Genomic DNA, 72,089 nt, shown 5'->3' on the forward strand with positions numbered 1-72,089 from the left:
AATATTCTCAGCACTAACTGAACCAACAACAACTTCATAACACAAAATATGGATCTGCCAAACGCTAAATGAAAAAGGAGATTACTTTTGACTAACCAGTTTTATTTTCATTTTTTCCAGATGTTTTTCAAAGCAGGCAGTAAAAACATCACACAGTAATGTGATTATTTGCTGTGCAACGTTTGCACAACTTAATGTCCTATCTCTTATTTTCTGACTTGAGATCTGTGTGTTTTGGTGCAATCAACCTCCAGCCCCGAGCCCTCAGCAGTCTCAGTAATCTCAGACTAAAGGAGGCCATCTTGGGTGGTGGAAGAGCTTCGATTGTGTGATGGTCCCGATCAGCGGCCAAATGCTGGCGCCCAGGAGGGGGTCGTAAAAGCAGAGACAGAAATAAAAATTAATGGTGTGTCATAGCCAGAAGGGAGGGGGTATACCATGCCTTGGACCTACAACAAAACAGCCGTTTCTCATTACCAAAAGGGAGGGCAGGGGGAATGGTAGAGTATGCACCGTAAATTACACATTCATCGCTCTTCCTGACCATAAATTCTTACCCTGGCTCCATTGGACCGGGCTCTCCCTCACCTCCCACTCTCCTTTTTTTACTCTCCCTCATGTTCCCCACTCCCATGTTTTCCAAGAGAAATGAATGGTAAATCTTTGGAGTATATGGGTGCCCTTTGATTTGCCAAGATCCATAACACTGAATGATTTCATTACTTTAGTTTGGCCTTGAAGCCGGACCCCAGGGAGAGTGTAACGACAAGAGAGAACACCCAGAACACATCGACCTGACTTACACGCACGATCCCTGATCCAGATATAAACAAAGCAGTACCACCGCAGTACCAAATCTTTCAATCAGGAGGTGATGTCACTTTTGCACTTATTGACATGCCTTTAAAATAGAAACAATGATCTATGGAGGTTATAATGCTTTAATGTTTTTGGTCTTTGAAAACTAAAAATCCTAATTCAAATGATCAATCATATTTATTTAGATCAATTGACATCTAACTGCTGGTTGAGTTTTTATGATATTGTTGTAGAATGTAAAAACTGTAAAATAATAATAATAATAATAAAAAAAAAAAAGTCTGAAGCTTACAAAATAGTAAATTGACCTTTGATAAGATATTAAGCATTAAGTTTGAATTAGTAGTGGCTCAATGGTAGAATTGGTCCTTCTGAAGTTAAGTGTCCTTCGGGAAAGACGCTGCAAATTATGCACATAGCCACTTAAATGTATATGGATTGGAATAGACCGCTGGTTCTCAACTGGTGGGTCGGAACCCCAAAGTGGGTCATAAAGTCCTTTTCAGTAGGTCACAATGTGTACCTGTAAAATAAAACATGTTAAAAGGTCTTTGATATGCATTTTAAAAATATCTGTTTTATTCTCTTTCTATTCAGTCTAATGTTTTTTACAGTCTGAGGTCCAAACTGTGTACTTATAATGAAATAAATGTGATAGGTTTAAAAACACTAGACTTTTAGGCTGCAGATCTCCCACTATAGAGTTGGTGGTGGCTCCTGAGGTTAGACCAGTTCAGAACCACAGAATTAGGTAATACTGCCATGTGACGTGTCTGAATGTTGATCGGTGAAACCTTTTTAAAGACTCAAATATGATTGTGGTGTCCCTTGTTTAATAACAATAATGGTGAGATACAACAATTTGGGAAGGTTATTTGTCCAAGAGAAACAGGTTTGTCAATCACAAGATTCTATTGTAAAAGAAATTACACATTTGTTGAGCACAAAAGCTTAATGCAAATATTCCAAGGTCTATGCTAATGTTAATGCTTATTTCCCACCTAAAAAAATTGAATCTAAATCTTTGTCTTGCACATAATATTCCAGTCACCTCAGATGACCTGTGTTGTGTCACAGTTGGATACGCACGAATCTTTAAAATCCCCCACAGTTTTTAAATGTAAGAGTCTTATTTTCTGAAGCTCTGACCATGTAAACACTGGTTTCTTTTCTTTGTTTTTTCATCCATATCTGACTCACATGGCCTGTGAGAGCATCCATGTCAGGTTGCAACAAAATTCCCTCTCTCATGTTTTCCAGTTCCATTTTAATGCACAGCATCACTGACATAACTCTTGCAGAAATCTTCCTAAGATCTTCTGACATCAGCCCGGTGAATAGGAGGTCTGGGCCACATTAGGTCACTGGAGTCTCCAACTGAGTCACCAGTGACCGCCAGCAGCATCTCACTGGTCTCCTCCCCTCCCAGTTTTGTTGTTTCCAGCTCTTTAAACATCATCCTTCAGAGATGTCCTGTCAGCATTCCCACTGATCCATGATAAATCCCATTTCTAAACTCCACAACCACCCTCTCTTGTGGCACAAGATCTGAGAGGTTGAATCTGGAAATCTACACAGAGAAATTTGATTCGAAAATACTCCAACGAATTGTACATCAGCGTTGACAGGCCGGCATGTTTTATCAGCCGCAGATATATATTAAAGACGGACTGCTAAATCACAACAACAAAATTATTTCATGTATTTGGGAAGCCAACCTTCTTTGTGAAGTTGCATCTGATGATAATTAAAAGACATAAGTCACTAATGAAACAAATCATATCCGAGGCATCAGGGTGGTGTAGTGAGTACAAATTTGGCAATCATTGGTTCATTGTTAAAGCCAGATGTTTAAACTTTAGAGTCCTTGAGAGATTCACTGAATTCCTGCAGTATCATCTGAAGTGTCTAAACTTTGTATTTACCTTTTCAAAAAGCAAGTGAAAGACATTATGCCTGTGACAAACATCTCTTTAAAGATGATGTATAGCTTCTATTTATAAAGTCCGTTTTAACCCAAATGTATCTGAGGCTGAGTGAAGGGTCATTGAGTCTAAAGATAAAGTTCAGGAATTTTTTGTAGAAATGAAAATAATACTACATTTAATATGTACTGCCCCCTTTTGGAATTTAACAGTACTACATGGAATGAAAACCAACTTTTCTTTAACATTTTGGAGTAAAGGATGTGTGCGTGCATGTTTAAGGGGATAGAAAAAAAAAAGACAATGTGTAGCTGTAATTAGACTGTAATACTTTGATTTCAGCAGATCTGCAAAGAACCTATCAAACGGTGCATCAAAATAGAAAGAGGAGGAGATGCAGTGGATTTGCAGTTGGTTTGAAAGCCTCATTGTGCAGATGCTGGTGGCCCCTTTCCCACATGTCATTCCCCAGTCTCTCTCCACGTTTTCTGATGCTGTTCACTGTCCTGTCTCTCCAATTAATGGCTCCTTGAATGGCTCAGAACTAAATAAAAAATAAATAAAAATGGAAAAAAACTTGTATTTGGTGTCATTGTTGAATTATCATGATTTAGTTATTGCTAATGATATTAAACAGTGTTGAAGATATAAGAGAAGCAAGCATGTAATGCCAAACCAGGCACCACCTTTCTTTTCAACATTTAGTTTATCTTTTACTTTCATCCCTATAAGTTTATGTAGTTATGTTGTGTAGAGATTCTCTGACTTTAATGGAATGTGGCAGCTTAATACGAATTTGCATTATACAGAGAAATGGGCACAATCCTTATGCATTAAAGGATTAAATCTGCAGTGTGTTGGGGTGCTAGGAAATATGAATCTACAGTTTTCAGTACTAAGGTAAATATTCGGGTAATAGTTTTTTATGTAAATAGTTCTTGCAAATTATGTTAACTTTGTGTTCAATGTGTGGCGGTGGAAAATTGCAATAAAACAACAACCAACATGACCACAAGAGGGAGCCAAAGACAAACACTACACTTTATCGTCTTCCTGCAAATCAGACACAAGTAATTAAAGCAGTAAACCAGCATAATATGAAACGGATGCTTAAGGTTTTCTGGACTACTCTTAAGATCACATTAAGGCATGCATATTAAAACACTACAAAGTAAAACAAGGCTTGGAAAAAGAGTTTGGACGCGGACAGAGAGCCGTAACTACGAAAGGAGAAAAGAGGAAATACAATAAAAGATACTGACATCGATCAAATCATTTTTTGTTGGTTCAGTCCATAATTTCATGTAATCGTATGGTATCAATTCTCTGTAATAAATTAACTGCATCCCAACCAGGACGCCAACCAGATGTTAAAATTGCCATTAATCATACTCCAGAATAGAGGGGATTAAAATAGAGACTGAGCAGTGGACACATCTGACCCTGACCTCTGGAAAAACAAGCCCTTGTTTTCCTGCTGAGAGCGCTTATTACAAGACAGTAGACAAGCTTCCCACAAACAAACACAACTCCTTGACCTAAGCTGGGAATGAATGGAGAGGATGAGAGCTCGGGCCAAGCCACAGAGGCAGACTCTGAAAAACCTCGCCAGAAAGCACCAGCTTCCTGAGTGTTGGCTTCGGACACACATGTATGTTGTTGTTGCTTCACAGCACAGGTAGACCTTTTTGAGTAGCTCTGCACTGGAGTGTTACTTATTGTTGTTGGACAAAGTAAATCCAACAAATGTGTCTCGTAGCAGCCGCTCTCTGTTCACTTCAACCCATCGGAGGATCTGTTTGACATCAAACATCCTCTGCAATATAAAATATAATAAATAAGATCTCATTAAGACATACCGTCTAATTTGTAGTTTCAAAAGTCAATGAAGCAGGTCTTGTTGATGTCTAGCACATGTCCTCCATATTGTGTTTTCTTCTCTGAAAACTGCTGTTCAAACAGTTCTCTATTCAGGAGTTAATGGATTTGGGTATTTTAATAAAGTAAACTAACACTAGAATAATAAGCAGTGGCATATTTTTAGAAACAAAAGACTAACAGCCCAACAAACCACACTACTGACCGCGCATCAAGTTCTTCAGGCAACACCCTCTTTTTCAAAAATACTGTTGTGTCCTTTAAAACATCATTTCAATCAGGAGAGACGAGTGATATTAAGAAAATTATTTATTACAATGAATAATATGAAAATGTGACTTGACAGAAATGTTTTGGTGCTCAGACTCTATGGGGTGGATGATTGGAGAATCAAGTTCTGAGCGTCATTAGGATAGATCCCCCCATGGAGTCCAGATCCTAGTGGTGGTGAAGCTGATGACTTGACGAGACCGAGTGGGATGAAGAATTGATGGATGATGATTCTGCTGATAGAAATGGCGGCGATGGGGAGGTGGAAGGGCGCACGAAACCGGCATAAAAGAAACTAAGGCAGAGAAAGAATCCTATTTAAAAGGAGAGCTGAACGATGATAGGCTGGAAATGGTGTAGAAACGCTGTGCCACTGGTTAGATAAGGTCCACTGATAGGATAGTTAGTTTAACCAAAGACAGCCCAAACTAACAGTTCGAGTATGACAGTGGAAACATGATAGCATGCAAAAGAGATAGCGTGAATGAGAAAGACCTGATCGTGGATCACTCAAAGTCTTCCTTACTGAACTCATGCTAGAGCTTCATTATATTGTTTAGGGCTTTTGTCCTGTTGCTTCAAGGTGAGCATCCCACAATGCATTGCTAACTACAGTTCTTAACTGTTTTAGATTAAACAGTATTTTAGGGTTGAAAATTGGCCATAATTTAACAGCAAATAGCTTACAGTAGGGGGCAGAAGTGTATGACTTCAGACATGCTTTTGCATTGAAAGTTGTGCAGGTAAGGCAAGAGAAAGTAGCAGTGAATAGCAATGCAAACCCTTAGCTTTCCTATAAAATGTCAGTGTTTAAGATTAACTGTAACCTGACATTCTTTATAGCTTAATTTCATACTGACTCAGCATTAGTCCATGGTCTCATCGTTTCCAGTAGTAAACATGCAGTTAAGTAGTCGCTGAGGTATGCTAAATTACCATTGACAGTATAATCTCTCAGACATTTGGGGTTAACCCACATCTGCTGAGGTTACAGTATACAGTCAGGACTGCGGTGGATGAGAGCATTTTGTCAATTAGACACCATAGACTTTATAAAACATGGACAATGTCTCAGTGATGTCACACATTGGTTTTTGAAGAGGAGTTTTGAAGCCCTATGAAGCTGTCAACACAGTGAAAAAGCTGTCTCAACATAACTTTCTGTCACCCTTGAAGACAAATAGAAACAGCTGAGGTGGGCCTTAACCCTAAATGGCAAATATCACAATGACCCTTGTAAAGTGAGACTTTTGTTTTTTTCTTTAAACCAGGCGCGAACGAACATCGTCTGAACTAAGGCTTTTTTGTACTTCTACATTGGCTTCATTTTGTTTGACACTTGGTAGACACCTAAATCCTTAAATGAGCAATGGCAGAGATCAGGAGGAAAATATGACCAGAGTTGAACCTTTGTATCTTTTTGTTGCATCAATGAACCGTTATTTTGAGTTCACAAATGTTCACAGATCAGTTGATGTGTTTCTGCTAAATTTAAATAAACGTGTGGTTAAACGCTTTGACCAACACTTTGATGGTCTTCTTGTAGTCACAATCTGACTGTCTGTGTTTGACTACAATCACACATTGTCTTGCCACATTTTCTCTAATAAAAATTATACAAGGGAGAATATTAGTTTGTGATTTAATGTAATTTCTTGGACAGCACAGAGAAAAACACTAATGGATACAAGTTTAAGATCCAACATAAAGGAAACGTCTACACTGCTAATGTATTATTTCCTTATTTTTAAGGTGATTTATACAACAAACATGAAACAAGTGATGTGTTATTCACAGGTTGATTTTTCAGCTTTTGTTGAGTCATTGCTGATAAGTACAAACTTTAACAATTCCAGTTATACACCTTGTGGTTTGGGTTGAGAAAGAGTTTATCAAAAGCACAGCTGCAAAATCTCCTTATTTTTGTGATTTTGAAAGACAAGTGGCCAGCTTTTAGTCACCTATCTTTGAGAATCAGAGAATTTCTTAAGCAACAAAAAGAAAGCAGATGACACACCTCAGTATATACACACAGCACATCACTCACCACAAGTGTGTTTCCAAGTAAGTTATTAACAGGTGAGACACTTTTGACTGCCAGGTGTAAGTATTTATCATTCCCATGAGTACATTGAACACGTGCGTTACAGCATTTCACGATGTGAACAGTAACATTGTCTTCTGACTCATGTGCTTCTATTGTCTAGACATCAGTCAGGACATGACCTCAAGCTGCTGCAACACTCACTGCTGGAAGACATTTCTGTGATTATGTCATAATAAATTAAAAGCAGCAGGATGGTCAGTTGTTCATAATTTCATTTATAAATGAATGTACAGTAAGGTTTCAAGCACAAAGCAGCCTACTGTATGGTTCTCTGTCTGTTCTCTATGGACCAATATGGTAATCAAATTGGTCCGTATTTTTTTTTATATTTAAATGTTTTGACTGAATCTCGTCGGATAGATCTGTGTCAAGGAATTATGTGATAAGTGGTTTATGTAACTAGCTAGTTCAATTCTAAAGAGGCCTGATAGACTGGATGTTGCTGTAAAAAAAAAGAACCTGAATCCAATCTGTGTGTATCGGGTCTTCAAGAAGAAAGGGATTCATGTCACTCCGCTGTTCATCTACATCCGACACTGGCGCCCAGTTACAACTTGTATTTAAAACACCTTTGCTCGCTTACAAAATATGATGCAATATGAATCTACACATTAAGAATACGATTCAATATGACACATTATGGTACAAAGCAATTTAAAACAAATCTACGAATTCAGAATGAACAAATGTGTTTACAGAAGGAGCACGTCCTCTGCAGAATCTGCCAGTCTAACTCTTTAATGCCTCTATCAGCCCAGAACAACAGCTCTTTGGAGGTCTTTGCTGTTGATCATTAAGTTACAAAGACTCTGTAGTTACTCCAACACATTAGAGCAGTTGTGAGTTGTTACTTTTTTTTAGCACTAAAACATGTCAATTAAGGGGGTAATTTGCTCTGCTACCAAGAATCAGAAAAAGCCTAAGAATGTTTTTTTTCTGTGCAATGACCAACCTCTTGTCAGAGTGTGAAGAGCCGTCTATGCAGCTGTTTACACTCTTCAAGTGAAAGGCTTCACTTTATCTGATATGTCCTGTTAGTCTGAACAAAGACAAAGGGCATACAAAGGAATAGAGTATGAAAGAACATATTGTTGCACACTTGAAATAGCAGTTAAAGTGTAACCTCCAGAGAGGGTGCATGTACCACACGATACAGTTACATGTCCACAGCATTTCTTTCTGACCCTTATTGCTAGCCGTCACCTCTCAGCCTGCCTCATCTTTCCAATAAATCCGAAGGGGGCCTTGTGTGCAGCTGACCCCCTGACGAAAGTGCCATGGAGCAACTCCAGATGTGAACATCCTCCCTCTCTTTTCTCTCCTCTCTCTCCCACACTCTTTTCTCTCCCACTTCTACCACCAGTCAACCCCCCCCTCCCCCCTCCCCCATGCAGCTATGAGTTTTCCATTTCCTTTTTTGGTGAAAAAATCTCAAACGGAGGCAGGGAGGAGGACGTCTCACCAATGCCGACAGGAGAGTGTGTTTGGCAGTCTGTGTACTTCATCAAGGCAATGAAACAGTCGAGTCAGCATAAACAACTGTCTATACAGTTTTTACATGTACATCCAGACACACACACACTCACCCACACCCACACACAAACACATGTGCACTCACTCTCTCTTTTTCTCACACACAGAAAATATCTTAAACTTACAGACACACACACCTTGTAATCCCTTTTATAACACAGGCATGGTTTCTCTCTCTAACACTTTATTCACACAAGCATACTCTCTGTGTGCACCTTCTCTCTCTCTTTCTCACACACACACACACACACACACACACACACACACACAAACACACACTTTCCAAGAATTACTTTTTTTTTTTTTTCAGAAAAACACCAGAAGGTTTTTCTCTGGCTTGGACTGTAAACACAAGTCTACAGAAAGCTATGACCTCATAAACCAGCCATGGATTGTTCACTACAACAAAACACACAAAATAAACTCAAAGACCGCGAATGAGAGATCGGTCAGTGTTAATTTATTAAGACTTCACAAAGAAAGCTAAACATGTAGTATTTAGCCACATCATGTCTTATTGATTGAACAGTAAATTCAAACTGTAATCACCTTAATTTCCATTTTTAATTATATGTTTGCCAACTCTGACTCACCAGCATCAAAGCTGTAACAATGAAATATAGTTGTTTTTTTTTTAATCAATTTCACATAAATGTTACAATGAAAAAAAAACGCACAGAAAACAGCATTAGACAATTTCTTTAAGGGAAATCATGACAGACAAAGACATGCATACTTCTGCAATATACAAGTACAGTATTTCCTTTCAGCTTCTTTTGGGTTATAAATGCTGGCTCTTTGAGCAATGGTGGAAAAAAATAGATTAATTACAACGAACAGAAAAGAAAGAAATGAGAAAACCTTGGGTAAAAATAAGTGTCTTTGCAAAGTCAAAAAAAAAAAAAAGCAGATACATGACATTAAAAGCGGTCTGTGTGCCATGTTTTTTATAACCGTTATAGTATGTGCTCATAACATGATTATCCAAAGTGCAAATGACTTTACTGATAAAAACACTTTATACACTTTCTACCTCACTGAAACATATCAGAAAACTTTCAAAATTATCTTCTTGTTTTTACAGTCTAAAATACTCAAAACACTTTAAACTGCAGTTATACAAGCAGAGGCCACAGTACCACACTTTGATTACACAGTAAGGCTCACATACTGTACAGTATCAGTGTTTGGTGAGGAAACTTTTCATACAAAATAATGAGTTTTTTTTGGCGAAGTGGTTAGCATTTTGCATTTCTTTGGTTTAATAGCACATAACATTTAAGCAATGTTATCCTTAAAGCACATAATTCACTTTCATACAGAAAATAGTTAACTTTTTGGGAAAGAAAAAAAATGTTTTTGGTGGTTCATCCACAAAATGCAGCATTATAACAGGATTTTTGCACACCAACGTCAGATGTAAATCTAACCATAAGAGGGACCACGAGTAACTGAACTCTTTATATGAAACAACCTGAGAGGCAGCATTATGTTAGCCTGTGTTACCTTCCTCGGTAATGACTCTTGGGTTCTTGAAATTGTGGGGATAGAAAGTTGATAGTGTGGATTTCCGGCTTTATAGGTTGCTGTTGCAGTCGCGACACAGGATCCTGTCACCATCAGGGAAAAAGCCGGCTCCCACCAGTGTAACGGAGCACTGGGAACAAGTAAAGCACGGCTGATGCCACTGGCGATCCTCAAAAGAGATGTACTTTCCTCCTCCAAAACCTAGTACAGGAAAAGCAGCAAGACACAGATTAAACTGTATGTCCAATGTCAGAGAGCTGAGTTTGAATTTGGCACCACTGAAGTTGTAAATCATGACAACACTTTAAACCATGATCACAGGGGGAATACACTTTTTTTATGGATAAAATATTTGCATTGGCTCCATATTAATTCTACATGACCTTGATGAATAAAAAAATAAAAGGAAAACTTTGAGAAAAATAAAAATAATCTTATTGAGTTGGTGTTTGTTCAAAATCTCAGAGTAGTCAGAGCTGTGAGGATGGGATGAACCAGATATGACTGAAAGTCTTGCCTGATTCTGATTGGTTGTGCAATCTCTCAGTTCATGCCAGAAAAAAAAAAAACACAGAGAAAAACAGAAACAAAATAGCCATATTACACGATCACAAAAACGGTATTGTCAGAAAAATCAGCAGGACAATGAATGTGAAGAGAAGTTTTATAGGGCCTTCATTTAATCCACATTTGTCGTATGTATACAATTACATCTTTGATTTAATAGCAGACTCTAAGACCAGTGTAAGTGAAAACGTAAAGGAAAAATTAAGCTGACAATTTTTAAGTAATATTACCAAAAGCATTAATAGTATTCCACATATGCAACTACTGAACACCAAACATATAATGCTTTCTAACCTGTGATTGGCTTGCTGCAGGCCTCACACTTCTTGGAGTACAGGCTGCCGAAGCACTTGAGGCAGTACGGGCTGTCGTCTCGAGAGGTGAAGTGTTGACCTGCCAGCTGCGTCTTACAGCTGGTGCACACAAAACACTCCTTATGCCACGGCTCGTCCCGATAGGTCACACCACCTTTAGCCAGGGTCTGAAAATGAGACAGATAAAGGTAAATAACTACACATAAAACATTTTTCAATGTTATTTTCCCTTTAGAACCAGGAGTAAAGTCAATTCCGTCTCCAATGCATGGTTTTATTTGAGTCTTTAAAATCATCTTGCAGTCATGCTGTAACTTTACCGACCTTTTTACAGCGTGTGCAGCGGGGGGCGAACTTCTCCTCGTAGCACTGCACACAGTAGTGTTCATCCTTGTCAGGGATGAAGGACTTTGAGCCAATCGGCTGCTCGCAGCTGTGACAGACGAAGCAGTCCTCGTGCCAGGTGGAGCCTGAATACTCCAGCTTCTTCGAACCTGGCAGAGAAAAGTGAGAACACATGGAGGTCGAGACAAACAAGAGAGAGAAATGGAAAAATGACAGAGAAGAAAGATTTGTCGTTTTTGCACAAACAATCTTTGCAGATCTTCAGAGAATAGATAGCATAGCAAGAATTTACTTGAGGTAGCTTTATTGAACATGAAATAATATACTTGAACTGTATGAAGGCAATATTTTTCATAAATGTTCTACTTTGTTTTAAATCATAATACCACAGACCCCAAACTTCTTTCCAAACTGCTGACAGTGGCGACAGACCTTACAGAAAGAGATAATGCCATTTTCCTCTCTGTGTCCCCAACCAATCCATCTTCTCTTCCCGGGCTGTTGAGGTTTTTATGATACTGGTTGCTTTATTCTATGGTGGCGCGGTGGTTTGTGTGGAGCCGACATTTTACACTACTGCTGTCTGCGGATATGCTAACGTTTCACCACCTCGGGCTGTGTTCTGTGGTGTTCTCAAATCCACAACTTACAAAAAAAAAACAAAAACAAAAAAAACTCTGCAAAAACATTTTGAGTTTTTATAACATTACAGGATTCTCAGCGTCTCAAGAAGGACAACATTACTGGTTAGTTATACGTGTTTGACAAATACAATAAAGTAGATCAGGCGAAAATAGGAAGGGTTGTAACGTGAGGATTTCAAATCCTAGAGTTTGATCTCCGAATAAAGTCTCTTGTCGATATGATGAGAACAATTTATTCTGTTGCTACTTTGTGTGCTCCATTCCCCATTAAGATTATGTGTGTGTAAAGTGTACCAAATGTTCCTCTAAAATAGTTTGTCACAGTGGGGCATGGCACAAACAGAGACAACATCTGTTTTATGACTTGTTTTGTTTTCAGAATCAATAGCACAATCAAAAAGGTCCTTTGTTTGAGAGAACATCGCAGCAGGTGCCAGATCAATGTTTTGATGTTTCAGTATTGTCCGTCTTTTTTTGTCTCTTTAGCAACCGTGTGTAGTATCTGGTATACTACCAGAAACTGTGAGATTTTCAAAATAAGATGTTTAAGATCTGACCAGTGTTTGCGCTCACTTACACGAGAGGCTATAATACACATGTGTGACCATGAGATAAGCTAGAGTAGAAGCAACAGGAAGGTATGTTGTCCTCTTCATGAAACCATGGTCTGCTTTATGAGGGCTGTGTGAGCTGTTTAAAGCAGCGCTGGAATAACTGTGTAGCTTATCTCTTCATATCATCACACTGCTGGCAGACCACCAGCTCTGAGGATCTGGCTTACAGACAACAAGTGAAGCATACTGACAATTACTCTGTCACATTCAGACCTGGCTGCTGCTTTATCATGATGACCCATGGCTTTGGTCTCTGTCTCGTCTCCATCTTTTTTTTCCCCCCAGAAATTTCTTAGGAGAGTTTGGATTTTGCCAAATCATCATTTTCCAAAATCTGATGCTTAACTATCATGACATGTGAATTTGTATACAACATGGAAAGAAAAATGTGGGACAATGAGACCAATGATTAGTAGTTAAACAAGCTCTGTCAAATGCAATATGTGCACATTATTTGACGAGTCATTTCATCTCTTACTCTATTTCTAAACTTTTTCATCCTGGGTTTCAAGCTAGTCTGTGGTTGTAGACAGAATCATTGCATGATGAGATGCCTTGCATCTGTACCTGGCATGACGATCTTGTCGCAGGCCACACACTTGGAGGAGAACTCATTACAGTAGCACTCATTGCACAGCAAAGCCTCATCCTGGCTGGTGAAAGGCTCGTCCGCCAATGAGCGATCACAACGGAAACAGCGGAAGCAGTGCTCGTGATAATGTCGGTCCTCATAGAAGAGCTCCTGACAGCAGAACAAGAGGAGACAACAGGCATGTCATTTCTTATTGCTTCAACATTTCCTGGCTTTCTGAATTACAACAACTTCTAAAGAAGGTACATAAGAAAGTCAAAATACAACAGCAAACCCTAACACAGGTTTCTGCTCATAGATTTAGCCGAGGTAAATGCTCAATTCATCAAACTGACAAGTGTAATGTCAGCATGTGCAGTGGGGATGATGTGGTTACTCTGTGTCCATGTTACTGTTCAACTGTTCAAGAAAAGGTCTCATAAGGATGTCAAATTATATTCCTAAATGCAACTGAGCTGACTTTCTTGACTTCCCATCCGCTGCCCAGGAGGGTGTCAACAACAATTAGCCTCCTTAGCTTACAGCAAACTTTCAAGCACTTAACATGACTGTTTCTGTAAACTTCACTAAGTATGAGTATGTCACTCTCAAACGATCCACTTCATGTTAGTGATTTCCATTAAGGGTGAATTAAATTTTTACTCGGTTGTGGGGAAGAAAAAGAGAGACGTTCCCTCATGCTGCATTTTTACAATCGAAGACAAAATGAGCCAACTGGCTTATGTGGACTCAGTGGAAATTGCCTGTGTAAAAGCAAGATGAATTAGGTTTTACCATGTCGGGCCACAGAAAATATATCGATCACGCCTCATTTAGCATGAATTGTGCATCGTTAGTGGGACCAAACTTCTACCTAAGATATCAAAGAATGTGCCAAACACTGGATAATGGCTTCGAGCTTAATAGGGGAGATATGTTTTTTAAGCCCTTTTTTCATTATTTAACGTTTATATGGCTCTCAGTTTGGAACACGGAAGATCATTAATGGTGTTCAATACATTTAATGTTTCCACTGAATAAAAGTTACATCCATGTATTTTTCTTATAATAAAATCTGAAGAAACGTATGTTTTGACAGGGGTGGATAAACCCAACATCCCAAACTATGGTTGGCTACTTTCCTTTTAAGAGGCAGGACTCAGGATGTTAAACTCAGCTATGTGGGCTGGGTTAAATGGACTTGAGCTTGTATACCACTTTTCTAGTCTTCTGACAACTCACAGCATTTCTGCACCGCAGGTCACACCTACCAATTCACACGCTGATTGCAGAGGTTTCTGTGTAGTGAGACCATCAGAAGTAACTAATCCCATTCATATGCATTCATGCAATTTGGGGTTAAGTGTCTCGCCCAAGGACACATCGGACATTTTGCAGCAGGAGCTGGGGATCGAACCCTCAACCACGACTCTACCAACTGAGCCACAGCCGAGCCATACTTACAGGGTTACAGGCTGCAAGTCACTTTCGTTGCATTTCCATGTAGTACATACAAATGGTTTGTATTATAAATTGTGACTTTGGAAAGAAATCTTATATTTTGATCCTTAGCTTACAAAATGTATATGAAGCCCCTTTCTTTAGTGTGATTTGTTAATGATAAGTGAGGACCGAAAGGGTCAATCAAATGCTTACCAATAGTGCCTGCATGCACACAAACTTCATGCCACCCCTGTTTAAGTCAGTGCCACAGTGGGCCCCCTTATTCATAACAGTCTAGATCTGCCGCAGTGTTTTGACTAGTATAATGAATGTTTTCCAAATGTAAATGTTGTGCAACAGATAGCTGATAGCATGCCTGATCATGTCAAAATAAGAGCCTTACCCTTGCATCATGCCCGATCAGTTCTTTGCACTCTTCACACGTGTTGGAGAAGAGGCTGTCGTAACAGGGGATGCAGTAGGGACTGTCATCTGACTGGATGTACTTGCGGCCGTACAAGGACTCCTTGCAGTTGTGACAGTCAAAACGGTCAGCCATCGTTATATTGTCTAAACCTGCAACAAAGAGAAGCGGAGATTCTTTAAATGCCCAAAAAGTCCATAAGAGACGAGAACAACAAACCAGGATTGTTATAAAAAAGGAAAGAAAAGAAAGGTGGAAGAGTGCTGAAGTATTATTCTGTAACCTTCTTTCTGGCACAGCAGTGTAAAGTTCTTCTGCCAATATTTATGCTGTAAATATTTCGGCTTGCACCGGCGATGGAGCTGAGCTCAAACAAAACACGCAGAGCAAGTGGGAGCAAGTGGGAAAAAGAAAGAGAGACGGAGAAGAAGAGAGAGAGAGAGAGAGAGAGAGGTTGTACAAAATGCCGTTTAACTTTTATTGCTGTGTGATGAAAGTGTTGAGAAAGAAAAGGGGAGGGGACAAGAGAGGGAACTGTCACTTTTTTCTTTGTTGTCACTTTCAACCGCTCACAAAGCACGGATTAAAAGTGGGAATAAAGACGTGCGTGCTTGCTTTTTAAACCCACACCTGTGGATATTTATGAGGCAGGACTATATTAGTGAATAAAGCTGGGACCACCAACATATACAGAACAGTCATGTAGCATTTTTTTGTTTTGTCACAGACACTTGAAGCTGCTTGAACTCCCTAACAGGTGGCTTCCTTGAAAGTGCAGCACGGTAACATACAGATACAGATGTGTGAGATGAGATTTTCACTGTGCGATAGGCCCCCTTGATCATGACTGAGCACACAACAAAGTGACAGAATAATATTGTGAGAGCATTATGGCAACAATATCAGGTTGCCAAAACATTACAGCATGGCTGGAGGGGAGCCTAGTGATAATGGATACAGTCCTCTGGCATGGTGCACTTCGGGCAATTTATTCCCACCATCCAGTAATAATAATCACGTCTGATACAATAATCAGTCACAATCTGGCCCCTTTGCTGCCTGTCTTACACCCACACATACATACACGGGTCAACCAATGCACTAAAACACAGGGTGATGCAGAAAAAAGGGAACAAACGCCAAATCACACAGAATCCATCATCAAAGACCACATCAGTCTCAGACTCTCATGTTTCATCTGTCTCAACCGTTTGCCAGACAAAGCTCTTAATGAGTCGGGGTGAGAAAGTCAAGATCCTACAGACCTCACCTGCTCGTAGTCCTCATTTTTAAACCCACCGACAGTTTTCTGCTAACATAAGTGAATTTCCACAAACTGAGGAGACGCTCTCAGCTCCCCCAGACGACCTCACGACATAAATAAGATGAAAATTCTCATGAGGCCAAACAGCCATGTGTAAACACTGACTGTCATATGTCTATCTAAAGACTTAGTGGACACATCTTTAGTATCAGATGTCTCTTACTATCGCTTCCATCTGGAGATTATGGCAAAGTATCAGAAACAGCAGCTGTACTCTAGCTGGGTAAGGGCGCTGGACTGGGAAATCTGCTTTTTAACACTAATTTCTGTACATTTGACAAACAATCAGTCAGAAACTTCCTGCAATCAGCCGACAACATCAAAATAAGATGATCAGAGTTAAGAGCTGAAAATGAACACTCTGACCTTAATTTAATCTGCAGTGCCAGGTAGGTATGTGCCGCCTTCGCTTGCCAGGTAAGAGGACGAGACGAGGCATGATTCACAAAGCTGGGAGGCGAGTTCTGTGACATCTAATTTCAGCTTTAATTTCCAAAGCAAATCAGGCAGCTGTTTACTGCCCTCCTGTAAACTGTATAATCCATATATTCATGACGTACTAAAAGTTTGTAGAAAGTAGGACAGGAAACTTTTTTCACCAAATAGGCAGACATGTAATTATCTGGAAAAGGGAGTAATATATTCAAAGACCGATGATTAAACCTACCAACATCTCTGTGTCTGAGAAGGATCACTTGCATTGTAGGCCAGTCTGCCTCTATAAACTGTTTTTAATGTCTTCAGAGAATCACAACTTTGTCAGCAATTAATTTAGGATTAAGCCATCTTCACAGTTATGAAAGCATAAATGTGAAGGTTAACACTTGATTGCAAAGTTTATAGTCTTATACAAAAGAGAAAAATAACTTTACAGATCAGAAAATACCTTGTTTTAAACTCCAGGTCATGAACTGATTATCAAGTATCAGTGTTCAAGTGATCGATACAGATCCTAAAATGAACTTCTCATTCCGCCAGCTCTCACAGAGCCGGACATGACATCAGTGTTTCAAGCCCTAAGGGAAGGACTTAGACATGACTGTATAAAGACATTGCTGACCCAAAACCCACAAGAGAAGAGAAGAGAAGAGAAGAGAAGAGAAGAGAAGAGAAGAGAAGAGAAGAGAAGAGAAGAGAAGGATCTGGGTCACGATGAAATCCAGTCCGGAGGCTAGTTCTCACAGGGCTTTGTATCTGCTACTGTATATGCTCACTTTCAGTTAGAGGTCCATCTCCTTCATGTCCAAGATGACTAAGAACCAACGATGGGTTATTAATGTTCCCAAATACCAGAGCTGTGACTGAATACATGCCCCTGGGAAAAGTGTGGGCTTCAAGGAAATCACCAGTGCCCTCACACAAGACAATGCTTCTGAAATGTTGCAATGATTTGTTTTAATTATAGGGTTGCAGCACAATGGAAGAATCTCTTTATAATTGAGCCACAAAGAGTTTCATTTTTTAACCAGAGAGGTTCATCTGAGATTGCAGTGATGTTGCTATGGGATGTTTTACATCCTGTGCCCCTAACAGGGATTTAAAATGTATTTGTCTATTTGATAATTCCAAGGCTGCATTTTTCTGGTTATCACAACCCTCCATGATTTGCATTATGAGGTCAGGTTCAGGGTCCAACTCAATCAAGCCAGCTATATGCTGTTGCTAGGCAACATAGTCACAGTTGTTCACTGAAGGTAAACTTGCATTTACCCAGTCCAGTCCATTTCAGTCCAGTCCCACAGGAAGGCCTGTTAATCCCCAGCCCAAACTTTGCTTACGCTCTGGTTGATTCCAAATGAACAGTCGGCCCAGACTACTGGGAATAAGCTTGACAGCCCACCATCAGAAAGAAAAGGATTATACGACTTAATATTATCTAACTGGTGAAAATGTGCTATGACTTGCACTGAAAAATCCAAGAAGGTTACTATTTTGCATTTAAGTCTTAAAAGAAGGCTAACTCGTGATGCCATCATCTCTAAAAATCTATTTAAGGGTCTGAAGACACCTATTGTGGGTCACTGTGTGAGTCAGTGCGACTTAAGACTGGCTAACAGCGAAAACATGGCCTTAGGACAAGTGCTCATCTCAGTGAAATCACACCAATTACAGACATTAGTCAACGGCTTTTCAGTAAACGCAGTACACTCTAAAAGCTAGCTATCAACAGACATGGTGCATTCAATAAGATATGTACACAGAGCTCTACAAGTAGTCCTGCAAACTGGATTAAATCTTTTTATAGCTATTTCATAAACTTAAATCAATATTTGTATTTTAGAAAGTAATACAAATGTGTATTTGGTATGCAACTAATCTAATATGTTGCACTTAAAAAACTCTATTCCAAGCAAATTACTCACAGAAAACGTCAAATCAAACTCTCGGTTTACATGGTACAAACTATTACCAGGGAACTTAGTGACACTGAAACTTTGGAGGGTTTCAATATCTCCCAGCACATTTTCAGCTACATCATACATCTTCAGTGGAATGATGCGTCATTTTATCCTAAAAGTCAAGGATTTCCATGAGTTCATAAAATGATGTCAGTGGACCTGCTGTTTTTGGCCTTTTTAGGCAAAAACGATTGACATAAACAACAAGGAAAAAACATGTTCAGTTTTTTTTCTTTGGCCAGAATAAAAATAACATGTTTTGTGGTTAGATATTGCAGAGCTAATGTAGGAATGTCTTATCTGCTTTACAGGGAAAGGGACGGTGGTAGCAGAGTAACTCTGTTCTTTCTGATAAGACGACAGGACCGTCAGTGGAGACGGCATCACAGACTGCCAATGGAGACTGGAAGCAATACAATCCCAGGGTATACAGTAGTACAACTGTGACAAGAACACTTAGTTTAAAGAGGACGATTGAAAATGTGTGGAATTAAACGTGCGAAAAAGGTCTGATTCACTTTAAAAAAAAACAGCTGCAAAAGGCACTCAATCACCTTTAACTGCCTGATCTTCTGGCAACAAAGAGACACACACCAGAGGAAGGAGTCTGTTACTGAGCAGGTCCCCATAAAGTACACATTACTTTGTCCCGTTTTATACAAGCTCCAGAGAGGGTGATGAAAGACTGGAGGAGAAATCAAACAAAACAGGGAGAGAGAGAGAGAGAGAGAGAAAAAAAGGAACAAAGAAGACGGTGACATTTAAAGGCGACTGAGCGCTGCAGCAGGAACTTAAAGCTATGACGAGTCTTAAATCAAACTAGAGGAAAAGTGAAACGGCTATGTTCAGATAAACACATACCATCGCACTGCCCTCTGTCTGGTGTCTGGACATATTCCAAACTCAGTAAGCTGCTGCTTGGCTGGCGTTGAAATGGGAAAAAAATCATAGCACTAGACATTTAAATATATCATTTGAGGGCCTGGTTGAGCATATCAAAAATAAAACAAAATGTCAAGAGCACACTCCAGAAAGATCATTTGTGTCTCGGTCTGGTGGTCACTTGAAAGACGCCTGATCTAGATGAATAATAAACCTTATGTATTTCAGCGCCTCGTGACCATGGAGACTTTTCACAAGGTGACTAATGTGCAAAGAGAAAGAGAAGGCACTTTTTTTTTTAGTTCTCCAGCGCTTGTGTTTATGACACAAAGTCGGAGGGATATCATCCATCTTCAAGGAAATGGAAACCAAGGTTAGAACCTTTGGGAGAAGCTTCCAGATCCACATTTTTTGTGAGACTAGTCACTCCACTAGCCAAATATCATTAAGATGACTTACTGTGTGCATGGACACCATCTTTTTTAATCGTTCGGGTAGAAGGAACACAAATCTAATGGTAGTAAAATATACTTATTCCTATACTTAGTATATTATCAGCTATGGGCCGATACTGTAACTGATATTCTTCTACCAATGTTAGGCATTTTTAAAGAAAAAACAACTCACAGAACACATCACGACTCTATAGTTTATAATACTTTCAGCACTGTGTGCAGCATAGTCAGCTGCATAGTCTGCACTAAAACGTGTGTTATATTAGCCTTTTTTCAACTGTTTTTCCCCCGCCAAAGCCGTTACTAAGCTCAGCCATCATCAGGTCTTCGTACAGTACATTCACATGACATAATATTTGTGTCCCAGCCTGTGGGTTCACATTGTGTCTCGTGGTTGTGGAAGGACAGCACAGCCGGAGTGCCACATAGACACACAGTCAGACATGCACGAACACAGCGCTCGATCCCCACTGGCTCAGCTGAAACCTTCTAGCCTCTGGCACGCCCTTGTTACTGCCTCCGAAGCTGGTACAGATACGTCTCTTTATTTCCCCATTACACCTCCAAGACATTCAGATTGAAGGCGAAACATCCCAGGAGCGTGAATATGGCGGCTTGAAACAGCAGTTTGAATAGGGTTATTGTTAGATCACCTTTTATAAAGTAACTGTGGTATTCCAAAGCAGCCTTCTGATTTTGTTTGAAGGGTCACATTGTTGCAAAATCTTATAAGAAACATTTATTTTCCTTCCAGATCGCCAAATTCACTACAAAGGATGCCATATCTGTAATCGATCAAATGTCCCCTCTACATTTGATATCAGATTTGGAAATCCTTTATCGGTATTATCGGAAAGGGTCAATATATATAAGAGTTTGATGTTCTGCTTTTGCTGGCTCTCTCAATCTGATAAATGAGGTCCGGAAAACGAAAGGACAAAGTGAGGCAATGAATCTTATCGCAGGAAAAAGAGGAAATTGCTCATGAAGGAGAGATAATGCTTTATCCACATTCATAAACAGATGTGCTTATTTAAACACGCTTACAAGTACGGGGTTAGAACATTTGTATTCTGATGCTGAGAGAGCATTCTGCTACATGAGAGGGGATATAAATCACACATTATGGCAGCTGAATAAAGCATCATAATGATATGTAAGACTTAGAGAGGTCTGTTGTCATCAGAGTGTATATGAAAAGGTGCCGTTGGTAAGTAAAGAGCAGCATTATAAGAAATCTTCATATCAGTGAATCTTTATAATCAATCTCTCGGTGTTGGCTGAGAAGAGACTCTGGACCACCCACATCCTCAGGACACTGAATGAGGCTATAAGCAGGAAGCTACTGAGAGGAGTTTCAATTTACAGAGTTTCTTTGAACAAGATCAATGAACAAGCTGCAGCAGGGCGGAGGGGCTCAGGGCTTGGGGGGTTGGTGAGGGGGCACCTGAGACTGCTCCACTGTGGGAGCCTGGGTCAGACTTGACGATAGAGTACAGGCTGCCGGACCAGACACTGGAACGCAAACCTGTTATTGTCCCTGAGCATTTAAACACCGCCTGGTGTGGAGTGGGAGGCGACAGAGGGCTCAAATGAAAGCCAACATCATAAACACAAAGGAGGGAAATGACTACCTGCAGCAGAAAATGTCACCGCAGTCTTTGTAATTTGTCCTTTCTTGGCAACTTTTAATGACTATGCAAGTGCGGGATATGACTTGATGTCTTTTAATATTAGCCTTGCTTCTGTTATGTGGTACATGCTGCAGCATTAGCGCAAAAGCTACAAGTGAATAGCAGCTTGCTCGAAAATGCTGTACAGTCAAACCCTCTGGACTCATTTATTATAAGGACTTGATATGGTGGTTAAATTCAAAGATAAACAAAAGCTCAGGACAGGCCTACACTGACGTATGTTTAGTTATACTTAAAACACAAATTTGTCATAATCTGACAGGCACTTGGCAGGCTGAGACTTGAGGACGTGCTCGCAAGAAGGACTGTGATCATGGAAGACAAAACTTTTTGGAGAAAAGTGCAGCTAAAGAAAATGCAATTGTTGCATCTCGTCTGTCCCCTCCCATAAGCCATTCTTGATCCCAACGCTCGACAATACTCCACCAACAACAAACAATAACATTGCAATTACTCTAAATCACAGAGTACTTCCCCAACCACCATGAGGGAAAGCTTGGAGCTCAGGAATGAATTTATTTTTGTATCTCTGTGAGCGCACGGCCAAAAGACTACATTTTTGGCCTACATTTGTCTTCCTTTGAAGGAAAAAAAATGCTGCCATACATTAGTGCTTCACATCTGGTTTGCATCGGGGAAACTATGCAGTCAACTCCTGTGTGCCAGTGGAGAGTCATTGCCTGTAGAATGCAAGAAAGGTTGTCTTTCTCTCTCTTTCTGTCTCTCTGTCTGTGTGCTGGTATTTGCCGGTAAATGTTTAGATGGCAGAGGGGAAAACTCGAGCAGGAGTGAGAGAAGACAAAGCAAAGAAAAAGTCTTGACTGTTTGCGAGCTGATCTTTGAACATTGCATGGTCTGTTCAACAGATAATAGCAAGGGGTCTCATTGGTATCTTTGGTGTGACTCCTTGTTGTAGAAGAAATAGGTTGAGCAGGATTGTTCTATTTCCTCCGTACAGCCATACCGCTGGAAGAGTATATCATTACTCTATGAACAAACATGGACGTTAGTCCCAGAACCTATTTACTACATCATTTTCCACAGATTTGTGCCCAAAAATGGTTATCTCAGTCACTGTCCTGATATAATCACTTCCTTCCTGTCATGCTTTACCCTCTGAAGCAAGCAATAGAGGATCCTTTGAAATCTGAAGCCTTGACTGCAGAGATCCATCCAGATGTTGACACCTGCCTTGTTTAGCGGAGGACTGTTTATCTGCATGTATATAGCTATTTGCCAGAGTCTATGCACTTGTCTGTTAACTTGAGGTTTGAGTTGAACGCTTTAATGCTTGCATGTCTACAGAAGTAACTCATTGAAATCAGCAAAGAAAACACAAGTGAATTTCTCACTGATGGACCAGAATGTACAGCTTAGTTTGTTCATTTTAACGACACTTAATTAAATATACTCTTTCCATAAAAGAAAAAAAAAACAAAGCCCAGTCAATCTGAGCACAATGAGAAGTATGCAAAGTGAAGTCAGGGTACTTTCACTTGCAAGCTGGCTGATTCAGTTACTGGTTTGCAAGCCCCTGGAGAGGATGTTATTTTCACAAGATTAACCTCCGGAGGGGGAACAGAAAGAGCCCTTCTGATGCAATATCTTCAGTGGTAAAACAGAAACATCAATGTTTGCCTGTTTCTTTGTGCCTTTGCTACAGAAAATCTAATGGAAAATAACCTCTGGATTGCTCTTATAAATAAAACAAACCTTTTTAAAACGCTGGATCCAGGAGATTTCAGGGTCTCCTTTGATTTACACATTTCCTAATATGGATTTAAAGCATGTACCTTTGGACTGTTGCAAAGGAGTTGAGATCATGACATTTGTTCACAGAGGATATCAAGGACGCTTTGACTTTGTTGTCCATGTTTCTGTTAAGATTTTATCAGTCATGGCCTAGTTCCTTTCTGTCTGCTTTGTCTATATGTGCTTATTGTTTAACTTTCGTGGAAGTGTTTTTCAGCTTTTATGGCCTTGATTTCAGGAGACCACTGCTGTTTTTTTATTCTCTTGCTTTGTGGCTTTTAATAGCCAAAAGGGACCAGACCCCAAGGCTAACCATGAACCAAAAGACACAAAATGGCTCCCTCATGCTGGTCATTCCCAGGTGGTCTCTTAATGCTGCTGAGTCAGCCCAACTAGCCAGGACGTAAAGGAGCTGGGTTAAGGTTTCGCTGGCCGCACACTCAGCAATCTAAGCATGCCACACACACAACTGTGCAGTTCACACCCACGACTGCAAGCAATTATTTATAACTCATTCAGACTTGCGGCTTGTGGCTGCAGTGATGGCACCTGACCCCGAGGTTAATGCCCAGACAACAAGGCTATTTTTTAAAGCAGATGTCCCAACATCCCAAGACATGAATATTCAGCAATGTTGTTATAAGCAGGTGGATGTTTCCAATCACTGGGTGCGGGGGGCTTTCATGGGTATTACACATTACAAGCAGTAAGAGCAATCTACATTCTTGGCAACAGCTGCATGAATTATCTCCCACAACTGCAACGGACCAAAATACTCACCCTCCCCATCTGACTCTGTGACCCCGAGAAGATGGGTTCATATGAAGAAAAAAAACAAGCATTACGTCGGCTTAGAAAATTGAAAGGGGTGCTGCCAAACGCCTGGGATGAAAATCTAAGAAGTCATTTCCAGTATATGCAGCCATTTTTTCCCTTCTCAGGCACATCTCCCCTGACAACGTGTAAACAGTGCCCTCATTCCCCTCGAACATTAACCACTTGGAAGTGATGTTTAGCTCTCATTCCATCCTGTGCACCACTAACTGAGGGCACAACTGACTGTTTTAGAGGGATGCTGCGGCTGTATGAAAATTAATATGTCGTGCCATCAAAAAATATGTCATATTACTACATCCCAAACTTAGATCATGCAAAGAGATTTTAACCTTTCTAAATATTTGACTGGAGCTTCTAATGCACTTGTAGAAAATATGGTAAAGTTTCTTAAAATAAATTCCAAAATTCACCAGTGCATTCAGTTAAATGCACACTACTATATGTGTTTTTAAAATCACCGCATAGTTAAATCCCAAAGCGTAAAACCAGCAACCATAAATAGATGTGATAATGGGGGTTGACCTCTGAAACATCCCTATGCACCATTTTCCTGCCATAAAAACATAATTTATTTTTCCTTTACTGTGGGATATGCTGTGAGAACGCAATGCGGGTTTACTTCCTATCGGGCAACAACCTTTCACCACTGTAGGTTTGATAACAATGAGTACGCACACACGCACACTCACACACACACACACACACACACACACACACACACACACACACACACACACACACACACACACACACACACACACACACACACACACACACACACACACACACACAGAGTGGTTCTTCCTGTTACCCCAAACAGAGACATCTCTGGGACTTCTCAGAAAGACGGTCACACACTTTTTGGAAACAAACAGTCACCATGAAAAACAGACTTATAGTGTCTAAACACACTGACAGGCCTGAGGGCTGCAGAAAGAACAAGCTGCACAGGCATACCTGCGGCAGCCAAGTGCATGAGTAGTCATACCTCTACATAGAACAGACATGTGAAAACAAAGTTAAAGGATCATTCAAATAAATAAGCACCAGTCAAACTAAGGGACAATGGGTGAGTTGTGCATAGACAGTGGCGATTCTTCAGCTGTGGCTTGTATTTACATTCCCCCCACCCCCACCCCTCACTGAAAAGAAGCCACACACACTCTTGATTTTCAGACCTAACTGACATTCAGGACCTGTCGACTGCAGAGTTACCATTTTTTTCTAAAGATGGAAGATTTAGTTGTGCAAACAATGATGTCATCACTGGTGAGACTTCTGCAGAGGGTTTAAACTGCAAGGGATGATTTTTCCATTCAGACTGTCCTGGAGATACTATAAATTCACCCCGGTAATTCTGCACACTGCAGCAGAAAAAGAAAACTAGCTGGGCTCCGACAGAGTATGTCTCTCTTGACCCAATTTACGATTTCAGACAGGGACCACCTTCTTCTCTTCTTTGTTGCTCTCTGTTTACTCTGACCTCGAAGTTCATTCCTGAGGAGAGAGCCACGAGTCCTTTGCAAGCCCCTGCCGTTGACTGAACACACTGATGAATTGCCACATAATCAGGAAGTGCATATGTGAGTAGTACGCCAGAGGAGGTTAATGACCTAAGGGTCATTTATCCCTCTCGCCGTACCGCAAGGAGAATGTCTCTGCTCCTGAAATGCAGCAGGCAGGACGTGTGGCTGGAATGAGCTCACTTCAAAGGTGTCCATAAATCATGCTGCCATGTATCACAGGACCGCCTCCACCTTCCCCGTCCCAAAGTCGCTCCCCATCCTACCCTTTTCTTTTTACCTTTGCTGTTCACCAGACCTTGAATATTTGTGCATTACTATATCTTACTTCTCGTTCATTTTTTTTTTTTTTGCCTTTGCAACCACCAACAATGCCAAAATTGTGTAATTGTATTGTGTTGCTAACCTGGCAGGGAGCAGGTCATGTACCAATCAATCAAATAAAAAGTGTAGGGGAGCAGAAGAGTGGTGTTGGTGGATGTTAGCATGTACTAATCTCAAACCGATAAGCATCAAAAAGCAATACTCCCTTTGGAACACAATGGATCTCAATGGATTTATCTGAAGGTTCATTGAGTCTCCAAAATAGCAGCAAGTTCAGAAATCCTATACCTAGTTTCTTGACTTTGCCTGAACAGACCTGCAATCCGTCAGGTCCTTATCTCCCGTTGTCAGGCATTGGGATCTCTTTATCATGCAGCCATGCAAAGCACCATTCATCTTCCCCGCCTACTTCATTATCAGTGATAAAATGCAAAGTCCCAGCTGCAGTTGTTAAATGGAGGGACGACGTAAAAACAGGTGCTTTGGTAAACACTGATAGTGCGCTTGAATTATGTTGCTTCCCAAGCAGACCTGTCTATCGCTTTCAATCTATTAAACAAGACTCTCGCTTGGCTCTTGTCTGACCTTATTCTGCTTTTGTCCTGCTTCTTTTTCCTATAAAAGGAGTTTTCTTGGCTTTCTAAGGATGCACGAACATAAAACAGACACAAAGTGAGAAGCTAGCTAAAGGAACAAGGTTCCCTACAAGGCTTCACAGCGTCTTCATCGATCAAGCGACCTGTAAATGTGTGTCAAGCGTTGTGTAAATGAACAGGATATATTGCTCTGCCTTGCTTATTGAATGAGCAGAATCAAGTGGTACTGGTAGATGAATGATAAAAGCTTCATGACACCAACTTGCACACAGTTGCGCTGCAGAGGAACTACATTATTTCCTCCGGACAGTTCGCCCCATGTGTCACACGATGAGACCAACAACCGTCACCATGCAAGACCATTCATATTAAAGGACATTTCATCCCCTGTTTTTTCCCTTCAGAAATCATTAAACCTTAAACAGTTTCCACTCACCATTCTTGTGAAAGCGTGCAATAGGATGAGGGATTGGGTTTTGCAAGGGGGGTTGAATACTTTCACGGTGAAGTCATGGTACTTGTGTCATCGGCCCTCTTCTGTTCTTTGCTCACCGTCTGGCCCCCATTTTACCCATTGATCTAATTTCCATTGCCAACACTGGATGTGGTTCTGTTTGAAGCTGAATGCTTCGGCCCATTAAAGTGCTGAGAGAATCGCAAACGTATGGTGGACCTTTGGAGAAGTAATGAGGAAAACAAGTGTTTACCAGATTCTTACAGGAACTTATGCAGGATGAATGACCAGTTATAAGTAAAGGTTGCAAAATCTATGACAAAATTAAAACTGAGTGTCAGCAATGTTCTTTTGTCCCCCGTTAAGAATTCAGAAAGGAAGTACAAACCAAATCATTTTTGCTAATGAGAGGACAAATACAAACTGTTTTTTAGGTATTCTTATAAGAATTGTAAAAATATTTTTTTGAAAATTGCTGCAAATATCCATGAACTCAGTCATCATTGAAGAGGAGCCATGCAGAGACAACTAGCAGTTTGCCTGTAGCTAGCTTTACTATTGTTTTCAAGCTGCGTCATGGAAATTGCAGTAATTGCAAAAATCGTAGAAGCAACAGCAGGTATTTGTCAGATGAGCCTTTAGTGTTAGTGTTTAACAAAGGCTCAATTATCCACAGAGGTCTCATGTTCAAAACGATGGAAACCTGCTAAATGAAACACAGTTACATTTCTGAACAATTCAGTGAAAGTGGTAAAGAATCAGCATTTCTCTGCTCCTCTGCTGCATGGAAGAGGGTTGCCTGCAGCCCGTTTCTAGGGACTCAGCATATTTGAATGTTTCCTCAGTGAGCATTGTTCACAAGGTTTTAAACATGGGCTGGATCTTCTACAGAAGCTATTTTTTCTATCCCAGTGATTACAATGAGTGATAACACTGAATAAACAGCTACACATTAAAAAAATCTGTGGTTCCACCCCACTTTGAGAGATCTTAGTCTCTTTAAGTTTCCAATCTAACAACTAATTCAATGACAATTTTGAAGTCAGGTACAACCCTAATCATATTTTTATATATTGATGCCTAAACAGCCGGCCCTCCACTTCAACATGCTTACTCTTCTTGTTGGGTCAGCATGTAACAGTTTATTTCCATTTATATATATCGCATACATGTCGACCGGTGGCAGAGATGTGATACATTTGCACTATGCAGCTGCTAATGTGGTCAAACACCATCCCTGTAGGTGGTTTGGCTGAATGCCTGAGACATATACACTACATCAGCTGCCTCTTGTAATGGGGTCCATATCTGTCACATCATTTCTCCAACATGGCAGTGACAGCTTCATTTCTAGGCATTATTGCAAAGAGCTTTAGGAACTCTTAAGACTCAGATAAAACAAAATACACACCACTATCACTTACTTCAAGATGGGAGATCTACACCTGACTTCAGCCTTTATTAAGTGCTGAGGTTCTGTTATTCCTGTAGTGATGTTCCCCAAGATAAAAGGTTTGACTGGCAGGATGAAAGACTCTTCCATAGTCATTAAAAAGTATGTTTTTTCAGTTGAATGATAAAACAAAGGTTATGCAAAGGCCCCAATGTCTTTGGCTTGTCTTGTTGAGGGTCTATTAACAAAGGCTACTTAAGAACAGTCAAAGCAAAGCACCAGTTTCTGGAAGTCTGTGAATCATTTGGTAATTGTGTTGAAAGTAAATGCTCTGATCTCCCTCTGGACTGAGTTATGTCCGAATCCTACAAACATCCTGAGCTCAAGATGATCTGCCGGTTGTGAACATAATGTCAAACAAAGCAATATTTCACTGTTATGATCTCACTGCCACACTCTCCAGAACTCAAATTGCACAAGGTGAACGAGAGCTGCCGCAAGATGCTTTGGGTAAGTCACAACATGTTCTTTTCTCTTGTATACATTTGTTGTGATAAGGGTAAATAGTTGCTGCACACCTATTTCCCCCATGAAAGGGGGTGTTGCACATAGAATAAACTTGCACTCGTCATTCCAATTAAGCTATTCTGTGACAGCCTGTTGACTGATGCGCCAACAGGCAATAAAAGTGTGCTCAGGCCACTTCTCTCTCTATCTCATTCTGTCGTCTTCTCTGCTTACTCCGACTGATGAAGGCAAGAACACACTCCTTGGTTCTGTTATAAATCACAGTCTTCTCTAGTAGGAGCTGGCATCCTTTTATAGTCCTACCAAGGACAGTTTCTGCCATTTATGGCTCCTCCATGGCACCGTAGGGCCATTCGGTGAAAGTAAGAGAACACAAGGAAGAAAAGGAGGTTAGGAAACCTCTCACCTGCGTTCTACTACTATTTAATACAACTTTGAAAGTTTTACAACAAGGTAAAGTGTGCCTGAGCTGTGCCAAGTGCACTCTCTTTCTTTGTATGACTGACATGAATCCACACCTCACTGTATGGAGCAAGTCTGGCTTGTCTCAGCCTGTCTCCAGTGTAGACACTGTTGTCTCTCTAACAGAACCATCACACTGAGCGTTAGAGGCCAAGATAAAGAGTGTGTGCGTTTTCCTGTAAATAGTAGTTTGAAAAAACATGTTCCAAGATAGAACAATGATGAAACTGAGATGGTGTAAGACCTCTTCAGTAAGGAGACACATTCTTGATCGCTCACTAGTTTCATCATGCAGAACAGGCGTTTAGACAGTGTTTACTTTCAGTGAGGGGAATGCTCTTGTCCACAGCTGCTCTCCAAATAAACAGTCCTGAATCTATTGGTGACAAGATAACGTGCAGCTAATCTGAACAAGGAACAGCTTTTCGTGCAGTTCAGCAATTCAAGCCATCTGATTTAAGACGGTTGTGAAACACAGAGAACATTTGTGCGCACTTGAATCAAAAATGTTCACATACTGATTACAGACACCTTGCTATGTACACCCACACTCTCATGACTGCACTTCCTCCGCCATGATGTCACAGTCTGGGATCATTCTCTGCAGATGTGGGAGCAAACCCTATTAAGTGTTTGGGAAGCAATCAACACTAATGCCTTTGGCACTGCTGCAAACTGAACTAACTAGCCATATAAAGACACAACTCCCACAGCGGCAGTGGGCGAATGTTGGGATACAGTGGAGGCATGGTGAACAAACAACATGTGCAAATTGCGCCAAGGCTGAATTATCCCTCCAAGACATCTGTTATGAGAAATACTTCATTTATGACCCACTCTCTGTGTTTACAGTGTTCTCATAGGTGACATTTTCAGAATAAGGCATTGTTAACTTGTTTGAGTTTTGCTGTGTATCAATGCATGGTTAAAGACTGTATGCCACATTGTTGCAAATGATTACCCAATTAAGTCAGGGTACAAGGGGATCCAATGGGAAAGTTGACCCTCTTGCTATTCTCATGGATTTAAAATAACAAACTGCAACTTTATACCTGTTGGCATTCATTTTTTGAGAATTGACACCATTTACCCTTTTGACAAGTGCAGGGCTACATTCATGTGCACATGAATGCATCATTAAAAGCAGATACTGTTTATCTCAGGCCTTAAAGGTTCCACTACTCATTGTATTACAGTCTAACAATCTCTAAAGACCACTGAAAAGTAGTGAGATTACGATTAGATGTGAAAGGTTTCAAGGGTTTGCACTCACCTAATCTGAAATGCACAGCAATGCAAGGCAGGGACCTTTTTAGGGGTTAAAATACAGTGAATCCCTCAATAACAAAATGATGCATTTGAAGATGTGGTGCAGTTTCGTTGTTTTACAGTATGAGCTGAAAGCCTCGGCTCTTTACTTTGTCATCTCTCTTAGCAGAGGTCTGCCAGGGGGATATAACACCTTATTACCTTGTGACCCCAGGTCATGAAGGCACTTGGGACATTTAGCCTGCACTAGCCTGCATAACCGGGTTCACAATATCAAAAAAAACAGTTGAATAAAAAAACACAGCAATTTGTCTGGTGATGTTATTATTTGTACTTTCCTCTTAATCTTTCCTTTTCCAATGTTGCTTGATGTAAGAGTTTGGTGAAATTTTTTTATTGCCTGCCCTGCTTTTTATGGATTTTTCTGCCCTCAACCCCTTTGAAGCATTCTATTTTCCTAGAATATTCCGTACATGTGCCAATGTATATTGGGCAATCCTGGAAAGATGGGCTTGCTTATTGGCAAAAAGTCTTTCCACCCACATGTGTGCGAGTTCCAAGAAAACACAGACAGGTTTATCTAGGATCCTGTTCCCATGGGCAAACTGAGGCAAGTTCGGCACACGATGCAGGTAACCGCCGAACTTTTTGCATCATTATAGTAAATTTGTACATGCCATACACTTCTGTAGCAGCGTGGCCCTCCCTTTAGGCGAGGGTGCAGGGAAACAGTCAGGGTTGAGTCACACACTCCCCCAGCACAAGACAGAAAGGAATGATGCAACAGTGATTGGACGGGATTCTTACACCTAAACAGCATCTGCTTTTTTGTGAGAAGGTGCAAAGAAAACACTATTAAGGTCGAGGAGGTATCATTTATTGAAAGTGTAATTAATGTACAGACAGATGATGAAATAAATGTAGTGAAAGGCGGAGTAAGGCATGGCATAGCCCCCTTCTTTCCAAACATATAATCAGTCTGTATTAAAAAGCGGGTAGTATTAAGGCTTCTGTAGCTCTTTGCTTACAATTGGGTATTTCCTTTGAAAACAGCCCTTCCTTTGAGAGTAGCAGGTAAGTGCTAGGTATTGGCTTGTAATTGTATCCCTTGAAGAATGTAATTGCCCTATTAGCAGAGTCAGTTACTTTTCATGCCGCTGAGCTGCCTAAATAACGTTTATGTTCTCCATGCATAAACTTCCACTTGCAGTGAACACTGTGGCGGTAAGAGAACACGGACACAAAAAGATTAGAGAAAAAGGTAAAGGCAGGATGACTGGATTGTAACGGGGGGGGGGGGGGGGTGCACATTACCTCCCACAGGGGCCCATGCTCCAAGGATCAAGTTTCAGACGTATACAAACAAAACATCCATGGAGGAAGTCTTGTGCTCCTCACAATAACAACACAGCACCTGGCCATCCCCACACAGGAAAACCGAGGTCACTTCCCCCCATTCAGTGAAGCCAGACACACTCCTGCTGCCAGCCACGTGCCCACACATCTTTCTGAATAGGAGGCTGCTACTCGGACAGGATATAGTGACACAAACTCAAAAAGGACGTCTGATTCATTTAAAAAAAACATAACTCTTAGGGGAACGTGATTACACACATTTTCACTGATACACATCATAAAAAAAATGCGGCAGAAATGTGTGCCAGGCAGGTTCCATTCACACCAAAGCAGAATTTGCCTTTTATGGTCTCACATGTAAGACAGATGTGATGTCCAAAGAGCTAAAAGCTGGATATGGTTGCATTGCTTAATTATGGGTGGAGTCATATGAATAAGACTGAAAACGAGGTATGCACCCTCACAGAAGATCTGGAATGTTCAAATCTTTTAAGTAACAAAAAAGGGCACTGAGAGAACAACAAAGAAAAAAGTTCATTAAAAAACAGTCGACCACTGGAGAAACGTGAGAAACTTGAAGTTGAGGAACTTGAAACATTCGCTGAACATGCCTTAAAAAAAAACTTCATGATCATCAGCAATGTATATTCATCCCAACTCAGGAGAAACAATAACCAAATCACTGGTGCAAACAATCATCATCTTACTTAAAACAACAGGCATTCTAAACGTGTTTTTTAAGAAGAAGAAGAAGAAGAAGAAGAAGAAGAGAGAAAGTCAGACAGCAGTAAAAAAAAGAAAAAAGAAGAGGTCGGAGACAAAGCATGATTAGGCTACAACTGACACCAAATTGCGGTAAATAGATACATTCATCACTTTACCTTTCATGGGGACATTTTGTGATCTTCACTTAATCATATATCTTTATCATACTGAATCGTACTGTGTCATATCATGAGTCACTCTGCCATTCCTTCGCAGGTGGGAATGAAGCATGAACACTTGCTATGTGAGTGCATGCTTAGAAATATGCCAGAAAGAGACTCAAACAATGCAAACTGTGTCCAGTGTCCTTTCGAGCACCATGGGAGGACAGACAGCTGCAGAATGTCAAAACCTAAACTCTGCCCTCTTACCACCTGCAAACACTTGACCGCAAATTCTCCATCATTATGGTTGGCCTGAATTCAAACATTGCCAACCCATGAAACCAGCCACAACCAGTCCGAGACATTTAGTTGCAGTCCCACTGCAGTTCAGAGCTGGCCAGGATCCAACCACCACGCAGGGCTAACCTTTGGAAAACACTGAGACCTCTAAAGAATGTGACCATGGTCAATGAAACAGAGAGGGAGAGGAAGAGGAAGAAAGCAAACAAATACATTACACATCCCGTGGGCTCTATCAAGGCAAACTTCCCAGATGCTAAATAGGACAGAATGACTGGCTTTTGGCTGCTATGGGATTATTTCTGCCTGTTACTGAGACAAACACCTTGTGTAAAAATATCCTGCCAGTGGTAAGAGCACAGCTTGGTGCCTAAAAAAACGAGGTGTGACTGAAATAAGCTACTTAATTATTGCACGTTAAATTCACAAATGTTCTATAAAAACGGACTCCTTAAATCAGGCCTGCGTCATTAATCAGTGACTAGTAAAGCTCTACAAGCAATCATCTTTATTTCAGCAATGAGTCAAGTGACAAGGTGTCATAACAATTAATAGGAACAATCCACAGAGAATTATCCATCAATTTTGCAGTTTCACCTACAATGAGTGGTTAAGCATCGTTCAGATATTGTGTTGGTTTTATGAGAGTAGCTTTACCTTTTCTTAAGTCTCCTTGCTATCATTAGCCTCCTTTTCCACAGTATGAGGTAGCTGATTTCAGGAGAGAAAGCCTCTATAAAAGCTTACCATGAACCAAACACCAGCCATATCATATTAGTGAATACAGAGGAGCAAATAGCATCCACAAAAAAGGCATGTAAGATCTTGGTCTATTGCCAAACCCTTTATCTCCACAACAGATGACACAACAGGTGAAAGACAAACAAACGTCATAAGGATGACTCCATTACTACACTCTATGATGTGATGATGTGTGTCCAAAACAAGCCTAGAGGCTGCAGTACAGACAGACACACCCTCCCCACACACTTCCTGCTGCTGGAGAGGAGTCAAGTTTAGCCGGAGGGACCTTGCCCTCTGAGGCCTTCAAACTGCTCAGCTGGGAGCTTCAGTGACACAACAGTTGTTCCTTAATCCTTCCTGCACACAGTTCAGTGGGTCACGCAGTCCAACAGAGTCTTACGCCTTCACTGGCAAAACATTGTTTATTTGCTTTTTACTTGTCTTGTGTGTTTGTACATCATATCAAAGGGAAATTAGTGCAGGTGTGAAGTATAACGGTGGAAGGAAAAAGGAAAAAAAAAAAAAAAAACAGGGAGAGGAGAAAAACATCCTGGCAGACCCAAAAAGTCTGGACCCCCTCACTTGTCACAGGAAGTGGTTCCTCTTTTGTCAGGCTTGTCCCCAAGGTGCAAGTTTGACTAAGGTGTGAAGTTTAAGGCTTGTCATACTGTCAGCCCACACATGCTTTAATCAATACAATTACTGATTTTAAATAAACAGAAAAAAACATGTTATAAAAGTAAGAAAAAGGCTTTAAATGTATTTACAGATAATAATTGTTGTGAAACTCACCATACAGCTCATTCTACTGTACACTTCTAGCCAATTGCAAAAATTGTAAGGACTAAATGATTAGGCTGATTTTAAACTTGGTTTTAGGCAAATTCTGGATAAGCAACGACCATAAACCCCAAAGACCTTTATTCTCACTGATTGGCAAATTATCATGAAGATACATGGAGTTACACATTTCCATCACTTTATCGTTCATTTAAAGTGTGAAAACTTTTCAGTGTTTTGTAAAGAGCCAATGATGTGGAAGTTATCAACATTTGAAATGTCAGAAAAGTCTAGCTCATACTGAAGAAAAAAAAAGTGGATTCCTACCAGGAGTAATGTCTGAAGTCTGGAGGCACCTTCAGCAACAACTGGGGCTCACCGCGTCTCTCTCTCTCTCTCTCTCTCTCTCTCTCTCTCTCTCTTTCTCGCTCTCTCTCTCTCTCTCTCTCTCTCTCTCTCTCTCAGGCCAGGGCTGTGGATCAGTTCGCTACTCCGGCGGCTCACGCGCGTCTCCGTCCAGCTGTAAAACTTTCTGTATCTCTTCTGACAGTAGTCAAAATCTCTGCGGCGGAGAGTGATGCAGCTTGCCGGCTACATTTGTCCTACTACTGAGGAAGTTGCTGGTGAGTCACAAGATCCCGCCCCCCTTAAAAAAAAACAACTTCCCTCCCTCTTTTCCAGCGACTTCATAGAGACCAGAAACCCAAGTGATGGAAGGATGCCCCTCTGTCTCTGCTGCCCTTTATTAAAATTATTTTCAAATACAATTATGTTGGAGTGGTATGTAACGTTGATTAAGCCTGACCACATATTTCCTTAACTTTCTGAATAAGAGACTGTTATGAGTTAGCCTGATTTATTGTTAATGTTTTCTTTTTTTCTGTGAATTTATAAGCTTATCAAAAAAACAACCAACCAACATGGACAATTAATACCTTCGTAAATACATCTGTTTTTTAATATTACATAATAGGCCTATCTGCACACAAACTAAGTCTGATCTTAAGGTCAAAAAATAGTATATTTTACCAATCATTGTATAACATATATTTTGAAAGGGTAGTTCAAATTAAAAGAAACCTTGAAATTAATATGCAATTAATGTTTAATAACAAAATGTTGAGTGTCTATTAAGTACACTGGCAGACAATCATGAATGACAGGAGACAGAGTAACATATTCATCTTTATTAATTTAATATGCTTACCAAAACAGTTATGTTTATGTCTTTTAGGCTTTTGTTTCAGAAATTATATTGATATGTCTGCTAAGATATCATTTAGTGTCCCATTTGTGATCTTGAACATGTGTGAAAAAGTGCACATTTGCATTCAAGCTTCAGTATCACATGTCTTTCTGTATTGTTAAAGAACTTTGCTCTTTAGTGACCTTAGCTGAACCGTCATGGCTTCACCAAACAGTGTAAAGACCTACTTCGCATGCTGTTAATCTTCACTTCCTTTTTTTTCGCTGTAGATCCTTTCTCCATGATGTTTCATTTTATCATGACTCAACATGTGGGAGTGACGTTCACCCTGGATACAGCTGGCTGCCGGTACATTGAAGGATTATAACATCTGATCATTTGAGTCATTGCTGATAATCAGTGTGTGCCCACCCTAAGAAAACACATTATGACTGATATCTTTGTTTTTACTGCTTCCGCTAACATTAAGTATTTGGGGTAGTCTGTTTCCAGCTTACAGCCACTTTCCACAGAAGTTTTCAGCCTAATCTGCTGTGAAACACCACTCCTGTAGTTTCTCAAATAGGAGATTTTATAGGCAGGAAGCATTACTAGAAGTATTCTACGCTGGGCCCACAATGACTTGTCCATGGAAGAGTGCTGAGAAGTGTTTAGGATAGCCTTGATTAAAGGCCCAGGTGAAAATGAGGCAATGAAAGAGATGAACAAAGGATAATGAAAAATATCTGACTGTTTTTTCACACTTTTAGAAATGTTAAGATTTTGTAAGAGAATTTCAAGACATTCATTCATTCACTTTCTAACCTCTTTAAACTTGCAGAAGAGCTGCATTAAATCAGCACGGACATCACATTGTCAGGTTCACATTATTCAAAGTGTTACACTTTGCCTGGAGCATATGACTCCTCAAAACTCAAAACTCTCCCCTCAAACTGAAAAAAACCATTGACATAAATAAAGTGACCATGTGGGATACCGGTGATCTAGTGGTTAGTGTTGGGGCCCCATGTATGGAGGCTATAGTCCTCCTGGCGGGCGGCTCAGGTTCCAATCCCACCTGTGACTCCTTTCTGGCATGTCATTCCTTTCTCTCTCTCTCTCTCTCTCTCTCTCTCTCTCTCTCTCTCTCTCCCCCCATCACTAACTCTATCCACTGTTCTTTCTACAGTTAATAAAGACATCAAAAGCCCCAAAGCAATTAATCAATGAGATTTTATGACAAGACTGTATACTAGTCATCCACAGTCCGTATTTAATGATGCACACACAGCCAGGCCAAAGTGTTGATAAGTTTTCAGGACATCCCCAGCCTAAAGGTGCAGGGAAAAGCACGCTGTGAAGGAGCAAATCACAAATTTGTTTTTATGGAAGAGATAGCAGAGCGTTGTCTTTGAAAATGTTAAAACCCTTTATGTTTTCTCAACACCGTAAACCTACTTAATAGCTACATGATGTAGGCACAAGTGTCACCATATCCGTTTTAAAATCGTCTTGAAAATGTTGCTCTTTAGCTTGAACATACTGACATCTTTCACATAAAGTGACCATTCAGTGTCAATAACTCAGTCATTGGAACGCTGACATCCATTTGACTATAAAGCAATAGTTCAGCATTCAGGGGTTAAACCATTATTGCCGCATTGCAAAGAGTAAGGAGAGTAAGAGTAAGCTACATACTACATTGATCTCTTGTAATGTATCCCATAACATTGTTGCACCTTTAATCCAAAGTTGTGCGCTTTGATACTGAAATCTTTTAACATCTGTGTACATTTAGTCAATTTAAAACAGTAAACAAATAAATTAATGTTGAGATGTTGTTTGAAATTTTGATTAGCTCGGTTTAAAATCAATGTTATTCTTTGCTTCTTTGAGCGTTTTGTTGTGTTTTTGATAAACCAATGCTGTTGCTAAATGTTTCACATGAATTCTCTTATCAAACAGGGACTTGTTTATTTTATTCAACCGAACTGCCCACATGTGACTCTTATCATTTAGGGTCCCGCGACAATTGAAAGAGTGTTATTCAAACTGCTCTGACCCCTGAGTTGCCCCACACACCCTGTAATTATAAATTCTAATTTTACACATTCTCAGGCGTGGTCCTGTCAGACTGTTCAACAAATTAGAGGACAGATGCCTGTCAATTCATCTCGGCAGAAATGGCCTCATGACTTCTCTCTAAAATAGGTTGATGTCAGCTGTTTAATCCTCTGCATAACACATCTCTTTGTTTTACTCAGGAAGGTCAGCGGGTCATGAGTGGATACAAGTATCCTAATGTGTTTCCTCAGGAGGTTGGCTGGGCTCAGTGTTAGAGCTCGGGTGGGAAGCTCAGACGTTTGGGGTGTGTTAGAAGTAGAGCCACTTGTCCTACGCATCCGAAGGTGGTTCAGGCATCTGATTAGGATGCCTCCTGGACGACTCCCTTTGGAAGTCTTTCAGGCAAACCAAACTGGGATTAGACTCCGGGTAGACCTTGCTGGAGAGATTATATGTCCCATCTGGCCTACAGGGAACCCTTTGGAATCCCCGAGAGGGGCTGGAAAATGTTGCTGGGGAAGAGGAAGCCTTGGTTGACTTACTTTACTTGTTGCCCCTGACCTGTTTTTGGAAAAATGAGAGATGATCTTAAAACCAGCTATCTAAAGAAAAACGCCACCTAAAAAAACTTTGAGATGATATTGCTGACGACCTTTTTTTTACAGAGCACTTAAAGAATACTTTCCCCCGTATAATTTCCATCCACTTCTGACCTGTTCAGCCTTTGCGATTGTCTAGGGTTTAAAACAAGTCACGCTACAATAACACTTAAGGACTCAAGCAGTGAAAATAATTAACCAAATTTGCACTTAATTGTGGACAATTTTGGTTTTACAAGGGTTTGTGGTTAAGTGACTGGAGTGAGAATCCCACCCAGGAGTGCACCTACTGTACTGCAAGGGGGCTGTAAAGAAGAGGGGAACATTTGGGGGTAAAACTGGTCGTGTCCAGTAACAAGTGGTGGAAGGAATTAGATGCTTTAATGACACAAAAGATGCCTGAATCTAACTTAAGTATTTATCAGAAACAGAGTCCTTCATGTACGTTATTAAAACTTATGTAAACAGAAGTTAGAAAATAATAGATCAATATGTTTGTATTACAGAAAAAGTTAACATGCTCATTGGGAAAGACTGTTTGGTGACTGTATATAAAAAATGTAATACTATTTATTTTATTTTACCAAAGCGTTTTCATATTTTTGAGTTGTTTAAACTAACCAACTTAAGACTCTTCTGAAATTTAAAGTAAAAAGAAAAAACAGCTAAAATGTGTCTCCATGGTAACCACAACTACAGTCTATTTGTGGGGACTCCCTTATTTGACAGTTAGGAGTGTGTCCGGGGGGGGGGGGGGGGGGGGGGTTATAAATTAAAGTTATTAACAAAATGGTGGTGCAGTTAAAACAAAGAAAATGTGCAGTCTGTTGCACCACAGCCAGCATGATTGGTTTTTAACCTAAGCCCCACCTCTGACATGACAAAAAGCCAATCATTGGTTAGGATTTTGGTGTCGCCAAAAAGATTTCAAGGGGGGCATCATGCCACCCCTTGACACCCTTCTAATCACCCCTGTTGTGTGATATTTAAAAATAGATGTATCATATTTGTACAATCTTTGTCATAAGTATATGTGTTACTGTGACTGCAACATTGATCTTTAAAAAAATGCAAACCCTCACTCAGAAAAACAGTGGCCAACAATTGAAAATGAGTGAAGTACAAGTGCCTTTAGATAATTACGTGTATTTGAGTTCAATCACCACAAAAAAAAAGAAAAGTATTTTACTAGTTGACCTCCTCATTTGATGTTGTTTTTTGCCCTGTATTCATTTAAGGACATGCAACTGAACAATGACAAAGAGGAGAAGATTCTGACTCTTGCACATTCTCTCTTGCAGGCTAGCCTGGGTGCTTGCTGCAGATGAGGACCAACCATGGTCAGAGGAGACATACCAAAGTCCTGAGCTCAGCCCCAGTCCAGCAGCCGTCTTACAACATGTCAGCAGTGTTATTTTTAAGGGGTCATATAAGAAAACCAAATGGAGCTGCATCTGCTCCACAAGGGCATTCCTCCTTTACTGACCTTGAACGTACTCACACGCCTCTTGTCGTCTTGCTCTTGCATCAGCTTGATACAGGCTGCTGATCTCCAAAGTAGTATTCACCCTTGCAGTGGCTCACCAGGCACTTCACTTGTAATGATAAATACTCCAATGAATTAAACAGCTAGGAGTTGGGTAAGTCAGAATGCAGACGTTTTACCCATAAATCCTGACTGCCTTCTGTGTCTGCCTAGTTAAACACGTTAGTGGGTGAGTGGATCTGTTGGGGCCTTGGGCTAAAACCTTCACAGGAATCGGGGTCATTAGCCATCAGACTGATAAACAAGCCAGTGACATAATGTGGAAACACTGATCCCATTCATCGGTCTAATCACCCGCAAAACATTCTACATGCCGGACAAATCTCACACATATAAAACAAATTCCTCGCGGTTGGTGGGGAGGACAGAAAGCTACCACACTGTAAAAACAAAAAGTCACAATAACATTAAGTATGTTTTAATTCAAGTCTTTGAAAATGTTGTGTTTACTCAATATTATAAGTTTACGTCACTTCAACTAATTGAAAGTTTTCCAACTTTGAAGACTGATTCACATTCACAAAAACGATCTCTCCTAACTCGCAGAGAGAGGGAGTGAGAGAGGAAACTTTACCTCAGAGGCAGTTACTATGGTAACTGAGTCTGAAAACCTAACCTGGTTGGGAGCAGGTTTAATGAACCTCGAGTTTCTCCCTGTGTTTTCCACATTCTTCTATTTTTGTTGTGTGCCTTTGTATTTTTTTCTTCCCACTCCCTATTGAATTTCATATTTGCATTAGTAGGATATGCTAAATGCAGCAAAAGGAAGTCAAATGATTTTTAAAGTTATAACAACTACCTTTTTTTACAGTGCATGGGGGGAAAATGTCTGTTCAGTGGAATATCTTTCTCTGTGTTGCTGGCTTCTCAAGAGTTGAGAGTCTGGTGAGATTAAGCGACTGGTGCCATTATTGCTTTGTCTTTGTCTACCCTCTACCCTGAATATCATGTCAGGAAGTGATTATTCTTTTTCCCTGCAGGGAATGATGATCTGCTCATCTTCTGAGTTCCTCAAGCTCTTATTTCTTCTTCAAATGGAAAGCGAAAAAGCTGCACAGATGCACATTACATTTATGTGTTTATTTTTAATAGTCTGTTAGATACCTGTGGGAGTAAAACAATTCATACTTGTACTTTATTCAGATGCAACTTATTCATTGTGAGTGAAAGAGTTTTGAGATATATTTGATGCGTTTCATACAGTGGCCAGTAGGGGTCAAACGCTCAACAACTGATGAAACAACAAACATTTTGAAAAATGTGCAGCATATTCAGAAATGCTTTACATTCACAAGCAAATGCAAACTCCTGAAACAAATACAAGGACACAAACGCGCTGAAAGTATACAGAAAAACAAAACTTAAGCAAAAAACACACACATTCAGAAAACACCGCAAATTCAATACAACCCAATTCTGATTCTGAAATTATATAATTATGTAGCATATTATGAATTGTCAAAAACTCAAGTCTGGAGTCTGACTCATCAAAATAGAATATGAGTCCCCAAAACTAATGTGCTGTGCATGTGTGCAACAGGCTGCTGCTCTCATTTACATTTACAAAAGATGTACAACAGCACCCCCTATCGTTTTCAACGCCCCTGTACAACCCTTTATGTGTAAAAGATATTTATATGTATTATATCCAGTAATACAATCATTTTTACTTGGTTCTTGTCAAAAACAGTTTGTCGTTAAATAGTATATTTATTGTTGTGAAATTGTTCACTTAGTTCAGCAGTTGAGTTGCGAATCTGCGGAAGTGAAACACAACGTTGTTTGAAGGAGGCAGCAGGAAGCCACATGTCCAGCTTCCTCAGAGGGAACAGTACGAGACCTGTGTTATCTGTGAGCACATGTTAGAAAACCTCCCAAAAACACAGGCTTTGACTGGACTGTTTTTGCTCAATTAGGTCCCAACTCAAGGACAGCTTTCACAATGTCTTCGTTCAGGAAAGCGTTGAAATCCCGGCAGAAGAACCACCATGAGAGGGCTCAGGTGAGCACGGCACTGTTATGCTAGCTTGTTAGCATGCTAAATCAATCTTAATATCTATCAATGTGCTATGTTTTCTCAATATACTTCATATATTGAGGAGCAGGCAAAATACCTCGCTCTTTGTTACACTATTTAAAAAGACCCAACGGTATCACATTATGAGCACAGCATTAAGAAACATTTAGCAAAGTCACTTTTAGGAGGTAGAAATCTTAAAAACAAAACTGTGTTGAGCTTCAACCGATGCTGTCTTGTTATGAAATGCTGCCTTGTACAGAATTGATCAGATATGCATGGTCACCAAGCTAAGTAAGGAGACATTATTGTCCTCTTTTACAGTGATAATATAACATAATAACATGTTAATAATAGCATATATAACGTATACATTATACACCCCTTGTAAATCTGCTGTTAACTCGGTCATTTTGTTCCATCAGCCTGGTTTTAGGAAAAATCTGGGTTTGCTTGAGAAGAAGAAAGACTACAAACTCCGTGCAGAGTAAGTTTGACAAAGTAAAAGCATACACTTTGTTATTTTTCAAATCAAACTTCTTCTAACATCAAACATGGTTGAGGAACGTGTTTTTGTCATGCACTGAATTTTCCGTTTCCCTGTAATTTGCAGAGATTACCACAAGAAACAAAACACCCTTGCTGCTCTACGTAAGAAAGCTCTGGACAAGAACCCAGATGAGTTTTACTTTAAGATGATCAGCTCTAAGCTGCAGGTGAGATACGCTTCATCAACAGAGCTAAATAAACCAGCAACGTCATCCATCACATTCACTCTTTATATCTTGTTCTTATGTTTTTCTTTACTGTGAAGGCAGCTACTGTAGCTGTTTAGTTTTCTGCTGAGGATTAATAAAGTGTGATCTATCCAGTCTCAGTTTCTGTAGCATGTGATATGAATTCATGATTGTTTTGAATGTTTGCAGGATGGAGTTCATGTCGCAAAAAAAGAGAAGGAGGAGGTGGAGGCGACCGAGGAGCAGAAGAAAATGATGAGGACGCAGGATATCAAATATGTAGAGATGAAAAGAGTTGCAGAGGCCAAGGTAAATTTAAATTAAAAAAAAAAAAAACATGTTCTGTATTTAATCATGCTTTGAGAACAGCTCATCTTGTAGTTTTGGTGTATAACAACTCTTCACTAAGGCATCATGCTCTCCAACAGCTGCACATTTAGCCTTAAAACTTGTATTGAACTGAAATGATTACTGATGGTACATTTAGTTATATTACATTTAATGATAGTCTAAGTCATGGCAAGCTTTCTATTCAATCCAACTTTATTTGATAGGTACTCTAAAACAACCACAGTTGACCAAGGCGAAGTGATGTTCTTTAAAACCCTCTACTTGACAACAATGCAACACTCAGTCACCAAATAAATAATACATTTTCCAAATAAATAACACAAATAAAATGTAATGTGCATAAAGTAAAAAAAGAAAAAGATGCTTGTTCTGAAGTAAAGTTTGAAACATCACTTTCAGATGCGCCAACAGTCAAATTATGTCAACGCCAGAGTAATTCAGTTATTATTTTTGTTGTTGGCCCACAATAGCGGTCAAACTCAGTGCTCAGTCCATAACACAGCAACACACCGCTCGTCTGAGTTGTAACTTTCTGTCTGTAGTAAAAGTAGTTTCCTTTGCTAAGAGCAGAATATTTGCCAAAATCAAACCATTCTGGTTTTAGATAAGGTTGTGATTTACCTTTAGTACCAGAGGCTAAAGTTTTTACTCAAACTGTTGCTCACAGTTTGTGTTGAATTTTCAGGGTTTTTTTTAGACCGCTACCAATCTTCCATCTTGATCTTTTTTTAATTATTTATTTCAGAAAATCGAGAGGTTAAAGGGAGAGCTCCATCTTCTGGATGCTGACAGCAAACAGAAAAACAAACACGTGTTTTTTGTCCAAAACAAGAAAGAAGGTAAACAAATAATAATAATAATAAAAAACAGTGCATGAATGTATACACGTTTCGTCAATTGTTTTGATAGGCACACTGAACGCTTCATGACATTTTGACTTTGTCTCCTCAGTGGAGTCATTCGACCTGGCGGAGCACCTGAACACGCCTCCTGAGCTGGTGGACAGAGTTTACAACAGACCCACTCTGCAAACGCTGGAGACAACAGTCATCCAGGCAGCTGAACATCCTCACAGTGTGATGGTCTGTGCTCATATTTAAAGTTGTGTTGAAGTAGCTCTGAATTGAAAAGTCTAAATGTAAAAAAAAAAGAAAAAAAAAAAAAGTGGTTTATTCACATTTCAGTGACACAGAGGTTTCATTTAAGACTCATCTTCACCCACTGATGATTTATGTGCATCACTCTTACTGCAGAAACTGGCCAAGCAGAGGAAGCACCAGTATAAGGTTCTTGCTCAGAGGATCGACAGAGAAAAGAAAATGTTTGTAATCAGCCAGAAGATTCAGACCCGCAAGGACCTACAGGTGTGGATATTTAAGGAGAAGCCCTTCAAATCCAACAATGATTTTTATTTCAGATACACGTTTGTAGTCGTCACTGATCCTTGTTTAGTTTTAACTTTCAAATAAGCACTGAGGTGTTCATTTTTTTCAACTCTCTCCCACCAGGACAAGATCAAGAAAGTGAAGGTAAAAAAGGAGACGCCAAACGGGGCAGCGATCTACAAGTTTGAAGCCAAGAGGAAACGCTGAGCGGGGAGATATTCTGAGAGGAAATCAAAAACTTTGTGAAGAGACATTGGTGAAATCATGGGCTGTTTCAACACTTCAAGCTGTTTCTTTCCCTGAGATATTGATGCTGCTTTGTGGTTTTGTAAATATTTATCTAAGATTTTTGTTTCTTTCAAATAAAGATCTGAAAAATACACATAGTTATGCGAATTCTTGGCTAAAAACTTGTCATTGGGATGGATGAGTATTTGTATTTCATGTTCCTCAAGTTTATTTCCAACAAAATTGAAAGATTGGTGTCAGATGAGAGAGAAGCAAGACTCACTGATATTGAGGACGTGTGATTGTACTTTGCTCTTGTTCCACTAGAGGGCATCTGTGTTCTTCATCAGGGTATCGAGGGAAAATCTGTTGGGATTCAAGGAGCTGGAACTATTACATAAAATAGGCAATATGTGGATTTATATGACCCCAAATATCAGAGTTTAAAGTGCGCTTGTGATTAATGTCAGATTGCCAATGTTTGCTGTTATAAGTTGCAAAGACATCTCTCTGGATTGCGAAGTATTGAGAAGCTGAGCCCTTCATTGCCATTTCAAACATTTCATAGCACACTGATGTTCCATTTCAAAAGCTTCTCCAAAAACGTAAAAAAAAAAAAAAGTATTTTCCTTCTGTCAGAATTTGGAGGACACAACTTTGGCATGCCCCAGTTCCACACGGCTTGAAGCAAGCGATTCACTGACAGTCAGGTTTTCTTTGTTTGTCATTCAGGAAATAAGGATGCATCCCATCACCAAACCACATTTCTCATGATTTGGCATTCGGTTGTGCATCAGCTTTTGGAAAAAGGTAACTGGAAACTGTACCTTGTTAGAGCCGGTCTAAAACAGTTTTGTTTTTTTACTCTGGAAAAGTAAAAGTCACAAAATCTTTAACTTTCAGGTAACATCCTGCACATTTTTGAGAATCATAAAACTTGCACTAACCCTTATTTGAAAATCGTAGGGGAAATAACCCAGAAAGGGCCTACATGTTTAAATGCAGGTGTCTGTGAGGCTGGATAGTGTTGTGTGATGCAGTCACAGGTTTATCTAGTCCCCAGATCCACTGAAAAAGAATCTTTGTTGCAACACTAAATACAAACCAACACCTTCACACCTGCTGCTACATTAAGTATGATTAAGATGTCAGTAAGTAATCATTGCCTATAATAATCAAAGTTTTGATTCTTGTTTACTTAAGTCACCTTGATTAAAATGACCTACTATTAACTGAATGATTACTTTTAGCTGTGCTTAAGCAACAATACATCTGTTCAAAGACCACAGAGAGAAAATGAGCTCATTCTTGTTAGTTGTGTGTAAGTCTGAGTTATTTTATTGATGTGAAAAGATTTTCAAAGGATATTAGGTAGCCAATACTTCATGAAATCAGTGTCAATACAAGACATACTGTATTTAGACAATTCATAGTTATATCAGCAGAGGTAAAACTAATGTTATTGATGCTTTACCTGTTCTGTTTGGTTTTCCTGGTAAGTCAGATGAAATTCATGGTGTTGTGAATGTAAGCTAGCATGCAGATTATCAAGACTTGGAAGCTGAACTGCTTGATTTGAGTCTTTGTTAAGAGTACATTACTTTCTGTGTAGGGATGTCACGATTCACTCAACTCACGATACTGAGTGCACAATTCAATTTTCTCACCATTTATTTTGAGAGAATCTGCAGGTGATTGGAGCTTCTCGCTGTGGTGTCGATTAAATGCTGCATCATGTTGGTCGTGCCATTTGTGAAATTCTCTGTCTTGTTGCAATATTTGCACACAGTTTTTGTCTCGTCTGTTATCTTCTCGCCTCTTTCACGTTCTGTCTTGGGAGAGCCAAAATGCTTCAACTGCCATGATACTGCGAGTACCGATTCGAACCTTGATGATGTTGTTTTCTTTTTGCTGTCCACAGGATGTTCCAGCTTCCATAGCTAGGTCAGGTGTATGATCCTTTTGTCTTGTGGTCATTTACTCAGTTTAGACTGCAACTAAAGTCGGCTCTTCTGTTTATCCTCCTGCCCGCACAACTGGAGAGGACTGAGGTCAAGGATTGTATGACCTTTAAAATGTACTGATGCACCTATTCAAGGTAAGCAAACTTGTGCTGTTGTTCTCCATTAACTTCTATTTGTTTATGTATGTGCATGAAGTGAATACAATCAAACTGTACGTGTGGTTCTCTCAGCCTTTCGGGCGGGATAGACTGAAGACCTGTTACCCAGCAGCAGATCACAGTGACCCACGTTTGATTGATCACTGAGGTGGCAGCAGCTTCATAAACAGGGCCCATCCATCAGCCTCTCCTGGGAGCTCCTGGCTGGGAAGAGGAAAGAGCGGGAGCCAGGCAGAAATGTCACCAGCCGCAGTGAGAGGTGGAGGAGCTGGAGGAGAGTGACCAGAGGCCTTGGCCTGAACACTGCTGACCAGAGTAAAGGTGAGCCAATTCCTCAGGATAGGCCAATCAAGGGTAAGAGTGATGGTGGGTGTCACTTCATAAATGTTAGTGGGATGTTTTCAAACATACACATTTTGATTTTGTAAGATAGAACTTAAGTATTTGGAATAATTATGAGTGCTAGATTCCTCAAAAATCACAGTATATTAAAATGAGACACACAAAAGAGCCTTAAAGCTCCTGTGATTAGTCCTTATTTGGTTATTGAACAGACTGACATTAATCCTGATGTTTCTATAAGAATTGCAAATTGTTTGTTGGTGCTGTCACCTGTTAATTGTCACACCAGGAGACTTATTCTCCTGAAAAAAACTTTGTTTACATTATCCACAGCAAAGATTCACAGTGATCGATACATTTGACTTAAGAAAAAAGAAAATAGTATTTTTATTTAGAAAACACAACATACACGTGATAGAGAATGAGATATATGACTGTGAGATGTATGACTGCAAACCAAAAGTTCCAACATTGGTTTCAAAGGTTTGTTTTGGACTTGTTATGTCTTTATTTTAGCGCTAGGACAGTGGATAGAGATAGTGGGGAGGGAGCCATGCTATTGGACCCATGCTGCTTTTAGCCTCCGTATATTAGGCATGCACATTAACCACTAGGCTACCGGCGCCTAAAGGAGCTTTAAAATAAAGTCAAATATAAAATACATCATGTTAAGGGTTAAAGGCAAATGAACAAAGCCTAATTAAGAACCATTAATAATATGTTTAAGTTAAAAGCACAAGTGCGTAAAATGTATCAGCAGTTTGTATCTGAATGGAAAAAATAAAAAAATGTCAACTGATTTGTAACTGTGTGTGCGACAGATGAAATAGCCCATTAAGTTAAAAAAGTAAACAAGTGAAAGTAATATTGGACATTGTATTGATAAATGTAATGGATCAGTAGTTTTGCAAGGTAATCTTGAAATAGCAAGTAATGCTTGTGATACATACACTATGAATAATTATACTGCACTTTATTCCTACTTCAGATGAACAGGGAGGGAGTCATGCTACAAGCGACAGATAGAAAAGACCTCCTTTGGAGTACAGTGGTGCTCCATGATAGTTTCAGTCTGTAGAAAGTTCTTATGTAGATTTCCAGGTTCATCATCCAAACCTGCATGGTTCTTAAGTTGCTTTACACTATTGTTGTAATGTCTGATTTATGTTGTATCCGGCATGAAAATCCTCCTTCCTTACGCTTTCCTGCCCCCCCCCCCCCCCCCCCCCACTGCTGTCTGCTACTGCGTCACAGTCCTAAGAAAGCGTGCGTAGAATCTGGACCCTCAGGCCCAGCATCCATAAGCGGAGGGGGTGGAGGTCGTTGAGGAGAGCCCTGGGGTCAAAACACTATGTGCGCAGTTCCGGGACCCCTGTCTGAACATGCGACCGAAGCACAGACAGGCCACTGTTCCTCCTCAAGCTCTCCTTTCTTTCCCCCATAGCAACGGGACTCTTACACCCGACTGCAGGGGCACGGCTCAGGGGTGGCCAGTGGGCGACCTCCTGATTTTAAAGATGTAGACAGGCATTTTTCTATTGTCTAAAGGCTCATAATTCATTTGACGACTGGCACAGGCCGCCCTGTCCAACGGCATGTCTAAAGTTAATGACCCTGAAGGTCTGCTAACAAATGGTCATTTTTGGAATGGGGAGAATAAGACATGGAGTGCTGTGTGGTAATCCCACAGCTGCAGGGTATGACATTGACCCCAATATATAGTAACTGTTGGAGAGTAAAAATTGTAGCCTGGTTAAGAAGGGTGAAATACAGCTGATCTTTGTTCTAAGAGTGTAGTTGTGAAACACATTATGCTAAAAAAAAAACACACACACTAAATAAGTTATTTAAATTAGATGGATCAGTTTGTAATTACAGACAAAATGAAAGTTTTACTGTATTTTTTGTGCACCAGCATATGGATCTATTTTGACAAACTGCTGGGGATTTTTTTGGCTCTTATTTTGTTAGTTTATTTGTCTGTGTATCAGAAGTGGAAGTAGCCTCTTGTTTTTAAAGTGGAGGCCGATACAGAAGAACCTTCAAGTGCATGCTTTCTTTTTCATAGGGAGCATTTCCGCTAGTTTCAAAGCAAGGTCTTGCAATTCAAAATGAAATCTTAAAGAAAATAATACAATCAGACTCTGAGCTGTCGGGTCATATGAATGACTCCCAGCTAACTTGAGGACTTTTGCTTGTGTTCAGCTGCTTCTGTCTCTACTCTTGTCTAAATATAGTCACTTTTAGTTATGAAGAAAAACTAAATTTGAAAAAAAGGTAAAAAAATAAAAATAAAAAAGCTGAACTTGGGGCTTGAAACATCCTCTATACCGGTGGATGCTGTCACATTGGCCCAATCCCCTTCTTTTATATTGTCTATGAATTAGTCCCAAACCACCACCACCACCTCTCCACGTGGTTAAAGCCCGCACTTGATCTTTGCATAGCACAAGTACTGCACCTCCATCCTCCTTTATTCACCAACACACTTCTACACTTCTCCATAGTGTGCAGAGCAGAGGTTAAGGATGGTTAAGGACAATACTAATCGATCCCCCAATTACAGAGAGCTGGAAAAAGGTGGGGAGAAGAGAGAGAGAGGGAGGTAGCCTGGGGATCGAGTGTTGGGAGGGTGTTTGAGAATGCGAGGGGTTGGGGGGGATGAGAGGTAGTCTTTATCCTCGGATCCCTCTCTCCTTTAACTTGAAGCTGGGTGTCATGGGGCTTTTGAAGTAGTGGATAGAGAGGAGGGACAGAAAAGAGGGAGGAGGGGAGCTGTGGCGTGCAGGCAGGGTCCCTCTCCGTGCCAGGGGGAAGACGTCTGAAGGAAAATCTTTACAGCTTTGACAGTGCCCCTGACTTGCGTGCATTTTTGTGTATTTTGTGCGGGAGTATTTGGATACGTGTGTGTGTATCTGAGCATAGTTTTGTGAGTGTGTGCCTGAGCTGAAGCCTGGCTCTTGCAAAAAGGTGGGGATCACAGAGCCCCTTTTTAAATTGCTGCTAATGAGCCCTGGCTGGCGAGAGGTACTCGAATTGATTAAATTTGCATGGGAGCCTAAATCATGACGGGGGCCTCATACTTGTGCTCCCCACCTCAAGGTGCACACACACACACACACACACGCACACACACACACACACACACACACACACACACACACACACACACACACACACACACACACACACATATACACACATACATACATACACAGCACCCCTGGTAACACCCCCTAAAACCCTACTCCACATTAGACCTACAGGGGGTCTCTCTCTGCAGGAGAGAGGGACAGGATATAACAGGGGGAGGGTGTGAGCGTGTGTGTGTGTGTGTACATGTGTACATGCGTACATGTGTGTGCGGTGTTGAACGGGGCGTGGAGGGCACCCATCTGCCCCGGTATTACTGTCAGTCCATCATTCAGGGGAAAGCCAGGCGCGCGCCTCGGGGACGTGTTCATTACGCTTTAACTACCGGATCTGTCCTTGTCTCGCAGCCTCCTCGTGTCATTGTCTGCCTCAGATTGTGTGTGCGTGTGTATATTTATGCACGTGTCTGCTTGCATCACAATGGCGCCCCGTTCCTGTGAATGGGGAGTCGTCTGAGTGTTTTTGAAATTAGAGATGTTCCGATAACCATTCTTCCCTACGATACTCAGACATGTGTTTCATCCAATAGCTAATAAGATCTACTTAATTCAATCAAAAGAATCTGTCAAGTTGCATTTGTAGTTGCACAAGTATTTTGAACATAACGAGGTGTGATAGTGAAGTGGTATTGGTACCAGTGCCAGCATGGACATCCTCTAACCCTAACCTGCCAATACATATATTGATTTATTTCTCAACATTGAGCAATATAGCAACACAAACACTGGAATCTGTGCTTGGGGTTAAACCTGTTGGTGAGTCTAAAGACTTTTCTCTCCTGTCAAACTTCACTTTATTAGAATATTCTCTGTGTCACACTCTGTTGATGCCGTGCACGGATGTGTTGCCTCTCTTGTAGTTAACCTCTCTAATGGCAACTCTGACGACACGTGAGGAGAGCTATACTTTCGTGTTCCTGTGCGCCTTGCATCTGATCAACAGTGAGGTGTCAGAATGAACGTGTGTGTGTGTGTGTGTGTGTGTGTGTGTGTGTGTGTGTGTGTGTGTGTGTGTGTGTGCTGGCTGGGGACAGTGCTTGTGCTTGTGCGTGGTTAGCCCGGGTGATTGCAGTAATCAGATGGGGGTGTTAATCAGAGTTTGTTCGTCAGTGGCCTGATGAGGGGCGATGAGGGCCGCTGATTGTAATGCGATGCTTCAATCGGTCCCTCTGACGACGACAGAGACAAACCGCCAAGCGAATCATTATCATACCGTATACTTTGTGTTTTCTTCCACTTTTGGAACGCCACCACACACGCGGAAGTGTAAACAAACAAGAACAACACCACACTCAAGCCTCGAAGTAGTCAGACTCTATTATTATTTTACAGGATGTTTTCATTCCAGTGGGCACGATGAAAGTATTCTGACATGATGAGTTATTTATCACTATTTAGGTGTCAGTGTCAGCCCTATTGAATTACAGGAGCAGGGGGGAAGGGATGTGTTGGGGTTAGAGGGGGGGAAAGGGGTGACTGAGAGAAAGGTTGGGGGGTTGGGAAGGTAAATGTGACCCCGTGGTTTATAGTCCTGTCTTGTCACAGACGGGCTCACATCAGATCTTTTTCCCTTTTCTTTCTTTTTATTGCAGAAGGGGGGTGATCGTTGACGCTATTATGGCTGCCTCATCAGCCAAGTCCCTACAAGGGCTGATACAAATTAATTAACCTAATTAGGGGCTGCGATTGCGGGTGTGATTATAGGGGCTGGAAGGGGAGGGTGGGGAGGGAGGGATGAGGCAGAGATGGTTGGTTCATTGAGGTGGGGGTGCACTGGCAGCCAGGGCCCAGGCGATGATGAGCCGGGAGCTGTGGGAGAGGAGCCAAGATGCTCTGCATGGCTAATGAGGAAAAACTAGCTTTCTTCAGCCCTCCCTCCCCTTTCCCTTTTTTTATTCCCTGTCTTCTTCTACTTCCGTTTTGTCATATCTTCCTTTCTTTTCTATTTTTATTTCTTCCTTTCCCTTTTCATGAAAAATTGTGTAGAACGTTTCTTATATTTTTCCGCTTCTAAAGAACATACAGTGAAATACATTTATTTGTATAGTTGCTGCCCCCTAACCTTTGCCCCGAGTTTGGATGACTGATATATGATAACTTCCTAATGCACCTGTTGCAGTTTACAGAAGACTTGAAGTGATATGATAGCCAGTTGATCCAACTACTGGACTGTCATCTAAGGTTTCCACTGATAGGATCTCCAAAGAGAGAGCACAACAATTGTGATCTCTAAAGGAGTTTTCAGATACGTCTCAAAAGCGGTGGTGTGCTTTTTGTAGACATTCTGTACTATCACCCTGCAAAGGATCGCAGTGCACCAGAGCTTATTGTTCACTATAACTGTACTCCATTCAAGGAACAGAAATGCCCTCTGGGAACACACATAGTGACACACGCTCTCAGATAATTTTATTTCTCATCTTTCGTATGCACAACCGATCGCAGCTCAACACACAGATGAACACTGTACTCTTAAACTCTCTCCCTCGCGCTCTCTCTCTCTCTCTCTCCCTCTCTCCCTCAGCCACACAGGCATACACCAGAGGAGCAATATTTAAATATCCCTCTATTTGTATTGGAAACAGAACAAAGATATTCTTCAGACCGAAGCAAAATGTGTTTTCTTGCCGGCATCAGCAAGTCTAATGTTTTTAATGAGTCAGAGAAGAAGACAAGTGACTGGAAGCGGTTAGGTATCAGTTAATAAAAAAAGGAACCAAAGAAAAAACTGCAAAGTTCCAGACAAGAGCAGTTTTAAGGGCTTCTACCTTCCTGAAAGGTTGCAAGTATTGTCCACTGATTGCAATTTCACTTTTGTATATTGTCAATGTATCTGTTAGTACATTTATATTCACTATTAAGTCGGGCTATAAATCATATAATTGGACTAATGAGAGGACAGTCACAGTATACAAACACCAGAACAGAATTGATTGATTGAGTGGACAGTAGAATGTCCGACTCCACTATATTATATACTATAGTATTGGTGATATGCCTCTTTTAACCAGTTAGGGTGAACTTTTTTTTCCATTCCTTCCATCCATGTTCTTCAATACGTTCTCTCCTTCGACTGCCAAAACCATAACTGTGTCTCCTCATGTGTCCAAAAATCTGTAGTTCTCGCTCTACCAATGGTCATGTGGATACCTTTGTATTGGTTTTTTTTTCTTGGCTTTCTTCCGTGCATAAATGTTATTCATCTTCTGTGTCAAAGCCCAGTAGGAACTTGTGCAAATTGCCCAGGACAGTTTGAGGCTAATTGAGGTGTATTCATGCAAAAGTAAATCGACCCCCAACCAGCCTCATTATCTAGGTGTGTTAAAAGTCCAGTTTTAGTCGGACTAACACAATGAGTCAACTTTTCTGAGATCATGTAAACGTACTGTGTGCCGTGTAAAGCTGTAATGGATTGTGGCATTTGATTTCCAAGATTATTTCTTTAGTTGCCACTCGCTCTATCCCTCCTTTCATGTGTTCTCCCTCTGACGCTCTGTTTCTGTCTCAGTATCAGCTGCAGGGATGTCATTAGGAAGCTAGTACCAGACAGGGATAGGGAGGTGTTCATATCAGCGCTCTAATCAAGAACCCTGCAAAAAAAAAAGACCCCTGTGGATTTTCTCCCTTCCTACAATGATTCTTCATTGAACAGGGTTAACTCTAAACAAAGTTCTAGTCTACATTTACTCAACATGTATTATTGCACCTCTCAGAGCATTTTGGGCTTTTTTTCTTGACATAGCTTACAGTCTTGGTTCATCAATTGTGAGTTGGCTCTTGTGAGGAACATTAGAGTTTGGTGATCCCTGTGGACAAACATAATGTTTGTAAATAATAAAAAAAAAAAAAAAAAAAAAAAAAAAAAGGAAATAAATAATAATACATAATTGATCGATTATATTGTAGACTTAAAAAATTGGATACAATTCCTCCCTTGTGGAGTCTGTTTATTTATTTATTTATTTTATTTGTCTATTTTAGATCATTCATTCTTCAAAGTGTTGGCCACCAATATGAACGATTTGTATTCCTTATGCATCAGACAGGGAGTTATGCGTCACATGACTGGTGACGCTCAGGATGAAGAAGTATGTGTGTGTTTCTGTGAGTGTGTGTGTGTTGAGGGTGAGGGGCCCAGGCGATTACACAGGCCTTTGAGAAGTCCCTGTCTCTTAGCTCTGGTGCTCTCTCTTCACTGATAAGCACGAGTCCTGTCAGAAGGGAAGGTAAATACAGCACTTAAGGATTCCTCTCTCATTTTGGAGTCACACTTGCGCTTTAATTAAAGCCAGAGAGAGAGAGAGAGAGAGAACCTGAGAGAGCGATAGCCCTGCAATGAGCTGATGCTATCAGAGGGCTGAGCAGGTAGAACCACTGGGAGATGTGGGGCTGATACCAGGCCTCAAACCACTGCATGTACACACAATTCAGTACATGTTTAAGCATGTATGCATGTGCATATGCATGCACAGCCCAGCAAAAATGTTTGTTTGTGTGTGCGCGTATGCACGAGACGCTTTACTTCACTCTCCCAGCTAAACAGCTGTAGCGAGGCTGCTATCAGATATTTATAAGCGGCTCATGAATATGGATGGGCGCTGAGATGGGACTGATGTTTGTCCTCTAAGAGGGGATGAAAGGAGAATGCGCTCCCTTCCCTAAGAGACCCATTCAGGGCCGCTCGCAGCGTAGGGGATGGCAGCTCTGGATCTGGATTAAGACGGGGATCTGGGTGGGTGTTTGTAGTTTAAGACAGATGGTAAAACGTAACGAAGTATGATTCAGATACCCATGGAAAACCATATACATGGATTTCTCAATTAAAATCTTGTAGTAAAGTATTAACACTCTCGTCAGTATGACTGTCTGTTCTTGCTGTTAACAGTCTACATTCTAAATTTTTAGTGCTTTTTCAATTCGGGGGTATTACTATTTAAGATGTGCTGAGACCATGTCATCCTTACTGATACCGTATACCAAGACTTCAGATATTTGCAGATACAGATTACCCCTAAAAAAAAAAGAATATAATGTCAAAAAGAAAATAGCCCAAGACACTCTATTTTTAAACAAATAAAATGGCTTTAAATTAATGATATGGTCATTTTAGACCATATCAAGAGATCATTAAGACAAAATAGAAGGTTTTGCTTTATTGGAAGGTCAAAAGGAGATGAGGAAATCTTGTTGTGTCAAAGTTTTTTTTAAGTTCTAGGGGACAATGTTATGAAAATAAAGTGACTTTATTGTTTAAAAAAGAGATTTAGATTTTTTGAATTTATCCCATTGTAAAGAGCAGGTCAAACCCACGTTGATAGTACAGGAAGGGCTACTTCATCTGGGTTTGGAAAAAAAAACAAATAAGAATATTGGTAGAATAAAATTGATTGTTTTTATGATAGCTATGACTAACATGGCACTCCTGCTCTAATCCAAAGGTTTAAGTTTGTCATTGTTGTACTATAATTTTACCTTAAACAAGTTGTTGTGATATTGAATTACAAACTCATTTGAAAACCTTGTTTTAAGCTGCACTGAAGCCAATATCAACTCTAATTTGTATTCTTCATAGTGATATAGGGAGGTCCCAAAAATACTAGAAATTGTTGATAAGTATGTTTGACTTAATAATATCTCATCTATTATGATATTTACAAATTACAGGTTATGTAACTATAATGATACATGCCTCACCTTTTGTAATTACAATCATGTCCTGCTGGCCAATCAAAAATTAAATATGTTTTCCAGACCTTGAAGAAAGAAAAGTTACATTTCCTTGTCTTTGTCTCAGTGAATAACAAATGTCCTTGTTCATACCGGTCACTGCTATTCCCAGCAGCAAACATTTGGTCAGGGACATGCATAACTGACCTGAGTGTCCACAGTAGAGGTCAGTACATTGAGAGACAGGATCAGAGGACGCCAAGCACAGGGCCAAGCGGCAGCGCTGTACTACAATGTACCTTTCGATGCTAATCACTGAGTCATTTATCAGAGCTAATACATGGGCACTAAGCAACCTGTACATGCATTAGACCTCGTCAATTACCATAATGGGTTGGTTTTTAATATGGTTAATAGGCTGGCACGACCTTGCCCATTCACTAAGCAGGTACATGCACCCATCCGATGTGAAATGGACATATTTAGAGACTTAATGTCCATTAGGGACTTTTAGCCGTTATGTCTCTATGGCAATGCATCTGATGAGGGAAGAATAGTTGGATGGACGAATGGAGAGACCATTTATGGGCGTAAAACAATCCAATAAAAGCTGAAATTGTGATTTATAATGAATAGAATGGACATTATTGTTTGGTATGCTCTTTTAGAGAACAAAACACAAAATGACTATTTTACGGGGGAAACATTTTGTCCAAGCAGCCTTCTTCATATCTGAATGTGCACATGTAGGAGTGCCCCGTGGGCAACGCTGGGAAGTACGTCAATGTGGGCGCAATGTGGTAACGGGAGGGCGGATGGGTTGAGAGGAGGAGAAGGGGCAGAATCTGAAAAATGTGCCTCCGCAAAAACCCTGGGGGTTAACATTTTGGTTTTCTCTGTCTTTGTGGTAGTGGACAAATGATCCCAGGAGTGGGACAATAATGTTTTTATGGGACTCTAAATGTTGAGCTCAACAAGGTCATTGTGGGAGTGTAATGGCTAACACGTGTCCAGGCCTGAACTACAGCAGCCTTGCAGTTGGTCCGTGGGGCCAGAGGGGAGGAGGGGAGGTGGAAGGAGATCAGAGACTCACCCTCTTTGCTTTGCCCAACAAGCCTGCACTTTGTTCTTAGGGGAGACAAGAGCCACTCTGAACTCAAGTACCTAGATGACCAATCTGTGCCTGGCCAGCCCAGACTGGGTCTTGTAAACCGGTCCAGAGAGATAATGTTTCCCAGTAGCTAATCTGTGCCTGGGTGCCCACGCTTTGGCATCTTGTGAACAATAACCCTTTCCTGCCTCAAACAACAATCCTTTCTTAGTCTCTGTTGGGACATGTTGGACTTGATACTGTCTGTTGCTCCCCTGTGTGTTTGAGTGTGTGGGTCAGAGCTGAGTGATTTATCTGTTTGTTGGTCTGGATAAAGGAGTTCACTGTAGTCTGCCTGTCCATTTCACTGTCACTGATAAAAGAAGGCAAAGAAGCAATGTTTACCTTGATGTATCTCGAACTTGCGAGGTGTATGTGAAAGGTTTCAATCTGGTTGATTAGATTCATTTTTCTTGATGTTTTCAGTTGTTTCAAGTTTTGGCTATATGTATCCCTAGATTCTTAGATGTGTGATTTTCAACATGTTCTGTTGTTCAGTGTTACATCAAATATTCAGTATTTTCAGTTATTTATTTGTGCTTTGTGTGTTCTGTTTAAATTAAATGTGCTTCTGCAAAGAAAACAAGCTATTTCAGCGCGCGTCTGTTTCTTGACAATTAAATATCATTCACGTCATTTTATTTGAAAAATGTCAAGATGCAAAAAACTTTTAAGTTAGAAAACACGTTTTCACCAAGCATCGACTTCTTAGATTGGATGAACAAATGTTTAACGGGTCAGACCTTAAAGACAACGCTTCATCTATTCTTTCCTTTGTCTCAGAGTCCTGATAGTAAGATGATAAAGACACAGTGCAGCGTGTCCCTTCAGGGCCCCAAGCTTCACGGTCCCCTGAGCAAAGCCGTGTGTCTGCTGTTAAGAAGAGGCTGGAGCAGGAGACAGCTAATCAATAGATCAATCATAACATTTCCACTTCAAATCAATTAACATGTGACTTCCTATCCATCTTTGCTCCTTTGTTTCATTAGGCTGTGATTCATCAAGAATAATATGCCTCATTTGGTTTACTACAAAGAATCTGCTTTCAAGTTTTTATTTCATTTGTGAAGAGTAACTCTGATTCTTATTAATTCTAAATGGTACCTTGAAAGTTTTGCGTACCAATCAAACAGTCAACACTATAAAAAATTACATATGCGTTTACAAAGTGGGAATGATTCAAAGCAATAGAAAGAGATGTGAGAGTGATAGAGAGAGAAAGTAATATAAAGAGTGCTCATTGTTTCCAGTCTGCACGCATGAGCTTGTCTTTTCAACCATGGTGAATTCCAGCCATTCAGATGACTGGAGTGCGTAGGCCATGCCTCCAACGCGTTTCCCCATCACCATCACAACAGTCGCCATTCATGAGGCTCCGCTGACTGTGGGGACATCTGCACCACAACTCTTGTCACCTCAGCCCCTGTCCCCCCCCCTCCCTTCTCCACATCCCCACTGAAACAAACACACATATGGACATGCACAAAACCTCTCCAGCTAAATGCCAGCGGCGAGAATCAGAAGGGCATCAGAGATGGCCGTTGTCTGCGCACGCCCATGTGTGGGTTTGTGTGAATGGGACCCAAGGGTGGGGAGGTCCTTGATACCACAGGGGTGCCAGCGGGGGTGGCACATTGCTTGGCCCGCTTGTGTGTGTCACGATGGTTTTAGAGTTGATCGGGTGACATACGCAAGGTTTTTAACCAGAACGACCCCCCTGGCATTCCACACAGGCTTGTTACCCCACAGTGACGTGGGTGGGCCAGGTGACCTTTGAGCCTATGGAGCTCTCTCTCTCATGTATGTCCATTGTGTCATGGATTTTGAATCAATTTCACATATCTACACAGTATATGGACCTTAGTGGGTTCCTTTACAAAATTCAGTTTCTAGCCTCGAAGCAATATGCATTCAACTAAAACTACCATACCTCCACTCATTTGTGTAAAGTCAATATGGTTAATCATCACCAGTCCATTCTTTTAGTGTGTAGACTTAGAATCACTGTAATATGCTTCAATAAAGACAAGCATCTTCTAAACTTCCCATTCATGCCATTCCCAAGCTGGCTCTTTTGATGGCATTTCACACCCATTGGGCACAAACAGGCGTCAACACAGAGGTTTGTTGGATAAACATCCAACGCTGAGTAGGAGCACCAAGCATCACTGTTATTGTTACTGCTTAATGCAATGCACCAGCATTGTTGTTTTGCTGCAATCAACACATACATATGTAATAAAGCTGAGAGGCAGTGGGACAATACAAGCTATTGTTACTGCAAAGCTCAGATCAGCACAAAGGCCCCCACCAGTCTAGAGCTGACACTAGCTTTGCATAACTGTTTTCCAGAATTGGGATTGTCTGTTTTCTGGTTATGAGTGCAGGCTAACTTGATTGGTTTCTGTTGGGAGTCACCTGGCATTTGTCGTGGCCTTTATTGGTTTGAAGCCATCTGTTGGTCGCGTTGGCATTTTTGTGAATGATGAGGGTTGATGGATGGTGATGAGAGTTCAATGGAGGGAAGGACAAGAGGTGATGGTGCATGTTAGAGTAACTGCAAAGATGTTGTGGAGTTTGTGTGTGCGCTTGTGTGTGTTGACGTATAAGGGCAAACATCGATGGCTGTGTCAGGGGTGAGTGATAACCGTGGTCTTTTCAGCACTGTGGGGCGGGTCAGACGGATGTGATGGATGGTTAGCAGTCTGGCCCCCTTCTTCACGCCTCCATCCAGCCCAGTGTCTGGAGATCTGGGCTGGGGTGGAGGGCTGTAGGGTAATGGCTGTTTGGTGGTGGTTGGGGGTGAACAAGTCTGGCCTTCATTTGACAAAGATTGTCTGCACTCCAAAAAAATATTATTTTTTGGAGGCTAAATTGTATTCAATGGAGCCATTGCTATTAGCTAAGCCATTTGAATTCTGTGTGTCCATTATTCAATGCAGCACCTGGAATTGCTCTCAGTTTTGACATTGACAGCTGACAGATAAAAGCTATTTCAATTTTCTATAAGGTGTTCTCCTGGCTCTATTTTGGTTAAACCTTTGCTGAGAAATTAAATGTTAAATACAAAGTGAAAAATGAGAGTAAAGAAGGTTATTTAGTCTCAGCTGGAATGGCGAATGTTATTTAGTTTTAAATATTCTTTTATATTACACATTTTTTTTCCTAGTTTGATTTGTAGACTGCCACATTTTCAGGAGCAGAATCCATTCCTAAAGTTAATATTACTCCAGACTCTGACAAGCTTAGTAAAAGGAAGCAGCTATTCAGTTAAATCAGTATGAAGGAAACATGTTAAAATAACAGTTAAAAAGGAGAATATATATTTACTGCATATTTATGCCTGTCATCATCATCATTTGCCTTATTACCTTTATCAGTAGAGTTCCAGCATTTCTCCTCTTCTTTCACCGACACCACAAACCACGCACAATATGCATACAGTACATAGTACAACACATCTCAGGGGTCACTCTGGTTTCTGCACTGGTGGAGGTGTTGGTGTTTCTGACATTGCCTTTCTTTTCTGACAGAGGCTGACTTTCCATGGCCGGTCTTGTGTTGTCTCTCCTGTGTTTGAAGGCTCTGTGGACACTGTGGTCTGCTGCTTCAGGCCCAGGCAGACTTTCAGAGGGGCAGACAGCAACCAACACCCCAGAGATGAGCTACAGTAACCTGCCTTGTGTCTTTTCTCAATCTTCAAACACAGGGGGGAGAGAGAGAGAGAGAGGGGTGGGGAGAGAAATGGAGAAAGAGAAGAAACAAAGGCTCATGAGATAGAGCACAAGGCCTCTGCACACCCAGCCTCACTAATTGACGGCTGCAGGGAGTGGGTGAGAGAGTGGGAGACATAAGAAAGCCACCAGACTCTGCTTACATTCTGCACATAGTGTATTCAAATGTACATGCAGGAAGACACTGATAAAAACAAAATGATCTAAAATAATTTAAGTTTTTTATCTTTAATCAACATTATTCTCCTTCTTATTACTGCCATACCTGAAGACAGTTTCATAAAAAAAACAAGTCCTGCAGACATATGCAGAATTTGTTTAATGTTCTAGCATATGTGGCACAAGTATGCAAAGAAAGGCCCAATTTGCTGCTTTGTCACTGGTTTAGTAACGGCAAACTGGGGGCCTAGGGCCACTATTTAATTGCTTTGGCCATGTGCACCAAAGAGGTGCCACGCCAATTAATCCCCTTGATGGCTGAGTGTCCTGTCCCATGCCTGCACCCCCTGGAAGAGCCATCCTGCAGGGAAGAGCTGGGTGGAATAGGGTGGAGTGGGTGGAGTGCACATGGGAACCCCCTACCAACAATAGGTACCAAATCCATACCCTCTGCTCCGTTTCACCACCATCCCCCCTCAGTATCAATGTGTCCCCTTTTTTTCTACATATGCAAGATGCAAGCTGCTTATTGTTTGAGTTCCCAATTCATTCTGCCAAAATCTACATTATGCAGCTGATTTAGTAACGTTTTATAGTATATGTGAATATTAAACATTTCATTCAAAGATTTGACAACTTGTATATATTGCTAAAAGCATAAAGATGCCATGCAATGTGTAAGTAATACAAACAATACTGCAAGGTTAATATTACAATACTGCATATGAAATGTTGCTTTTAGCACACATTTCACCTTTTTTTTGTATCATTAGATTAATTGTATATTGGTCAAATCTATAACCAAATGCAAACTCATGCAAAGGAATAAACAAAAGGACATCTTCCACTGTTCAGAACAGTATGAGAGTCTGAAAGTTAAGGGGAGTGATTCCCCTGCCCTTTTTTTAACTGCCTCCCCATGGGTCATGAGTCTTAACCCCAACAAAGGACACGTCACCTTTAACCATCATCCCTTCATTTCCAGGATCATTGTCTGTGACTGAGTTGGTAGGTTGATCTAAGGAGAATAGACAGACAAATGAGAGAGGCAGATGAGGAGTAGAAAATAGACAGAGTGGATGGAGAGAAAAGAAGGAAGCATCAGGGTGATGGAGAGGGACAGACAGGGGTGAAGAGAAGAGGTGGAGGGCTGTGGGTGGATGCAGCATCTGGCTGATATGCAGCCGTGTAGTGAGGCGATGAGGCGCCTCCAGCCCAGGAGGAGGCATAGTAGTTTGTATGAGGCCAACACAGATAGCCGAGTAGATAGACAGTGACAACAATAGCCTCCTGTAGCCCAGAGACAAACCCTCTCGACCGTATCATCCTCTGAACTTCCCTTTACGTCTTACCTAAAAGTTTGCTCATCCCTCATTCAGTTTGACAGAAATTAGGAATCCATCATGAATAAAGAAGAAGCATCACGTACAGGCAGGGTGATCACTGTGATGACGGGTCAGGACGTGAAATGACCTTTTGTCTTATTAAAAAATCAAAGGGGTGCTGCTGCCGGGCCCAGTGGGAAATAGAGGTGGGTCAGCTGAAGGAACAAGGGTTAGCGGGGGTGTCTGGGTGCTAATCCATGGGACCATCGATGAACCTTACCAAAACGCGTCTGTGAGAGTCAGGCCTCCCCTCTGCGCTTCAGGCCCTCCTTCGTGTAATGATTTATGGGGCAGGGTGCGATCGACACTTGTTCAGCCCAAGGGAAGAGCCTAAATGGTAGTTTTGACACCACTGAGAGACAGGGTTAAAGGTGATCAATAACAAGCCATGGGAGGAGGAGAGACAGAAGGACAGATAGAGCGAGGAGGAGAAAGGGAGGTGGTAAATGAGGAGGAGGAGGAGGGAGCAGCTCTTTTTAATTGGCCTCTGCTCATTACCTCGGTCTTTGTAGACCATTGCCTCTTTGTGCATGTCCTGGCCTCTAGCTCCAGGGCACATATGTGTTGGGGTTTAAGGTGGTTTTGTTTAATTCCTATTGAGCTGACCTCAGAATGCAGCACTTGGGAAAAAAAGACTAGTTTGATGTTTGACCTGAAAGAAACCCAGAGAAGGACAGGGAAAAATGTTCTGTCATGATATTCTCAAATCTTCCTTCCAGGCAAGTGTTTTATGACTTACCAACTATGCTTGTCTCTGAAAAAATACTGTTTAATTAGAGCTGCTGCTAACCTCTCTTAGCCTGTCTCTCTTTTCATTCCTACCTTAATCACATCCATCACCATGCCAATCTGTTTCATATCCTATATATACTGCATCCTGTGTTTCCTCTCATTCGCCACTTTTCATCATTGAAAGTCTTTGACATGGCTCAGCAGCAATGCTTCATTATTCTGCAATAACACAGGACTGGTTGCTCTAATGCATACAGAACACAGAAGCGTGGCATTTACGTAGTCCTGAAACCTTATAGCAGCCCATGTATTTCCATATAGCCCTTATACATTCATGAAGAAAAAAATATAGTAGCCCTTTCACATATATATCAAAATTACTTGCCTCTATACAGTCATGCAATAAAATGGTGGCCCATAACACAAAATCGGTCGTCCTTATGTTTTGTAACAAACATGTTGGCCTCTTTTCATTCATAAACCAAAAATGGTGGCCCTTATACACTCTTTACACCAAAAAGGATGGACCTAATACATTTGTAAAAATGGAATGGTATAGCACTCAAACATTCATACAGTAACACAAAAGTGGAGGTCCTTATATATTTGTAACAAAAAAAGTGTGTCAGAAAATTAATTCCCAAGGCTGAAAAGACGGTCGTAATATATCTTAACCCTGAAAAAGCTGGCCCTTACATATTAAAAATACAAAAATGGTAGCCCTTATTTATCCAAAATGCTGGTCCAAATCCGTTCATAATACAAAAGAGTGGCCCCAATAGATTTATAACACCAAGAGCCAGGAGCCCTAATACTTTCATAACACAAACATGGTTGCCAATATACATTCAAAAAACACAATTGGTAGCGCTTAAACAATCTCAACAATAAAAATGGTGGTCCTACTAGATGTACAACACAGGAATGCTTGAATGCATTGATAACAGAAAAGTGGTTACCCCTACAGTATTTCCTCATAACACTAAATACAAAAATGCTGACCCTAATACATTTAGATCACAAAATCCTTGGCCTTGATACTTTCACAACATAATATTGGTTGCCAAGATATACTCATGATATTCATTTATATAACAAGAATGGTAACTGTTATTTATTCAAAAAGCTAAAGTCCCTTATTCTCAGGATATCCAACTTTATGTACTTCATGTCCATTTTCTCTGATCCTAGTGCCTAACACAGCTTCCACTTCCACTAGACACACATACACACACCCGGAGTCTTGGAGTATCTCTCAGAAGTGAGTTGATTAGGCCTAAGACTGGGGACTGCTTTGCCTAATCATATCGCTGCATCTAAATCATCTGTGTACATTTCTAATTACACAGTGGCACACGGTGTCCTTGAGCACAGTGGCAGGTCTCCATTTCATCTTTGTGCTGTCTAACCCCCCCTGTTTGGCTTATTTTTTTCTCCCTCTTCGCTCTCCTACATCCTTGTTTATTTATTTCCATCAGCCTTATCTTTGTTGTTGTTTCAGTTGACTGTGCGCCAAGCAACAGCACTCATTTGCCCACCGATCTCCGTCCTTTGAACTCAGCATCGCAGGGCAGAGCCGACTGTCGGGGGCAGCGGGATCATCTTTTGATGATCTGTTTATTGTCCGGCTCCAATTTGCAGGAGTTCACAATATAATATTCATTCCAGCATGCATAACATGATGGATCAGTCATGGGTAAAGGACAACAGCAAAGAATACTGTCGGGTTTGGATTACGAGGCACACACAAACAATGTCGAGCAGAGAACTTTTTACTTTTGTGCTGCTGAGATCTGTGTGTGAGAATCCTTTACTGTCCTTTCCCCAATTGTCCATGCGTATTCTTAAAGAAACGATAGAACTGCTCAGGTTATGCTGAAAGATGATCTTTCATCTTCTGTGCATATACATTTGTGAACTCTGAATAGCCATCGTTTTTTTTTTTTTTTTTTCTTATTTTGAATGTCCGTGATGTAGGAAGGCCCTGAACATCTCTGTGTGCTCCAGGTGACCTTCCTATTGTTTATCGATGTGTGAGTCTCTACTGCAAGGCCTTTTCTTTTTCTTTCCCTCTGCTCCTCTCCGCAGTGAACCTTGTTATTGAAGTCAGAAGGCATTGCGACGCCATCACAGCTGACAAAGGCAACGTTTGAAGGTGAAGAGAGGGGGACAACCTTTAACATGGGAATGCCATGTCCATGTGCTACAATTAACTTTGCAACCTTGGCAGTAGTTTAAAAGGCCTCCTCAGCAGCTGTGCTTTGTGATTTCAGTCATGTCATTATTACAGTTGCTTTGTTTGGTAGTGTTTGCTCGCTTTTATAGGTTTCCTTGGGCTATTTGCAAGACTATTTGTCAGACATCCTACGAAAAGAAGGCAGCTCGTGCATTACAGATAAGGTTGTCACAGCCATTGTTTAATACCAACAAGTTCACTGAATCAGTAGTAATTGCCGCTGCTCTAAAGTATGACTTTCTTCTCATTGTATGCCACCAACAGTAACATCTCTGTGCTGGTGCCTGGAGGCGAGTTCCTGAGATATTAGTTCCCCACTCTCAGAACTGTTAGTCACACTGACAGACACCTGAGGCGATATAAAATGTCGCTCAAAGCCATGAAAGAGGGAGACGGGCTACTTCTCTTCTTCAGAACCCCAGAGTGAGGAGCAAAGGAGATGAAGAGGGGAGGAGAGAGTAAGTTTCTAAAGCCACACTTAAACCCCTTCACATATGGGGGCCATACCTTGGAGGAGACATGAAGGTAGAACCCATATAGCTACAAGGCCCAGTATCATAAATAACACAAGGCTTCTCCACTGCCGTCTCCGTCTCCTCCAGTTCACTGCTGGAGTGTTTCATATGGTAACTAGGTGTTCACTGTGTGGCCACATTGTTGCCCATCTTTCAAGTGGCTCAGAGGAGGAAACCTTGAGGTAGGGGAAGAGAAGGAATTTTTGATGAAAAAAATGCATTATTCTGTTCTTTTTTCTATTCCAGTCTCCATCCCCCCTTTCTCTACCACTCACTGTGGGAGTGGAGTATTTATTACATAAACGGTAAAAAGAGGAGAGGGGAATTTGGCTGGAGGATGAGGTAGTAATAGAAAGAAAGAAAGCTATCGGATCTTTTACCTGACAACTTAGAAATGTGGGTTACATCGTGGAGTTTGCTTTTTTTTCCTTCTCTCCTCCACACGACCTGCAAAATAATTTGTACCGAAAATGTGCACTCTGCATTATTCTTTTCAACGTATAAAACAGTGTCAAGCAAAACTATATATTGACCCAATATAACTTTTGCATAAGCAGCCATAAAATGAAAAAGAGGCGCATATTTTTGTAAAAACTGAGCCTGCTAAGACCTATTATCGGCTTTCCAACGTCACCCATATGTCTGTACATGCAGATGATCTGGAATCCCAGAAATGTGAATCAAGTGAATTATTCAGTCGCTCCCATTATTTCCATAATTGCCAGCATTGTAGTGGTGTTTGTAATGTCATTAATAACAGGCGTTGGCGTATAATACGCTTAATGTTATTTATCTGTTGGCAGATAGCTTGATGCTGCTAATCCTCATTCATTTGCTGTGGATCAATGCAAATCCGCTAGCGTGAGTGAAATCCCCCCCCACCCTCCCCCTTCCAAGAGCCGATGGTTCCTAATGTATTTTCCCACCATTAACCAGCTATAATCCCTGCTAATCATCACTAATCCACATCTCCTGTGTGACGATACTTCCCTGATGAAGGAGGCATCAGTGTTTCATGAGGATGGAGCTCCTCTGCGAGTGCTGCCGAGGGCCCACTCAGTGCAGAAGAGAGAGAGAGAGATACTGCTGAGAGAGAAGGAGAAGGACAGGAGGAAGGGCTGAACTGTGGTGATTCGTAGGTCAAATAGTCGGGTTTTGCTGTTTTGTGATGAGTTCTGCTCATGTATTATTGATTTAACGGCATAATGGAGGTTGTGTCCCTCCATAAGGCGCAGAATAAAAAATTGCATATCATCAAAAACTAACAGTTGGTAGCAGTCACCACAAGCTTTTCTTGTCTGATGAACTGTGGACTCCTTCTGTTCCTCCATCCATGTTCACTCTGTGGGTCTCTGTTTTTTGCTCTGCATATCAAACCTGCTCCACTGGTCACTCAGAAGCCCACGTTGGGTTTTCGAGTGGATGCCATCACTCTGGGAGCTTTGATGGTTTCTGAGTGAGTTGCATTTTTAACTTTTAAAAAGAAAGCTGATGTCTCTCTGCAGGATTGAGGACTATCAGGTGCAAGGTCAATGTGCCTGCAAACACTTTCAAAGAAACATGAGTTTATATCCAGGAGTTTTCCACTCTTACACCACACATGGTTTTCATATTTGCTCTTGATAAGTGGTGGAATCAAACAAAACTAATGATCTGTTTTTAACTCACACATTACAATAACCGAGGAAGTGGAGTCATAATAATACTTTTTGTTTATAGAACACTTTTCAAAACGCTCAAAGACTCTCTTTGCAAACTTTACATCCAGAAAAAAACAATGGAAGGAACTAAATCAATGTCACTAGAAGCAATTAAAAGCATGTGTAAAAGGTGGGTTTTGATCAAAGAGTTGAATTGTCAGTACAGTTGCAGATGTGTTTGTGGAGAGGAGGGGCAGCGATGGCCCTGCATGTTTCAGCGGCAGCCTTTTTGTTTGATAAAAATATGAGTCATGACTTTAAAACCAAAGCTAACAGGATTTAAATGACTTATTTTGATGTTATGTATCTTTTCAATCAAACTTTGAGGTAGAGCTTTTGTGATGTAGCTGTGGTGCTGCAGTACCCATGTTTAAACAGCGGGGGGCGCCAATGTCCCGCTGTTCTGTGGCAGTGGGTTTGCTCCATAATGTTGGCCTCTCTCCTTCACTTTGACCACCTCAGCCGGTGCGAAGCCACTTTTTCTATACTTCTTATTAGCACTGAAAGCCGAGTTTGTGAGACTGTGTTGTCTCCTGCTACTTTTAGTTTCTAAACGTGTGAGGTTTTATCAATTATGCACACAAGTTAATATTTCAAACAGATCTAACTACACAAACGAATGATCGAATTGAAGGATGTTTGATAAGAGACATGAAAATGGTCACAAAAACTAATTACAGTAGACTAAAGTGCAAATGTCTGTCTCCAACATCAGGTGTTTTTTAGAGAGTGAAGCTGCTTCTAACTTTGTGTTACCCCTTCAGGTCTGATTTACCGCACACCTTCATTGAGAAAGAGGTCTAATAAAATATAAAAGGCTCGACTTTAAACTACCTGATAATATCTTCTACCTGAAAAGAAAATTCTGAACAATATCTATACAAGTTTGAGCTCCATTTACAGTCTTACATTTGGCTTTTTTTTTTTTTTTTTAACGTTTGTCAGAGTCGTAATGTATTTTAGAACATATCTAAACTTCTAACTTTTATGGTGAATTTGAAATATAAAGATAAGTAAAATAAATATATGCAGACTTTAAAGCCTATTTCCCGAGTGTAATTCGGTCTGAAATTAGATTATATTGTAGGCCTACCTGTGGAAACGCTGTGACCCGTGATAAGACTAGGGGCCTAATTTTTACACAATTGCTAAAATATAGTATAGAGCGATTGAGTATTTATTTATGTGCTGAATTACATCACATTCTATTGCCTGTTAATGTAGGCCTCTTATTCAACATTAGGGCCTGCTGTTTTTGTTCAACCTATGTGTGCGTTTTTTTCTCTCCAGTGTTGGAAAAGAGGCTGATTTCTGCCTGCGGGCTCCTCTGTCTCAGATCAAACATTTGTCACAATCCGCCTTTAAATGTTTCACACATGACAAGTGATGGTTGATGTTTCGTAGCAGGGGACGACTCAAATTTAGGCCTGTATTTAGGATACCTTCACTTCATAATAACCCGGATAACACCACCACATATTGGCTAATAATACTGATTTGATAATGATGCACTTATAATAACTAAAAACCACCACTCAATAAAGAAGACAGCAGTTTCGTATTAATATTGCACAATTTAATACTGCGATTTTTACACAAAGATGTGAACAACGTCAGAAACTGTGAACTTAGCAGGGAATGCCTGAGGTAAAATACTGTTTTCTATCCCCTTTAACAGCACATGTACACAGCAGCGACTGCTGTTACATAACCAATCACTGCTATTAAACTGAACACATGGTGTGCTGAACAGCATCAAACTTTATGATCATGTTTATCTTGTTTGCCTGCTGATGCTACAACAGACAGCAACAAAAAAGACAAGTGGTTTGGACCTTAATGAAGACAAAAGACCATTTCTTGTATATATGTTTTATGTAAGTAATAAAATATTACTATAACATAAATATAAATGTGACTTTGCAGTCTACATTTAGCAATCAACATACAACCAATGTAGTAAACGAAAAGAGAAACAGACTGAAATCCACTGCAACATAACCATTAACAGAGCTGAACAAAAAGCTCCAAACACGTTTAAGAAATAAATATATATATATAAATGGTCAGATTCATAAATGAAATCATATTAAAATATCTTCTTGGAATTAGTAAGTGTACAAAACTGCCCGGAAAGAAACAAAAACAAAACAATATCTCGGAACAAATACAAGTTTACATATTGGACATATTTACATATCGGAAATAATCCTGGCAACATTTTCTCTAAAATCTTTTTTTATTATTATTATTTTTTTCTTGAAAAAAAAAATGTTTTCCCTCCAGTATTGAATAGCACTGCTGTAGGCTTCTGGACTGCTCCAGCATCGAGGAATGACACATAACGCATGACTGTTGTTGTTTTTTTTTTCTTTTTCGATTTCCTTTTAGGTCAGAAAAAAAATAAATATATCTTAAGTTAAGTCCCTTCATCGCTATTTACTCTGACGGAATTCTTATTTTCTTTTCTCCGAATCCAGCGTTTTAAGTATAATACAATGGATGTGTGGGACAAAGGAACATGGAGTGGCTGTAACCAGATTAAAACATTTCAAAAATTAAACACACAGGAACAAAAATCATTCATGTACAGGCGTGATATTCCGACACGGGGCACTGAAGTTACCTGAGTTATTATTACTTTTCAGTGTTTTGACCAATCTCTCTTGAAATGTTTGGATTGAACAGGATTACAGGCAGTAAGCAGTGTGAGCTGACAGCGCTCTGTGGTGACAACCAGGAACCTGTAAACATGGGATTTATTGTGTTTAAGATCATGGAGATTAGCTCCACTCACACATGTTATAACAAATGTTAAATTGCAATACAAAGATCAAAGAAAAAAATAAGTGCTCCATGCGAAGAAAACAAACATTTCAACACAAATAACCCCTAAAAAAAGAAGACGAAAATGCGTGTTTCTTTTCTTAGAATTTCCCTTTTAGCGTCTGGTGCTTTTTGAAAATTTCGACGTGGTCAGCTGCAAAGCTTTAAATATCTTTTAAGGCATGCAAACAGGACTTCTACGTCCTGTTGCATTGGATATTTTCTTCAGTATGTCTGACTTTAAATTATGAGTGTTTTCGGGTGCCATAATGTCCATCACTTTTCTAACAATCAACTCCCAGTGAGAAAAAAAAACGAACATTGGAGGCTGCTCTGATGAGTTACAAATCATGACAAAAAAAAAATTATAAAGCGAGACACTGAAGTTAAAGAAGTTCCAAACCAAAACATCACAATTAATATAACAAGGAAAGTATACACTAATATTCAGAAATCTGGTAAATCCGTTTAAGCCTGAAAAAGAAGTATTCATCCCCAGATCGTTTTCAAGCGAACACCTCGTTCTGGTGAGCGCCAACAGTTCACGGTGCACCAGGAGGAGATGCCACATTTAATCACTCCCCATTGGAAACAGCCATGGGATATCAAATTTACTTTATATGCATGTCTCCTCCATATAATTTTGGTAAATAAATCTTTGTTTCACTTTAAATGCGCACGGAATCAATAATAGCGAATATTTTTTTCTGTTTTCATGATTTTTTTCTGAACATTTTCCCTCTTTGCCATCTATTTGCTGGACATCTCCGAATACTACGGGCAAAACTCGTTTGCTCAACTTTTTCCATGTCTCTTTTCTCTCAGGAAAAAAAAATAAAACAAAAGCCAAACTTAAATACTGTAAACTCCATAGTCCCTTTCCCTTTTCTCTCCCCCCTGCGGAAATGCTGGGATTGTTCATGAAAACAGTCACTGCACAGGACTCTGTAGTGTGCGATGTAGAGGAGGGGTCTCTGCCTGGGAATATACGTCCTCCATATTCGGGTGAGGGACCCCCACTGGTGTCATTCTTTTCTCTTTTTGTCTTCTGTTGCAAAACCAAACACGGACAACCTCTTTTTCCAGCTGCAGAGTGCCGGCTAAAGTGCTGATTTCATGAGCAGACGGCTTTGGACATTTTAAGAAATGATTCTCCAGCGCCCCTTTCACCCCCACTTCGATGGAGGTCCTCTTCTTTCGTTTCCTGCCCTGCGCTGCGATCTTGTCCAAATTGGTGGGACTGCCCGTGTTGGAGTCTGTCTCCTCCAGCCACTTGTTTAGCAGCGGCTTAAGTTTGCACATATTCTTGAAGCTGAGCTGCAGAGCCTCAAACC

At 40.6% G+C, this 72,089-nt stretch overlaps 3 protein-coding genes across 3 annotated transcripts in view; 1 reads left to right on the forward strand and 2 right to left on the reverse strand.

Annotated features, from left to right (window-relative positions):
• Positions 1-8,970: 8,970 nt before the first annotated feature.
• fhl3a (four and a half LIM domains 3a) lies at positions 8,971-35,538 on the reverse strand. The gene is made up of 6 exons (XM_079343134.1): positions 35,250-35,538; positions 14,961-15,133; positions 13,111-13,285; positions 11,265-11,434; positions 10,921-11,107; positions 8,971-10,260 (listed from the first exon to the last, which is right to left on the reverse strand). The coding sequence occupies exons 2-6, from the start codon at positions 15,114-15,116 to the stop codon at positions 10,109-10,111; spliced, it is 840 nt and encodes a 279-aa protein (XP_079199260.1). The 5' UTR covers positions 15,117-15,133; positions 35,250-35,538; the 3' UTR covers positions 8,971-10,108.
• Positions 35,539-42,068: 6,530 nt separating this feature from the next.
• On the forward strand, positions 42,069-45,082 carry utp11 (UTP11 small subunit processome component). The gene is made up of 8 exons (XM_079344423.1): positions 42,069-42,319; positions 42,760-42,821; positions 42,948-43,050; positions 43,261-43,380; positions 44,168-44,261; positions 44,374-44,504; positions 44,676-44,786; positions 44,931-45,082. Exons 1-8 carry the CDS (start codon positions 42,260-42,262, stop codon positions 45,012-45,014), a joined length of 765 nt encoding a protein of 254 aa, XP_079200549.1. The 5' UTR covers positions 42,069-42,259; the 3' UTR covers positions 45,015-45,082.
• A 24,414-nt stretch (positions 45,083-69,496) lies between these two features.
• Positions 69,497-72,089, reverse strand: part of pou3f1 (POU class 3 homeobox 1) — a 3,491-nt gene continuing 898 nt past the window's right edge. The window contains exon 1 of the mRNA XM_079342887.1: positions 69,497-72,089. This exon is cut by the window's right edge and continues 898 nt beyond it. Coding sequence (XP_079199013.1) covers positions 71,686-72,089 — 404 coding nt within the window. The 3' untranslated portion in view covers positions 69,497-71,685.

The sequence above is a fragment of the Symphodus melops genome (genome assembly GCF_947650265.1).
Source record: "Symphodus melops genome assembly, chromosome: 5".
Taxonomy (NCBI): Eukaryota; Metazoa; Chordata; class Actinopteri; order Labriformes; family Labridae; genus Symphodus; species Symphodus melops.

What these genes read in the sequence shown, in the direction of transcription:
- fhl3a (XM_079343134.1), bottom strand. Translation starts at nt 15,116, where the DNA reads ATGGCTGACCGTTTTGACTGTCACAACTGCAAGGAGTCCTTGTACGGC. An exon ending in GCTGCACACGCTGTAAAAAG is followed by an intron (nt 11,108 to 11,264) that starts GTCGGTAAAGTT and finishes TCTCATTTTCAG; the next exon opens with ACCCTGGCTAAAGGTGGTGT. An exon ending in CTGCAGCAAGCCAATCACAG is followed by an intron (nt 10,261 to 10,920) that starts GTTAGAAAGCAT and finishes TTCCTGTACTAG; the next exon opens with GTTTTGGAGGAGGAAAGTAC.
- utp11 (XM_079344423.1), top strand. Translation starts at nt 42,260, where the DNA reads ATGTCTTCGTTCAGGAAAGCGTTGAAATCCCGGCAGAAGAACCACCAT. An exon ending in ACCACCATGAGAGGGCTCAG is followed by an intron (nt 42,320 to 42,759) that starts GTGAGCACGGCA and finishes TTGTTCCATCAG; the next exon opens with CCTGGTTTTAGGAAAAATCT. An exon ending in AAAGAGTTGCAGAGGCCAAG is followed by an intron (nt 43,381 to 44,167) that starts GTAAATTTAAAT and finishes TATTTATTTCAG; the next exon opens with AAAATCGAGAGGTTAAAGGG.